This window comes from Lolium rigidum, chromosome 1, assembly GCF_022539505.1.
Source record: "Lolium rigidum isolate FL_2022 chromosome 1, APGP_CSIRO_Lrig_0.1, whole genome shotgun sequence".
Taxonomy (NCBI): domain Eukaryota; kingdom Viridiplantae; phylum Streptophyta; class Magnoliopsida; order Poales; family Poaceae; genus Lolium; species Lolium rigidum.
In genome coordinates, this window is record NC_061508.1 from 269,071,603 (window position 1) to 269,143,691 (window position 72,089).

At 42.7% G+C, this 72,089-nt stretch overlaps 3 protein-coding genes and 1 non-coding gene across 4 annotated transcripts; 3 read left to right on the forward strand and 1 right to left on the reverse strand.

The window, feature by feature from the left end:
* Positions 1 to 5,183: 5,183 nt before the first annotated feature.
* LOC124685602 lies at positions 5,184 to 5,380 on the forward strand. Its single transcript, XR_006997580.1, has one exon. It is a non-coding gene; the product is annotated as a U2 spliceosomal RNA (small nuclear RNA).
* A 277-nt stretch (positions 5,381 to 5,657) lies between these two features.
* Positions 5,658 to 8,102, forward strand: LOC124693985 (cysteine synthase-like). The gene is made up of 7 exons (XM_047227157.1): positions 5,658 to 5,816; positions 6,123 to 6,250; positions 6,459 to 6,661; positions 6,904 to 7,029; positions 7,169 to 7,327; positions 7,499 to 7,692; positions 7,767 to 8,102. Exons 1-7 carry the CDS (start codon positions 5,727 to 5,729, stop codon positions 7,890 to 7,892), a joined length of 1,026 nt encoding a protein of 341 aa, XP_047083113.1. The 5' UTR covers positions 5,658 to 5,726; the 3' UTR covers positions 7,893 to 8,102.
* Positions 8,103 to 12,359: 4,257 nt separating this feature from the next.
* On the forward strand, positions 12,360 to 12,713 carry LOC124693969. Its single transcript, XM_047227156.1, has one exon. It carries the CDS (start codon positions 12,360 to 12,362, stop codon positions 12,711 to 12,713), a length of 354 nt encoding a protein of 117 aa, XP_047083112.1.
* Positions 12,714 to 24,918: 12,205 nt separating this feature from the next.
* Positions 24,919 to 31,084, reverse strand: LOC124683685 (diacylglycerol O-acyltransferase 1-2-like). The gene is made up of 16 exons (XM_047218152.1): positions 30,842 to 31,084; positions 29,636 to 29,716; positions 29,415 to 29,488; positions 29,255 to 29,330; positions 28,980 to 29,047; positions 28,144 to 28,267; positions 27,665 to 27,763; positions 27,434 to 27,535; positions 27,215 to 27,351; positions 26,786 to 26,867; positions 26,651 to 26,671; positions 26,432 to 26,494; positions 26,189 to 26,236; positions 25,854 to 25,916; positions 25,696 to 25,749; positions 24,919 to 25,619 (listed from the first exon to the last, which is right to left on the reverse strand). The coding sequence occupies exons 1-16, from the start codon at positions 31,082 to 31,084 to the stop codon at positions 25,512 to 25,514; spliced, it is 1,443 nt and encodes a 480-aa protein (XP_047074108.1). The 3' UTR covers positions 24,919 to 25,511.
* Positions 31,085 to 72,089: the final 41,005 nt, after the last annotated feature.

Consider the following 72,089-nt stretch of genomic DNA (forward strand, 5'->3'; position numbering starts at 1 on the left):
TCCCACATATTCAACGATGACTTTAGTGATCGAATGAACCATTCACATACGATACCAATTCCCTTTGTCACGCGATATTTTACTTGTCCGAGGTTTGATCATCGGTATCACTCTATACCTTGTTCAACCTCGTCTAATGACAAGTACTCTTTACTCGTACCGTGGTATGTGGTCTCTTATGAACTTATTCATATGCTTGCAAGACATTAGACGACATTCCACCGAGAGGGCCCGGAGTATATCTATCCGTCATCGGGATGGACAAATCGCACTCGTTGATCCATATGCCTCAACTCATACTTTCCGGATACTTAATCCCACCTTTATAACCACCCATTTACGCAGGTGGCGTTTGATGTAATCAAAGTACCTTTCCGGTATAAGTGATTTACATGATCTCATGGTCATAAGGACTAGGTAACTATGTATCGAAAGCTTATAGCAAATAACTTAATGACGTGATCTTATGCTACACTTAATTGGGTGTGTCCATTACATCATTCATATAATGATATAACCTTGTTATTAATAACATCCAATGTTCATGATTATGAAACTAATCATCTATTAATCAACAAGCTAGTTAAGAGGCATACTAGGGACTCTTTGTTGTTTACATATCACACATGTATCAATGTTTCGGTTAATACAATTATAGCATGGTATATAAACATTTATCATAAACATAAAGATATATAATAACCACTTTTATTATTGCCTCTTGGGCATATCTCCAACAGGAGCACGAGGCCACCGTCCAGGCCGGTCGCCGCCGTTTAGGCGACCTCATCGGCCAGAAGAACGAGCTCCTCGCTCTGCAAGCAGCCCGCCACTTCCTCCAGCTGCCCTCGCCCGAGCGGCGCGCTCGGGAGGCTGCTGCGTCGGCGGAGCGCGGCCGCCAAGAGCGCATGCGTCGTCGGGAGGATCGGGAGGAGAACCACGAGGCCCAGACCGCCGACCGCGTCCGCCTGGAGGCACAGACCATTGTGGAAAGCGCCGCCACACAAGAGCTCGCGTTGTGCGGGAAGCGGATGGTGACACCGCAGGGACGGAGCGCGAGCGCGTCCAAGGTGCGAGGACGGAAAGGAGGAGGGCGGACGCGGAGGAACGCCGTAAGAGGGCTGCCGCGGAGCCACCCAGCTGGTAAGCTGGAGTGGAATCCTCACGCGTACAGGCCGCCCACATCGAGTGAAATCCACGGCCCCGGCGGCGAGTCGGCGGCGAGTCGTCGGCGAGGCCGCTAGCCCCGTACGTAGCTTGACTAGTAGTAGGTAGTATTAAGAAAAATGTAATATCTAATTTTAATGAAAAATGAAGCTATCTCCCTATGACACGCAGTCCAGGGGTGGACAAGGGGAGGACGCGAGCGGCGAGCGGCCAGCGATCGGCGTCCGTGGCCACGCAAACGCGATCCAGATTTGGGCCGGCTTTGGGTCGTTCCGGACACCGCGGCCATCCGTTTTTGGGATGTGTCCGCGCGCTGGGCTGGATTTTTGTCCGGTTCAACCCATCCGGACGCGCGGGCGCGGGATGGATCGTCGCGTTGGAGATGCCCTTAACTCACAACAAGATTGTTTATACACCCGAAAAAAAAACAAGATTGTCTATACAGATATACGTTATACCCTGGATGTACTCTGATCTGGCCCCCTTTCAGTTTAGATAATACTTCGTCGGAAACAAACTAAGCGAGCATAATATATAGATTGCTCATTTCCTTCAAAACCATATAGATTGCTCTTTCAGGCCAATTGTTCAGATCTGACCGTTGGTGAGCTATTTGGAGTTAAAAAAGTGTATTATCATTATTTTGTCGTGGTTTATTAATTATCTTAGTAAATATTTGAAATAAGTAATATCCATGTAATGACATTGCTTACATTTGGGATATGTTTTTTCGGGCTTGAAAAATTGATATGCTAGTATTTTTTTGCAATTAACATAGCTTCATCCCTCCTATGCTCAAATCATGTATCCGTCCCTGGTGCCTGTCGACCCACATGCGCATGACTCGTACTTGTTGTTAGTAGTGTCATGTGATACTCGTGGTTACTTCTAGCGAAATGGTACCATTGATTTTTCATGGAAAGACTTTATGCACACGTAGAATATGAAGATGTACACATAATTTTTTTATTTAGATTTTTCTAATATTTTAAAATGTATCAAAGATGTATTTTAAAATAAAGGGAGCACCCAACAGTCAAAACATCACTATCATAACATACCAAAATCGCATATGTGCAAAATTACTAGAATTGTAATCAAACTCGTAGCTTATTGATGTTCGTTGCTACATAAACAAGAAGTACAAAGCAAACAATTATTTTTTATGTGATTAGTGAACCCGCATGAACTTGTGACACACATTTCATTCTTGGAGAAAATGTGAGACATATTTACCAAAAAAAAAATGCTGGCAGCTTGATAATGACCTTTTCATAAAAACCTTGTATGCTTTAGAATTTTCTATTTGTTTTTACTACTGCAAACGAGTAAACCTTGTGATTCAAAAATTTATACCAGTATAAATAAGGATATATGCGGCTACACATACAACCATGTAGATGTCATGAATTCATCCACGGATGCATGCATTTTAATTTTAAATTCTTATTCTCATCACATGTAAGAATTTGTTTAAGGATCTTACTAGGCAATGGCTTGTCTATAAGCAAAAAGAACTAACATAACTTTTTTTTTTACAAAATACACTTTGAATCTACCACAATACAAGTGTATTTTTAGTGGCCCCCAACTAGACTATATAACAATATACGACAATAATATGTAGCAAGAGAAATATGTGTTACAGGTGCAAATTAAGTAATGGAATAATGTTTCAGATAATATTATGGTTTTAAAAAAACAAGTATAATTAAGTATAATTAAATCTAAACTACTAATTATGCGTTGATACACTTCAACTACTAAATCTAAACCATAACTAACTAAATCACTGACACTTTCGCTGAAGAATATCCTATCTTGAAATCTTAGTATGGATGCCGATACCTCACTTTCTATTATTTTCTTCTACTAGTTTATGCAAAATAGAAAGTTGAAACTTGTGTTTTGTTCTTCACGTTAGGTAGAAGTATGGGGTATCTCTTGTTAGTGCTTGTGATTAACAGTACGAGCCTTATACGAAGGCCGTTGTACACTAGTAGAGTTGAGACGTCGATTTTTTTGAATAGCTTTCTTTAGTGTGCAAATTGAATCTAACGCAGGACAACCATCGTAGTAAACCCCGAGAATCTCCAGCAATCGCACACACAAAGAGGAGTCATGGTCAGGTCTCTATACCTCTCCCCCAAAGCACTGTCGTTGGAATGCCACCCGAGTCTGGGTCGGCAACGATGCGGCTGGGCACGGGTGGCAAGAATATACGAATCTTGAGACAGAGCGAACACAAAGGTGGATGTTCTTTTGGAGGGCGATGGATAGGGGTGGCACGTTAGTGGCGAATAAGATACACCACCCTCCGAGCCTAGAGGGATGACTGAGACGGCGATAGTCCGACGATGCCGGCGAATTTGTATGGGCAGGGTTGAGAGATAGGTGCGCCACCGCCTATGACCGCGAGTGACATGTAGACGTTGATTATTTCTATTTCGATAACAAAAGTCATCCATCGGTGGAGTTATTGTCAGAAATGAAGGAGGGGGAGGAGGATGAGCGTGTTCAAGCATGTTTTTTTTTTGGGTCCTATCGGAATCGACCACGTGGAAGTTCGCACGCAGACGACCGCTCCATGTTATGTATATAAATAGCTATTACATTCACTGCTACTACATTCATGTAAAATACAAGCTAGAATTTGACAATATTTGGGCATATGAAAGCACAACCCCTCCTCGCTCCCTAAAGAATACACCATTGAGAGTCGCCCCCGCCCTGGTGGCTCCATATCCCCTCCTCCGGTGGCATCGCTAGTCGGAGCTACTAGGAGAGGGGAGGCCGAACCCCCAATGTATATACTAGTTGTGGTCTTAGGGTCGGGCCTTTTGCTAGTTTGGCGTCATGTCATCGAGGTCGTTGCGTTGATGCTCTTGAGCTCCTTCAAGCGTGCGGTGGAGGTGAGGTGGCGGCTTGCGGAGCTCCGATGGGCGGAGATGGCGAGATGCAACAACTCCTCTTCTACCTCAACAATAAATCTTTGGCGCCGTGCTATGATTCACTGGGATCTGAGGTCCTCTTTGTCCCTCTGTGTGGTCGTGGTGATAGACATGAGAGAGAGATTGGATCTAGAGTTCCCGCAGTTGGAGCACGACAAGATTGTCGAGTAGAACCAGCGTGCACTATGCAAGCTAGGAAGACTATCGAAGTTCATCAACACCGGCAGCTTGGCGCTGGAGTTACCATGGGAATGTATCCACTCTTGGCTGGGAACCTTTGATCTTCCTTGGTGTTTCTCCCTCCTCCGGAGGGTCTTCTTCAACCTCGGTGTGGGATCCACGACCGACCAGCGACTCCTAAAGTGGCATGTTCCCCGGCACGAGTACCCGGGCTTGGAGATTGCCCAATTGCGGTGGACAAGACGAGGGACCGGATCACCTTTTCTGCTTTTTCTTAGGGTATTTTCTGTAAAATTTGTAGCCTTATCCCCGGTTCCCTATTTTCTTAGGCGCCTTGGTGTAAATTTGTACCCACCGCTTGTTTAATGGAGCTTCCATGCCCGGTCAAACAAAAGAAATTGGGCATATGAATCTCTCATAGTACTAAGAAACCTGCAGCGCCTATCACGTGCATAAAGTTGATTGCACACTTACATTTCGTTCAGACAGGGCCTTTCACTCTGTTACTTATTTTTGCGGGATATGAGTCTGTTACTTTGCATTTTAGTATACTTCATTAGGATTTTTATAATCTCGTGTCTGAAGAAAAGGAATGCTCTCAAAGCTCAGACTCGGAGTACTCCAAAGCTCAAGAGAAAAATCTGAGAAAAGCAAAGGCACGACAGGGAAAAGGAAACTGGGTAACAAGGGAGAAGCCCATGCTGTAACTCGGCAAGGCCTGCTACGGGCTCTCAGATTCGGGCCCAACTTAGCAGGCGCGTGCGGGTGGCATCGCAGCAGGGGAGCGCAGAAGAGCCGAGCAGGTTTAGTCCCACCTCGCGGACGGAAGCAGCAGCGCAGGGCAACGGAGGCTATATAAGGAGACCCGGCTCCTCAATACAACTCATACCTTTCTCGGCCTTTTGGCTAAGATCAAGTGTAGTATCTGTTCTTATCAGTTTAATATCTGATATGTGGGCCATGTGCCCACAACGATATTAAATTTATTTTTTGTGGGGGAGGGCCCACCACAGTGGCTTGCCACTGGGGTCCTCAGGTGTTCCCCGGGCGTTGCACTACTGCCCGGGTGTGGCGCACCCCAACCAAATCTGAAAGCAAATTTTGGTTCAGCTTGGTGCTATTCGACTGATTAAACTGGTGAAGCTTGTGTCTGCTTTGAAGAGGGAACGCGCGCTGGTTTTTTTGCTGATATGCTAGTCGCAAAGGAACGGATATTTATAAGTAGATTTCTCTGTCTCGGACCGGCGTGACACGGACAGCATCCCACGCATCAGTGGTCTGCACAGCCTGCAGCACCACTATCATCCTGTATGCTGATGGGGAAAGCTTATTCAATTCGTTTTGGATAAATCCCACACACCCAGCGCCTTGGAAGAGCTGGAGCGGGAGGCATCAATAGTCAACAGGCAGAGAAAGGTGAGGGGAGGTATGGCAATGGCAGCGGAGGAAGAGGGGAGGAAAGGCATCCCGTCTCTCCTCTCCTCCCGGGAGGAGAACATCGCCTCCAACGTCACCGAGGTGCCGCAATCCTCTCCTCCTCTTCGCCCCAGACCTCTCCTCAGTCCTCTCTTTTAGGGAATGGTTAGGTGATGCTGATGTTTGTGGCTCCCCTTCTTGTTTTCAGTCAAGTTTTGCTTCCTTGTTCAGAATTTTTTTAGGTACTAATATGAACTATAGAATTATTGTTCTTGAATTAGTACTAGAAGAATATGAGTTCTTGATTGGGAAGAACTAGTTAACAAGATAATCTTTGATAGTGGATCAGTATGCATGTAATTTTATCATTTATTTCTTGATGCTTACTTATGTAGTACCTTTCTTCAGCTCATAGGTTGGACGCCACTTGTAGAAATGAAGAACATTGCTAAGAAAGACGGCATCAAAGCTAGGCTGGTTGGGAAGATGGAAGCATACCAACCCCTTTGCTCGGTTAAGGACAGGAGTGCTCTCCGGTGCGCGAACACAATCCATCATTGATTTATAATTCGCTCTTGTAGTTAGTTCACTTACTGAATTTATGTATCACTTCTTAAAAAAAAACTGCAATTGATGTCTTCAGTTACCTAAATGAACAATCTAACACCGTTCCGATTTCTGAATATAAAAGAAAAGAAATTGTAACCAACCGTAACTCTAGTACTGCGTGCAAAATCTATGCAGAATGATCGAAGATGCAGAGGAGAAGGGCTTGATCTCTCCTGGTGTTACGACACTGATCGAGCCAACGAGCGGCAATATGGGGATTGGATTGGTGTTCATCGCTGTTCAGAAAGGCTACAGGTTTATCGCTGTCATGCCCGCAAAATATTCACTTGACAAGCAGATGCTATTGAGATTTTTGGGTGCTGAACTGATATTAACAGGTGCGGACAAGGATTTTTCAGCACCTAGAAATGGTTTGAAACTCAGTTACTACTTAAATACTCCTCATTTGTAAAGTTCCTGACAAATATTTCTTCAGCTGAATTGCAGATTATTTTTGCTTCTATCTTGTATTTGTGCTAGCTGTTTATGTAGTTTTAGCATATTGACGGTTACTGATTCACTTGCAGAACATCTACACTCTGATAAGTGTTAAGTAATGTATGTCTCTCGTGTACGGCAGATCCTGCAACTGGGTTTAAGGGAATGATTGGCAAGGTGGAGGAGCTGATGAAGACTATACCAAATTCTCACTGTCTTAATCAAGTAACCAATCCAGCAAATCCAGATGCGCACTTCAAATGGACCGGTACTAATATCAGAAAAAAGGCATCTTTTCATGTTTTACACCTATTGTGATTCGTTTGTTTTGGCATGATACTCTTGGGAATGATCATTTTAAGGGAATGATCATTTTACTCCATTGCATTTTCTGAAACAAACTTCAGGACCTGAGATATGGAAGGACACAGCAGGCAAAGTGGATACGTTTGTCGCCGCTGTTGGTACAGGAGGCACATTGACAGGTGTAGGTAGGTACCTCAAGATGAAGAATCCATCCATAAAGATAGTGTGCGTGGAACCTTCAGAAAGCGCTGTAATTTCAGGTAAACCCGTGACAACATTATGTACTAGTACTTAGTCTAGAAAAAGTATGCATGTACCAGTTCCAAGTCAGGGACTGTTCCACACATAAAAAATCTGAGTTGTGAGTGATTTAGTGTAAAACCTTCAGAATGTACATAACATTAATCAGAAGCGTTTGCTGTTCCATTCAGGTGGTTCACCAGGGTCACACAAGATTCAGGGTACAGGGGCAGGTTTCATACCGGAGGTCCTGGACACATCGGTCATCGATGAGGTCGTGACGGTAAGCACTGAGGAAGCTATGGCAATGTCTAGGAGGCTGGCCAAGGAGGAGGGGCTGCTGGTTGGCATATCCTCCGGAGCAAACGTAGCTGCCTGTATGAAGGTAACTGACTGCTGATCTGAACTTACCAGGTTACATAGATTGTCATCTAAATGGCTGTGCCGTTCTGATTTCAGATTGCAGAGAGAGAAGGGAACGAGAGGAAGATGATTGTTACCATATTCCCCAGCGCCGGCGAGAGATACATGAACTCTGATCTCTTTGCACTTGTTAGGGAGGAATGTGACAACATGAGCTTTTGATGCATTGGGCAGCTCTCATTTGCATGTAACAGTTCCAGCAAATGTGCTATTTTTTTTTCCTTTGTAACAAGTGTCAGCCCAAGGTCTCTTCTTTCTCTTGGTGCTAAGCAGAGCTTGCCTTGTTGACCGAAAGAGATGGTATGCCAATAAAAGCTTGCTATCTTTTCCGTAGGATAATAATAATAATTTAATACAGGGTCCACTTTACTACTGGGATCGAGATTTGAAAATATTGTTACTGGTAAAGGAGGACACTTTATTGATTAATCCACATGTAGTTCATCACAAATACTACTAGCCTGGTTGATCTCCGGGACTACATCAAACCAGGCACCTTCAACAGCATCATCCGCGGAATGATCGAGAACATGAGCCGTTCTATATATTACAGACATGGTTGACAAAAACACATGAAACAAAAGCAAACTTAAGTCAACTACTACTCGTATAGTATACCGTCTTCTTTAGTTTCCAGTGTTACTTTTGCAATTTGGATTTGAATTTCTGTGATATCATTGATACATGTTTATCTGGATCGTCATTAGTTATGCAGAGGCCGGGTGTTTCGTAATAAAGCGCCCTTTATCGAAAAAAAAATCTGGATCGTCATTTTTTTCTCGAATCTTTCCGTGACTTTTAAGCGGGACATGCCAGGGAGTATATGATATTCAAAAAAAAATCAGCAATTGGAAACAATTTTGAATCTGATTCATTTGCTCAATGGCCTAGGTCAGAGGCATGCAGCTCGCACTGCTCAATGCCTCAGGCAAGGTGTCGAGGTGTCATGCCAACGTGTCACTTGCATCCGCTGACCAACTGACCAGAGAAGACTGTTTCCTTAAGTAGCAATGCCAAGATTGTTGACACGGAGGAGAAAGTCACGGTGTTTGTTACTAGTCCTAGCTACCCGGGGTTGTGGAAAGAGTGAAGATCGTTTTTAATTGGATGGACACAACTGATAAAGTTTGATTGGAAGGAAGTTATGATGTTAGATCAGAACCTCACTCTCACTTGAAAACAGTACCTATCATGTCCAAGTTGGATTGGGGGCATATAATGAGTTTTTTATGGAGAGCTCAACATTACAAAAAACACGTAAAATGCATTCATCAAAACAAGAATTTGATATAACGTAACCTCATGGTGCCCATTGCATAATGAGAGAACAATAGCCATGACCGGGGGAGTCGACAAAAGAACAGGGAAATTATGTTCCTCTTGAAGATTACCATGTGGAGATATCACTCTCCATGGTGTTCATATAGATGCAGACGTTGTAGTTTCAAAGAGTTTAATGCTGATTAATGACAACATTTTTTTTAAAATCATAATAAGATCAAATGTAGTAAATATTTTTTTATAACACTAAAACATATGTCAACCTCACGAATTTCGATATCATGGATAGCTATGATATCATAAAATATATAGAGTTGACATAAAAACGTCAACATTTAGTCATTTTGTAACATGGATAACTATGTCTGAATTCCATCCCAACCCTTGCCAGGTCGTCATCGACGATTATGGTCTTGTTGGCCTAGCCTACAATATTGGGTGTTGTTTCATTGGATCATAGAACGCCTTTGGCACCGGAAAATTGAATGTAGTTGTACTCCATGTGGTTCTCTCGTCGCTTATGGCATGAACACGTGGGATTATTAGTCGTATCGGTGTTTATCTAAACCGTTGGTCAACTGTAAACCCATGTAATCCCTCTGAAAGCTGCTACTTGTCATCCCATGCCATTTTAGTTCACCGACATATGCCGCGCTGGGCAGAATTGTCAACAAGATTGTACCTATAGTGCGGGAAAAAGCCCCCCCCCCCCCATCAGCCTCTGAAGATTGCCATATGGAGATATCATTTTCCATGGTATTTATATAGATGCAGATATTGTAATTTCAAAGCATTTAATGATGGTTAATGTCAGTACATTTTTTATTAAATGTTTTCATACTAAGATCAATTGTATTAATTTTTTTTGTAGTACTAACACATGTCAAGTTCACGGATATCAACTTGCAAGGTTACAGATAAATATATTGAATTGACATAAAAATGTGAGCATTTAATCATTTCATAACATGGACACTATGCTTGAATTCCAGACCAACCCTTGCCCCCACAATGGGGTGAATAGGAGCTACTCAAAGTTTTCATCTTTTCAATTTTTAGGCTTAAGCGACAAAGTAAATGTGATCAAGATAAAGTGAAAACCTATATGATGCAAAGAAAAAGAAACACATAGTAAACAACTTGTAACAAAGAAACAAGCGTAAACGAAAGAGGTAACCGCTGGGAGACACGAGACACGAGATTTGTTTCCCATAGTTTTTTCCAAATAGAAATACGTCTACTACGTAGGAGAGTGTGGTGCCACAAAGGCTCCACTTTGTTCTCCGATGAACCCACCACAAAGGTGAATCCACTTCAACCAGGTGGTGCCGGTCAAGATGGCTACCAAACCTTCACACAAGGTTGATGCATGACTCGACAACTCAACCGGAGGCTCCCAACGGCATCACGAGGTTCAAAAACACCAAGAAACTCTATTGTGTAATTTAAAATTATAAGACACATCAAGATTCAATTGGTCATAGTAGTTGAGAGACTAAAATTAACAGACATGGATGGGTGTGTATTTGACAAATTAAAGGTCGCTGAGGTTCAGAAATATATCTCATTGATGTTGCATGTAAGTTAGTTAAAGTCATAGATTAGATAAAATCAGCGGGCTGAAAAACTTACGATGTGGACAGTCTGCCTAAAGAGATGTCATGCATATCCACGTATAACTTTCTTTGGAAATGTCTTAGCGGGGTACGTATTCTCGAATAGCAGTTATCATAATTTTCAGCATTAAAAACAATTGGTGCAAAATTATTTTGGCTAGCTGAAACGATTGGGGACGAAATTAGTTTTGGTGCTTTTGTTGCACATGATTTAATTGTGTAATTACATAGCAGGTTGATGACTGACAATTAAAAATGACGACATTGAATTGGATAAGTAAAAAGATGGATGATGTGTCTAGCTTGCATATGGAGATAGTCTTTTATTTATTTATACATCCTATGAGTGAGGGGTGACATGGACAATTGGATAGTTGAAAAGAATTAATGGTGTGGATAGCTTTTGCATGTTGAAATAGACAATCATATATAAATGTTAATGAGTTTTACCTTATAAGATATATAGATAGGTATCGCTTGGCTTAAATCTTGGTCAACGAGTACTCCGGTGGTTGGAGACTTTGCTGCCTTGCGATTTTTGTTTTTGCGAAACATAGTATGTCTGATGTATTTGTAAGCTGTTTTTCTCCAGATTGTATTTGATTGGCTCTTTGGAACTGTTGTATTGTGATCCAAATTCATATACTAAAGGGAGGCTAACTTCTGACGAGCGGAGCGAGGCCTGTCGCCGGTAGGCTTGGGTCGAAGCGTAGCGGAGTCTGAAGTTAGCCCATACGTCGTGCCCTGCAGGGACGCCTGCGAAGGGGGGTGCGGGGGGCGGCAGACCACGACGGTACGGTATGGATCGTTGGCACCGCCTATATATATATCTTGTAAGCCGCCGGTTAGGGTTTATCAGATTATAAGATAACCCACGGTGTTTGTAAACACTTCCCGATATAGTGAAGTTTTGCTGGCTGACATCCGTCGTTTTTTTTTCCCTTCTGTGTTGGAAGGGGTTTTCCGCGTTAAATCTTATGTCTCCGTTGCGTTTACCTTTATCGTTCTTCGTTATTTGTTTGTCACTTTTATAACAGAAACATCATCATCAATTTAAAGCGGGTGCAGTAGCAATACCTTTCTCTTCTAAGAAAAATGAGATAATGAAAAAATCGCTGGTAATGCGGTCCACTATACGCCCTAATTTCACGGACGGAACGAAGAACTTCGTCAGCCATTAATGAATTCTGGTGTGACTCTGATCGGTGCCGACAGTCCTCGCAACAGACCCATAGTTTTGCGTCAGTGCCGTTACTGAAGCAAAAAAAGCCAAAATGCGAAGTTGCTTTCGTCCCAAAAAGCAGCATTTATGCAACGGAGAAAGTTGGAGTCCTGAATGAACAGATGCTTACGGATGCTTCCTTGAAAATGCAGCATCGATCTTGATCTCTTTCGGTGCTACTACCATAGTAGCGTTGCTGGCCAAGGCCAGGAAATGTGGAAGTGCTAGTACCACACTAGAACTCGGAAAGCTGGAACAGAACACGACTGTTCGGATCATATGTCAACAGCAGCCATGCTATCTGTAGTGTCCATAAAAGTAGTCAGTAATCCAAAGCCGTTGAACTCCCCACTCACAACTTTGGGGGGGTACAACGTACGATCAGATAAGGCGGGTACTCCTCCTATCCTCTTCCGCGCTCCTACAAATTTAAGAGCTAGCGAGGCCTGCATTCATCTACCATATAGTATACCACACCATTCCTGCCCTCTTGGTTCCTCCGACACACCAATGGAGAGGTCAAGGTCCTGCACAGAGAAGAGCGGCAGCAACAACACCCCAGCCAGCGCCGTCACCGAGCTGAGGTGCTACAGTTCTTCCTACGTCACGCCCAAGAAGGCAGCCGGCACCACATGGCCGTTTCCTGCACCTTCTTCCATTTCCTCGTCGGCTGCGGCGGCGACCGGTTCGAAGGTGAAGACGTGGAGCGGCGGATTCGTTAGTGCCCCGGCGGAGCTGCGGCGGAAGGGGAGGGTGGCGGGGTACAGGGTGTACGGCGCGGAGGGGAAGGTGAAGGTGTCGCTGAAGAACGGCGTGAGGTGGCTCAAGGGCAAGTGCACCCAGGTGGTGGACGGCTTGTGGTGAAGCCAAGGTGCAGATCGATTAGCTCCTTTTCTGCCCGGTAAATATTGATGTACGTACGTGGTATCACCTTCTCCACATGCCTAGAATCGCGGGGCTAATGCATCCAAGATCTTAAGATGATATTCTTAAGCTTTTTGTGTGTAAGTAGCTACTTAAATTACGAGAGAATGTAGTGCCTCGTTCGAAATGCTACCCCGTTCCAAAATTTAACCTTTTAGGAAGCTAAGTTTAGCTTTCTAAAATACTTATATTTCTGAACGGAGGTAATAAGACCATCTTCAGTTGCATTTCCAAACCATTCTCTAAAGAGATTTAAGGGCTCCGGAGTAAAAAAAAAAAGCGCCCACCTTCGCACCCAAAGTCTTTTCGGTCCGGCACGATCAGTAGCGCCTACCAATCAAACGGCGAACATATTTGAGTTCACTGCCATTGAATGCATTTTAAAATTATGCATATCGGTGTCGGGAAAGTTGGGAAATACTATTTTTAAAACTGTCAAATAAAACGGAGATTGCTAGGATCATGGAATAAAATACAGTGAGAGGATTTTTTTTGCGATGCTTGGAAGTATCGACTGTGGTCATGGAAGAACCGTCCATTTTCTTGGTAAAGTTTGTACAAAGGGCATCACAGCTGTGTGGTATTTTAAGCTGTGGCAGATCAAGACATGTGAATTTGGCATTCTTTCTTTGATATGGTGGGATCGTGATATCCACGTGCTACAATGTTCTCCGGTGTTTGCTAAACTAGTTGAAGGTCATGCTCTAGCATGCAATATGTGTGGTCATGAGACCATCTTCAGTCGCATTTCCAAACCATTCTCTAAAGAGATTTAAGGGCTCCGGAGTAAAAAAAAAAAGCGCCCACCTTCGCACCCAAAGTCTTTTCGGTCCGGCACGATCAGTAGCGCCTACCAATCAAACGGCGAACATATTTGAGTTCACTGCCATTGAATGCATTTTAAAATTATGCATATCGGTGTGGGATTCGTTGCATAGAAAACAAAAATTTCCTACCGCGAGAACGCAATCCAAGCCAAGATGCAATCTAGAAGACGGGAGCAACGAGGGGATGATCAAGACTCACCCTTGAAGATTTCCAAAGCCTATAAGAGTAGGCTCTTATTGCTGCGGTAGACGATCACTTGCCGCTTGCAAAAGCGCGTAGAAGATCTTGATCACGGTGCCACGATCGGGCAGCACCTCCGTACTCGGTCACACGTTCGGTGTTGATGACGACGTCCTTCTCCCCGTTCCAGCGGGCAGCGGAAGTAGTAGATCCTCCTCGGAATCCCGGCAGCACGACGGCGTGGTGGCGGTGGTGGTGGAGAACTCCGGCAGGGCTTCGCCTAAGCGTATGCGGGAGTTGTATGTGGAGGAGAGGTAGCTAGGGTTTGGGGAGAGGGGGCTTGGGCGCCGGCCACTTGGGGGCTGCAGCTAAGAGTGGCTTGGTGTGGCCGGCCCCTCCCCTATGCCCCTCATTATATAGGTGGAAATCCCCAAGAGTTGTAGTCCAAGTCTTCGAATAAGACCCCAACAACAAAACCTCCCATAGGTGGGAAACCTACTCAAGGGGGGAGTCCTACCCAAGGTGGGACTCCCACCTTTCCCTTAGGTGGGGTGGCCGGCCACCTATGGTGGAGTCCACCTGGGACTCCACCCTTTAGGGTTTGGCTGGCCATGCAAGGTGGAGTCCCTTCGGGACTCCACTTTCCATGGTGATTTCTTCCGGACTTTTCTAGAACCTTTTAGAACCTGCCATAAATGCACCGGATCATTTCCAAACTTGGAATATGACTTCCTATATATGAATCTTATTCTCCGGACCATTCCGGACCTCCTCGTGATGTCCCGGATCCCATCCGAGACTCCGAACAAAACTTCGAACTCCATTCCTTATTCCATATCTACTTAAACGACATCAAACCTTAAGTGTGTCACCCTACGGTTCGCGAACTATGTAGACATGGTCGAGATCTCTCTCCGACCAATAACCAATAGCGGGATCTGGAGATCCATAATGGCTCCCACATATTCAACGATGACTTAGTGATCGAATGAACCATACGATACCAATTCCCTTTGTCACGCGATATTTTACTTGTCCGAGGTTTGATCATCGGTATCGCTCTATACCTTGTTCAACCTCGTCTCCTGACAAGTACTCTTTACTCGTACCGTGGTATGTGGTCTCTTATGAACTTATTCATATGCTTGCAAGACATTAGACGACATTCCACCGAGAGGGCCCAGAGTATATCTATCCGTCATCGGGATGGACAAATCCCACTGTTGATCCATATGCCTCAACTCATACTTTCCGGATACTTAATCCCACCTTTATAACCACCCATTTTCGCAGTGGCGTTTGATGTAATCAAAGTACCTTTCCAGCATAAGTGATTTACATGATCTCATGGTCATAAGGACTAGGTAACTATGTATCGATAGCTTATAGCAAATAACTTAATGACGTGATCTTATGCTACGCTTAATTGGGTGTATCCATTACATCATTCACATAATGATATAACCTTGTTATTAATAACATCCAATGTTCATGATTATGAAACTAATCATCTATTAATCAACAAGCTAGTTAAGAGGCTTTACTAGGGACTCATTGTTGTTTACATAACACACATGTATCAATGTTTCAGTTAATACAATTATAGCATGGTATATAAACATTTATCATAAACATAAAGATATATAATAACCACTTTTATTATTGCCTCTTGGGCATATCTCCAACGAGTCTCCCACTTGCACTAGAGTCAATAATCTAGATTACATTGTAATGTACCTAACACCCATGGCATTCCGGTGTTGATCATACTTTGCCCTAGGGAGAGCTTTAGTCAACGGTTCTGACACACTCAGAAACGTATGTATTTTGCAATTCATTTGCGTCTTCACGCATCACTCATTTTCCAAATGAGTCGGCATTAAATATGTTTGGTCTTCTGGTGGAACCTTAATTCCGCGGTCTGAAATATGTCACTAATATTGTCATACACAATATAGCTTCAAAGTTCTGACACTATCGAAACTACACCAAGTTCTCAAAGAACCTCTTGACTTAACATCCTCAGTCATTGTCAAAACAATGACATATTCTGCCTTCGTTTGTAGAATTCGTCACAACATTTAGAACTCATCTAAAGCTAGCATAGACAAATTCTAGCTCATTGTGCTACCTTTTAAACAACACTTAGCCTAATTTGAGATTGAAATTTTATTTTTATATGTGACCAAACTAATATCGTTGCAACACCTTACAACGATTTGTCATTACTCATACAAAACTATATATCCTTGGTTCTTCTAAAGTACTCAGGGATATTCTTTACTGTTTATCTAATGATCATCACATGAATCATTCTGGTATATGCTCCTAACCATTTAGAGCATAGGACATCTGATATTGTACATATTATTCGTGATCTAAAATCACTCATGTGTTTTTACTCATTGAGTGTCAAATACACTCAAGTCTTGTAAAACCTTCACATGAAAAGAACACCTTCTTTATATTGAACTACTTCAATATTCATTCTATGTACTTTTTTAACTTAAACTTTTATGTGTTTCAATCCATCTTCATAGATCTTGACACTAAATATGTTTCAGTTCATATCCTTTCATTAAAGTTTAATTCTCAATGAAACCTTTTTAATCAATTATATAATTATATTATTTATAATCAACGATATGTCACCTACATAAAGTATTACAAATATGTCTCAGCGCTCCCACTTAATTTCTTGCAAATGCAAGCCTCTTCATCGTCTCTGATGAAATCATAACTCTTTGATCATTTCATCCGGTGAAGATTCCAACTCCGCAATACTCACTTCATCCAATTGAAGTTTGTATTCCTATCTAGTATTCTACGGACTAGCAAAACTCTTGGTTGTATCTTGTATACACCTTTAATACACACTTCGTTAAGTAATATATTTTGCCATCCTACTAACATATCTCATAAAAGAAATATGTAGTGATTACTAGAATAATCCACATAGACTATAAGCATTGCTACGGAAGATCTAATCTTATCGTAGTCAACTCTTTGAACTTTTGTCGTAAACAACTTTTCGACAAGTCGAGCTTATTCAAGGATATTCCATCCAAGTCCATCAATTTTATAGATCCATTTACTTTCAAAAAGTATTCATCTATCTTGGATTTCATGGCGTATAGCCATTTTAACGGAGTCAGGGCCCATCATAACTTCTTTGTTTGTAGTTGGTTTATCATTGTTCAAAAACAATCCTTTGTTCACAAATCATTTATTTGATCACAAAGTAAATCATACCTACAAGGTTCAATAAGTACTTCGATCTTCATGACTATAACATTTTGTAGACATGGGAGCCATGATCGTCGTGGCCGCTTCCGGAACCAATTCCGATGCTTTGCGCTACTCGATCATTATGCTCCAGGTTCATAAACCTTATCAAGTTTTATTGTCCTCCCACTCAAATAATTTGCTAAAAACAATTTCTTGGAAATAAGTAAGAAACATCGACAAACACTTTTGTCTTTGTCTCCATAGTGGAAAGAATTCCCAATCAATTCTGTGGGATAACCAACAAAGACATTCATCCGATTTTGGTTGTAAACTTATTTACTTTATGCTATGCATTCCAAAATTTAAGAAAGGACTATTAGGGTTCATACCCATGCCATAACTCGTATGGTGTCATTTCAACGGATCATGATGATGCTCTATTTAGTGTAAAAGCGGTAGTCACTAAAGCATAATCCACAAAAATATAATAGCATCAATATTTTATCTCATCATTGACCCAACAAGGTTTGGATACATCTCTCGGATACTCCATCATCACTATGATACTCCAAGAAACGTGAGTTGTAGAACAACTTCATAACTCTCTTAGATGTTCACTAAAACTCGTAATTCAAATATTTCCACTATGATCCAATCATAGATATTTGACTTTTTCTATTACGATGATTTCCACCTCATGCTGAAATTTATTTGAATCCATTCAAATGTTTCAAATTTCTTCCTTATCGAATATATACATATATACTCAATTCATTGTTGGAAGTTTTCATGAAGTAGAAGAATCTCCCGCACACAACTATGCCCAGTGAACCACATACATAATCATGTATTTTTCCACTAAGTTAGTTGCCCGTTCAACTCTTGGCCTATGAACGATATTTTAGTCATTCTCTTTAGAAAAGATTTGCAAGCGCCAAACGATTCAAAAATCAAATGACTCCAAAAATCCATTTGCATGGAGTTCCTTCATGCGTTCCTCTCTAACATGACCTAAATGGCGGTTTCCACAAATAAGTGGAATTCAAATCATTTGCCTTATGGCATTTTAGCGTCAGTGTTTATGTATGTTTGTTTTCATCATTAAGATTTATAATAACTTATCCATCGTACATGGAGTAATGTCATAATTTGAACAACTCATTGTTTTCATTTGACCAGAGCAAAATAACAATTATTAAGTTCTTTATTATAAATTCTAAGGGCTAGATAGAATGCCAACGACGAACATAATAACACTTTATTTTTGTTCTAGACATGCATTTCTATCATATTCCTTGTCAGTCACTTAGGCCATTGTATTCTTGTATTGCGTTGTTTTGTATGACACTTCATACCAACCAATATGGTACAAATACCCAATAATTTCATTGAGTGACCAAACTAGGAATACAACCATAACATGTATATCTTTTATATACACCTGAACTAGACTTTCTAGTCTTTTCTTTTCTTTCTGCCAAAATATCTTTTGTAGTTTCTCTTTTAGTTTTCCTCATTCTCCTTCAATAACTTCTAGGTTTGTTGGTCAAATACCAATAACCTTGAGGTTCTTACTTTGAAGTTGATCATCATATGACAAGTGTTTCAGATTTCACTATTAGTAACTTTGTAATATGATGAACAATTTCACTCATAATTTTTATCCATCATATCATGACGACTTTTCCGAGACCATGTCTGTACATGCTAGGCTCGTAAAGTTTAACCTCAGTATTCGCATGTGCAAATCTAGCTTGCACCCGTTGTATGCACACGTAGAATCTATAACACCCGATCATCACGTGATGCTTCGAAACGACGAGTCTTAGCAACAGTGCATACTAAGGACGATTACTTCATGGATATGCGAATATTGTTAGTGCTCCAATAGTTGGAGGATTGGGACGCCTTGCATCTTCAACCTTCGTACATTCCCATAAAACTTATGAGTTTAGGTAGTCTCACCAAATTATATTCTATCATCTTGCAATAAGGTCTTAGATATCACATATATCTCATACCTTGATTATTTCTGAAAACTAAATTTTCAGCTCCTTACTTTTCAAACAGATTAGAACTTCAAGTTTCATGCAGACAAGATAACTTTAGGTACTAATTGAAACCATAGCTCTTTGAATCAACAATGTGAGGTTTACTAAAAGTTTGCAATAGGACTTAATCATTTCTTGATTCTTTAACAATACGGTACCAGTCCGTAAAGTTTCTTGTCAGATTTTAACAGTATTTCTATCTCAATTATAAGACTAGCGCTTGGTAGAAAACGGATGCCAATACTATAAATTAATACAAAATACTACTCAGACTATGTTTATGATAATTAGTTCATGTTTTAATCTAATTACTAATGAACTCCCACTTAATACAACATCTCTCATAGTTGTTAAGTGGTACACGATCCACATCCACTACACCAAAACCGATCATCACGTGAGATGATGTAGCTTCAATGGTGAACATCAACATGTTGATCATATCATCCATATGACTCGTGTTCAATCTTTCGGTTTCCGTTGTCCCGAGGCCATGTCTGTACATGCTAGGCTCGTCAAGCAAACCCAAGTATTCCGCGTGTGCAACATGGCTTACACCCGTTGTATGTGAACGTTGAGTCTATCACATCCGATCATCACGAGATGCTTCGAAACGACGAACTGTGCAACGGTGCATACGAGGGAAGAACACTTTATTATCTTGATATTAATGTGAGGGATCATCTTATAATGCTACCGTCGCGATCTAAGCAAAATAAGATGCATAAAGGATTAACATCACATGCAATTCATATGTGATATGATATGGCCCTTCAGTCTTTGCGCCTTCGATCTTCATCTCCAAAGCACGGACATGATCTCCATCATCAACGGGCATGATCTCCATCATCGTCGGCGTAGCGTCAAGGTCCATGGCGCCGTCTTCATGATTGTTCACCTCATGTAGCAACTATTACAACTACTTTGAAATACTACTCAACATGAAATTTAAAGACAACCATAAGGCTCTTGCCGGTTGCCACAATACAATAATGATCATCTCATACATATTCATCATCACATCATGGCCATATCACATCACCAAACCCTGCAAAAACAAGTTAGACGTCTCTAATTTGGTTTGCATATTTTACGTGGTTTAGGGTTTTCGAGTGAGATCTAATCTACCTACGAACATGAACCACAACGGTGATACTAGTGTTGTCAATAGAAAGAGTAAATTGAATCTTCACTATGGTGGGAGAGACAGACACCCGCAAAGCCACTTATGCAATACAAGTTGCATGTCGAACGTGGAGCAAGTCTCATGAACGCGGTCATGTAAAGTTAGCCCGAGCCGCTTCATCCCACCATGCCACAAAGATGCAAAGTACTCGAACTAAAGACAACATAAGCATCAACGCCCACAAAACAATTGTGTTCTACTCGTGCAACCATCTATGCATAGACACGGCTCTGATACCACTGTAGGGATTCGTTGCATAGAAAACAAAAAATTTCCTACCGCGAGAACGCAATCCAAGCCAAGATGCAATCTAGAAGACGGGAGCAACGAGGGAATGATCAAGACTCACCCTTGAAGATTTCCAAAGCCTATAAGAGTAGGCTCTTATTACTGTGGTAGACGATCACTTGCCGCTTGCAAAAGCGCGTAGAAGATCTTGATCACAGTGCCACGATCGGGCAGCACCTCCGTACTCGGTCACACGTTCGGTGTTGATGACGACGTCCTTCTCCCCGTTCCAGCGGGCAGCGGAAGTAGTAGATCCTCCTCGGAATCCCGGCAGCACGACGGCGTGGTGGCGGTGGTGGTGGAGAACTCCGGCAGGGCTTCGCCTAAGCGTATGCGGGAGTTGTATGTGGAGGAGAGGTAGCTAGGGTTTGGGGAGAGGGGGCTTGGGCGCCGGCCACTTGGGGGCTGCAGCTAAGAGTGGCTTGGTGTGGCCGGCCCCTCCCCTATGCCCCTCATTATATAGGTGGAAATCCCCAAGAGTTGTAGTCCAAGTCTTCGAATAAGACCCCAACAACAAAACCTCCCATAGGTGGGAAACCTACTCAAGGGGGGAGTCCTACCCAAGGTGGGACTCCCACCTTTCCCTTAGGTGGGGTGGCCGGCCACCTATGGTGGAGTCCACCTGGGACTCCACCCTTTAGGGTTTGGCTGGCCATGCAAGGTGGAGTCCCTTCGGGACTCCACTTTCCATGGTGATTTCTTCCGGACTTTTCTAGAACCTTCTAGAACCTGCCATAAATGCACCGGATCATTTCCAAACTTGGAATATGACTTCCTATATATGAATCTTATTCTCCGGACCATTCCGGACCTCCTCGTGATGTCCTGGATCCCATCCGAGACTCCGAACAAAACTTCGAACTCCATTCCTTATTCCATATCTACTTAAACGACATCAAACCTTAAGTGTGTCACCCTACGGTTCGCGAACTATGTAGACATGGTCGAGATCTCTCTCCGACCAATAACCAATAGCGGGATCTGGAGATCCATAATGGCTCCCACATATTCAACGATGACTTAGTGATCGAATGAACCATACGATACCAATTCCCTTTGTCACGCGATATTTTACTTGTCCGAGGTTTGATCATCGGTATCACTCTATACCTTGTTCAACCTCGTCTCTTGACAAGTACTCTTTACTCGTACCGTGGTATGTGGTCTCTTATGAACTTATTCATATGCTTGTAAGACATTAGACGACATTCCACCGAGAGGGCCCAGAGTATATCTATCCGTCATCGGGATGGATAAATCCCATCGTTGATCCATATGCCTCAACTCATACTTTCCGGATACTTAATCCCACCTTTATAACCACCCATTTACGCAGTGGCGTTTGATGTAATCAAAGTACCTTTCCAAGCATAAGTGATTTACATGATCTCATGGTCATAAGGACTAGGTAACTATGTATCGATAGCTTATAGCAAATAACTTAATGACGTGATCTTATGCTACGCTTAATTGGGTGTATCCATTACATCATTCACATAATGATATAACCTTGTTATTAATAACATCCAATGTTCATGATTATGAAACTAATCATCTATTAATCAACAAGCTAGTTAAGAGGCTTTACTAGGGACTCATTGTTGTTTACATAACACACATGTATCAATGTTTCGGTTAATACAATTATAGCATGGTATATAAATATTTATCATAAACATAAAGATATATAATAACCACTTTTATTATTGTCTCTTGGGCATATCTCCAACAATCGGTGTCGGGAAAGTTTGGGAAATACTATTTTTGAGACTGTCAAATAAAACGGAGATTGCTAGGATCATGGAATAAAATACAGTGAGAGGATTTTTTTGCGATGCTTGGAAGTATCGACTGTGGTCATGGAAGAACCGTCCATTTTCTTGGTAAAGTTTGTACAAAGGGCATCACAGCTGTGTGGTATTTTAAGCTGTGGCAGATCAAGACATGTGAATTTGGCATTCTTTCTTTGATATGGTGGGATCGTGATATCCATGTGCTACAATGTTCTCCGGTGTTTGCTAAACTAGTTGAAGGTCATGCTCTAGCATGCAACTATGAGATCAATGACCACACATATACCAAAGACTACTATCTAGCCGATGAAATCTATCCAAGATGAGCAACATTTGTCAAAATAATCACAAAGCCTCAGAAGAAATCACACTTTGCTAAGCGTCCGGATAGTTGTAGAAAGAATATAGAGCGGGCATTTGGTGTGCTCTAATATCGATTTGCTATTGTTCGGTACCCTGCTCTTATCTAGTCTCAAGATCAAATGATAAATGTTTGTGATATCATGCACAACATTATCATCGGGAGTGACCGCAATACTCGAGATAATGACCATGTTGGTCCCTATGAGTGTGAGGGTTCTCTTTTGGATGTTGATCACCAAGTGACCGCAATACTCGAGATAATGACCATGGTGTTCCTTATACTTCGACCGATGGAGCCTATATAGGTATCACGATGGGTTATCGTAATTCCGTTTATCTAAAATGGTTTCCCCTATTTTATTGTTTGTTGGATACACTTTTAGGAAGCAAATTTGGTGCACATGAGCACCAGTGCTCTCAGTTTTTAAAATATTTAAAAACTGTATTTCTGCATTTCAAAAAATCATCACATTTATTCCATGAATACATACACATGTTCTGAATATTCATGCAAAGTTTCGGTAAAAATTACATTGTATTTTGAGCTACAGGAAAAAAAACAAATTTGTGGCTACGTATAGAGGTATATATTTGTCAGAAATTTGTCTTTTTGTATAGCTTAAAATATAATATATTTTTATCCAAATTTTTTACCGTACCTTCAGAATGTTTGTATGTATGTGGGTATTTAATTTCATATTTTTTGAAATCCAAAAAATATGATTTTTAGAAATCAGGAGCACTGGTGCTCATGTGCCAAATACACTTTTCGACACTTTTACTCCTATTATTGTTTGTTGGATACACTTTTACTTACTTTTATTGTTAACTTTTTATAATGCATTATAAAATATAAGAACATAATGTAGTTCAGTACGCAACCGCAAAATATGCCTCCATTTTCCAAGAGAAAATTGATGGAGGGATAATTTTAGGCATTTTCTTAGAGTACTTCTCCACGTGAATGTGGCATCGTTGGATTCGACAACATGTGTCATGTGTGTATTCTCCGGGTGAAAACCTATATTAATTTTCCAATTGAGATCATCTCCCAGCTAGATCAGGTAATTAATTGTTGAAGTATTTAATCCAAGCTCGCTTGGTGGATGATAATACCAGGTTTAACCTATCCGTGTGTAAGGACGACGACCCAACTGGAAGGAGTTGTCTTGGAATTCACGATTTTTTTTGGACCCATGTTGTTTCTAGCGGTGGAACTAATTCCTCGATATAGTGGTAGATGATCGAGAGTATGACCATCATGAGTCCAATATAAAGAATATAGCTTTGGGTTTTTCTTTCCCTTTCGTATATTAGTGATTTTCCATTAGTTTAATAGAATATGATTGTGTACATCTAGGGATGCAATATTTTAGGAATTTGACTTCATTATTTTTATTATAAATAACTTACTTCAGTACTTATGTCTTCATTGATTTGTGGAACTTACGGGTTAATTTCAACCAACTTGGGTTCTCACGCTCTGGCTGCAATAACATACTATTAATAAGAGGAAAATTCAACTAGAACATGTGTCTTACTTAGTCATACCGGTTTATCTTTTTTCATACACAAATGTATAAACTTAGGCATCACCGAGTTAATTGCTAAAGTCAAAATTTCAAAATGAGTTTTGTCACAAACCATAATTTCGTCCAGCGATCCGTCCTCACATTGAAGTTCGTCTTCGAGAGTTTCAAAACAAAATCTCATATTACATTTTGACAAAAAAAATTCCTCACCATAAGTTGCAAATATATTCCCGTACTTGCCATGTTAGCTCCACAATAACAATACATTGTTACGAGGTAACATTTTTTATATGTTTCCACATTGCAATATTAGGGAGGACTGAAGAGTAAGTATCCTAGAAATAGAATAACAAGTGAAAGATGATATCAACCCATATAACTGCCTAGCATTGCTGTCGTACAAATCTTACACTGATGAAGAGCCACACGCAGAAACCTAGTGACCAATATAATGTAATCAAGTAATCAACTGCTTTAAAAAATAAATAAAAATGATGTTATGGTTACGTGTGTTTTTTTCTGAAAAATATCAACATCTCACAACTTTGGAAGATCTTGAAGACAACAAGAGCGGAGACATAAAGAGTTTTTCTATTCATCAGATAAACGCCAAGCCGCTCCCTAGTTCTGTCCTTCTAGAAAAGCATGAAAAAGAATAGGACTGCAATTGGCAGCACTGGCCACGCCACCATAACATCATCCAAACACATAAATCTGACATTGCCATCCATGAAAAAAGTGGAGAGCAGAAAAACTGCAACGCTGTTGCTACATTATTCCTTGCAGCAAGGTCAATACACAATGACATGTCAGCACGTCACAAAGATAATCAGAACGAGCTAAAGGTCAGACTTGGCGGTCAGTTTATGTACTTATTCTCTCTCAAAGTGAGCCTTTTTGCTCACCCTGAACTCAAGGAGAATTGCATCACACAGCATATACATTTTACATCTACACAGGATCACGTACATAGCTCCACTGAGATTTAAAAAACATGTACATAGCTCTGCTGGCATGTGAACTGAACGTGTAGAGATGATCTTCAGTTGCGTCAGTAACACATCTTTTGTGTACACGCCTCAACCTGAAACCCCAGCATAGCATACATTTGGAGAGCAGCAAGTTGACTACAACAGGTTGGGCACATAACAATCTAATAGCATGGACTTGGAGCATCGCAAGCTATGATGGTCAACTGTAAAGCGGCAGCCGGCAGCTACTTCTTGATGCCGAGTCGATTTTCTTAGGATGATCTGTAATTCTGTATTATAGTACACCTTTAAACAGAGCTATGTATTTGATAGAGCTTGTCTGTTCATCACATCATGGTAGTATAAAAGGACACACATCGGTTGCCCAACTATGCTGAAGAAGAACCAAAATATCATGTTGCCAACCTGTTAAGTTAAATGGAGCTTAGTGTGTCAGGAGAAACAGTGGGTTTTTTTTTATTTTGAAGTGACCATGGCTTACCATCGTGTTCTTGAACTTATCTTGAAGATACTTTGTCAACAATAGCAGGGGAATCTGAGAAAGACAAGACATGAATATAATGATGGATCCCAGAAAAGGTAAAAACATGGAAAAGAAGTGTCCTTCAAAATTAGTTCACACAGGGGTTACATCTATACCTGAAACATGATTCCAGAAAATGCCCATAACTTGAAGATGTGACAAGGGACAGCAATACATAGCTGCAAGTTGACATTGACAAATATGATGAAACGACGGTTACACCGTACCAGTTCTTTCCTTTCAGTGCAAGTACAGATAGGTATGCAGAACAAGAAAATTTCAAGATTCAAATGACGGTTGTCATTGAATTTTCCCTAGTTTCTATTCAACCTAGATCAGTACGATAAGAACATGGAGCCAAGCCATTTTCCATTCTAGCTGGTGACTAGGGAAAATTAAAATTAAAATAGACAGAGGCAGGTAATGTAGAACTCTCGTGGAAGTGCAGTACCTCATGAAATACAGCTGAAACCAGAAATGAGATGAGAATTGCAAAACCCTGCAGTGTAGATTCAACATGAATTTCAGAAGCATGTATTTTTAAAAAGATAATAGCTCAGTTATCAACAGGAAGTACTAGCAGAGATCTGTGAAACTTATGCAACACAAGATCTAATCTCCATAGGAATGAAAAAATACAACACAAACAGAAGGAGGAAAATGCAAAGCCATTTTGATACATCGAATAAATTACCTTTGAGAAGCCATTCCTTATGCAAGGAAAATATATATGTCGAACAATCCACTTATGAACAGGCTGACAAGAAGTGGCAGATAGTCAGGGAAGGAGATCATATTAATGCCAATCAATCAGAAATCTATCTCGGTCTTTTTAAGATATGTCATCTATCAGCTAGGAGGAAATTGTCAGTTAATCCAGAACAACTATTCTTAAGGATGGGTGAGAAATTACCATATTCCACATTCTCCAATACTGAAGTAAGTCCCCCAAATACCACCACATTTCAGTGCATAGAAATTCAAACAATGTTAGCTCTATTCATACTAATCCAAAATAAAGAACATAGACTTTTAACATGCCCTTCACCTCTTCAAATGTTTTGGCATTCCACCAGTCCTTGTAGAATTCACGATCACCAAAACGCAGAAGTTCGGCAAGAATATTCAACCTGTATACATAAGAAAAATGAATCGAAACTTTGAAATACAAGAGTTTGAAGTTTGAACATCATTGAAAACTTAATTTCACTAGTACGATGATAGCATGTTCCTCAACATAGTCAACCATTTGGCCCTACTGAAATTATGTAATCAAAACTCATCTTTTTTATGCAAAAGCTATAGATATGTCATAATGCACGATGTGACCATTGCGACATCAATAAGTGGCTGGTTAGGTATTTGACAAAATCACAATATCCAACAAGTTCACTAGTTTCAGGTCTTCAGATGTATTCTATGGGACTGGAAGAAACAAATAAGAAAAATATAATAAACATGACAAGAATATACTTACCACAAATGGAAAAAGCAATAGAACATGCAAAGCCAAACGTACAACGTCGGCACTGAGAGTTTCAGAACTCTCTCAATAGCATCCAAGAAATTCCCTTTCAGCGGATGCTTGGAATTCTGGACAATTGGATTTATGTACTGCAACAAAAAAGGATTTCGTTAATTTCATTGAAGAAACATATATATAAAACTAACGCAAGGGATTACGTAACAGCCTCACTTGCTCAATTATGAAACCCATCAAGCCTGTAAATACTAGGCATTTTATAAGCTGCCGGGTCACCCAGCCTTTCCTAATAAATGCTGTCCGGGGATAACTTGTCTGGATAACAGACCAGAACAGCATGAGGAAATCCATAGTTAATACTGATGTAGATATTCTCAAATAATGTAATCAACTAATAACTTGGAATTAAAAGGAGAAATTGCAGGCCTAGTCCTGTAATAGTACCTGGTAACAAAGTGTTGGGGCCAGCATGAAATACACTATTCTGTTGATAGTTGGACCTTTAATGCTCTCGTCATCGATAGAACTGTCATGTGTAGCACCCTATTACATATTAAAGCGAATTTCTATTGTTAACAGTGACCAAAAAGGAAGTAACCATATTCATGCCAGAAATTTAATGATCTAGCCAGTCTCTGTAAAAGCACAACACAAGTAGCTACACATATCAAGGTAATTCTTCCCTGACGTATTAAACGAAACCACGTTGAAGAGACCAAAAAATAAAAAAAATTGAATAAGAAGATCATTATTAATTCTTGTCAAAAGATTCACATTTAGAGAGACACAAGAAAAAAGTTCGTAAAAAATGTGGCAGCGGTCAGCCTTTTGTTAATATGGTTTCAGATAATGCCTTTGTATTAGTCTTATATGTTTTCGAAACCACAATTGCAGTAAAATATAATCTCTTACTGCACTCATACCTTTTCAATACTTTTGGACAATGCCCTTATATCATAATTAGTATGAGCAAAAGAGACAAGCTTCAACCAAGTAATGCTTGCAATAAACATTAGTACAAATCCAGATAATACTGCTGATTCACACCTGAAAAAACAATGAAGGTAACTGAACTTAGAGCGGATATTTATGCAGTAAAATGCTTTTGAGGTAAATGTTATTTGTATAATTAGAACATTAACCAAATAATAGCAAGCATAAGGTAGGACTTCAATAAGTAACACATGGCCAATATCTTATGGAAAACATAGCATGAAACTGCCATTGACTTGTAATCTTAGCTCCTGACAGTTATCAAACACACAAAGCCTACTTCCACACATATATGACACATGTTAACGTGCGCAGGCATATGCCATGTAACAAACTTTAGAGAGCCCGGTACCCCCGCAGTAGAAATTATTGGGACCATGGGTCGTATTTTTAAATGATCTGAATAACTGTCATTCTTTTTCAATCGTGAACTACTAATGGAACAATTTTAAATTAGGCTCTCATTGAACCATAAACATGTATCTTTTTGCAGGAGGCTTATATAGTTGACGATATAATGAGATCACCACATAAAATCAGATCAAAGAGTTATGCTATTGTTTAGCATCCAACTCAAGGAAATAGTTATGTTTGAAACACATGAACCAAGTACATCTACACATTATTAGATACAAAATGTAAAATGAATGAGAAACGAACTGGTTGTGCTTCAAAGTCAAACCACCATACACAAGAGCTCAGCGAATTTCAAAACTAGATGCATCCAGAGAAACTGCAAAGCATAAGAAAGAATAAATATGCTTACTTAAGAATCACAACAACTGGATAGAATAGGACAGTGGTTGTAATAATGATATGGAGAAGAATGGCCACCTGCAAGAGGTGCAGCAAAGTCATGAGCAATTGACACTTACGACATACTGAACTTTAAATAGTTTGATTTAATGCTAGGTTTTGACCATATAACACTTATGCCCAGATAAGTTATGCATAAGGAACATAAGATTAAAAGAAATGAATATTGCATGCAAAGACTTCTCCATTCTTGGAAGACTAAAGGGTGTCGAGAAACAAACTTACATGTTCCCGAATGATGTTTCTTTGAGCCATCTTCTCGGTCATGAGTGCAGCAAGTGGGAAGATGGGTAAAGTGAGGCTGCAATTCACAGACTGATCAATTGTACAGAATCAAGCACTGTTTCGTGAAACCCAGACAAAAAATGGTGAGCATCATATCTACCAGCACATCAGAAGTGGCCAATCTCGCAGTGATCTTGCACTAAACCAAAATCCAGCTCTTATTAATAGGCCATACTGGAGCAATTCAGAACATGGTAGCATGTGAGCACGTAGAAACACCATCCAAGGGAGCACTAAACTAAGTGTTATTTTATGGAGGGGGTAGATTACAGTAGAAATAAATGAAAGTGTGAAGGGAATTCAAATAGGAAGCAACCGCACCTTCATTAAGTTCTCAATAATCAGCCCGCTGTTAACTGCAATCAGCACAACAATGCATAGGTTCAGAAGACCCGCATGACTCTGCAACCAGTTGAAGAAGTAGGTATTTCAGGAATTTTCTATCTACAACCGAGTAATATGGCGTGAAAATGAAGAGCTCACTTCCATTTAAAATAATAATGATAAGAAGAAGGTGATTGTATGGTGTACTTATAAGGTTATACCCCAAATGAAATGTTTTTATATGGATTCAATTCTATAATGCTGTTCATTGGTGTTATGCCCAGGAACATCTGCAGAACAGCGTGACGCGGAAACATATGCACTCGTCCTTGAAGTTGGTTTAATCCAACGATATTGTTCAGATTTTAACGAATAAATGTACTGAACTTTTTACCGGAACAGATTAAAGGCTACGATCATGCGTGCATTTGAGTGTGAGGGCTTGTTGCGGGCTCATACCCCCTTGAATAATGGCAACAGCCTAGAGTGGAGAACAATGCCAAAAAAAAAGAGTCCATCCATGTATGTACCTAACAAATTGGGATGCAGAACAAAATTAGCAGTCCCTAATATGACAACACACAGACTTCTATTTTCCTCATGAACACGAAAGGCGGGATCACAGATCTAATGAAACTGCATGCACCACACCGAATTAGGCAAACAGCGAGATTGCAAAGATCCTAGTTTAGGATGTCAGCCTGGCACGGCATACTGAGCATGCGGATGACGACAGTTCCCAGCAAGTTCCGCATCTGCACTTCCGAATAGAAAGTCAATCCCGAACAACTCTATTCGCTTTCAACACGCCAAACTCTGCAAACAGCGACAGTTATCCTCATGCTTTTCCTTTTCCACCGCCGAAAACTCTGCAGCATGCACCCCGCGCCGCGCCGGTCCATCCCCGACTGGTCCCATGATACCCAAAACGAGGCAACGGCCTCAATCCGTAGCAGCATGTGCCACCATAAAAATGAACTGCACTGTATCTGAACATGCCTAGAATCTAGCACGGCGAGCAGGCCAGCACGCGTGCCGCTGGCTGAGGGAAAGAATTGGGGGAGTTCACGAACTGGAAGCGCAGGAAAAATAAAATGCAACTCTCGGGGGATGGGATCCGATGCTGGACGGAGCAAAGCAAGCGTACGGGATGGTAACAACAATAAAAAAAAAATATCCCATGCGTTCGCGGCGACCGCTGACCTGTTGGAAGATGGCGTCGGAGCTGAGCGGACTCTCCTTGACCCGGCGGTGGGCGGGCGCCGACGCGCGGTAGCAGAACATCTCGTGCTGCTTCTGCTGCTGCGTTTGCGGCGGCGGGACGGCGTCCTCCCGCCGACCGCCGGCGTCCGCCTCGGGGGCAGGGGCGCGGCGGAGGCGGAGGGCAGGGTCGCCCGCGTCGCCTGCGCGATCGTGGGCCGCGGCCACGGACGGGGGCGGGGCCATGGATGGATGGAAGGAAGGTTCTTGGTGGGTTTTGGTATCGGGCGGGCGGGCGGGGAAGGAAGGAGAAAGATGGCGGCTTTTTGATCCCGGCGGTGCCGCTGACGCGCAAAAGCGCGGAGGCGGAGACAGGAGGCGCGACACGTGCGGGGCGGCGTCGCCACCTCTGCTTCTGCTTGGCGGCTAGCAGCTTCCGAGTTCCGATGAGCTCATGTCTGATGATGCCCCATGGATGGACGGACGGCACGAGCTGGCTCTGCCACCGTCGTCAAGAGAGGAACGGCTAGGAGCATTTGCCTCCTTCGTAAGGAAAAATGAAATTTGGTAAATCATTATGTGGCGATTTTTCATCAAGTTGGAATATGCTGATTCCCCCGCGGTACATTCTTGGGGCCAAAGCAACGGCCGCTGACTAACTAATGTCCTCAGACGAGTAGCCTCGGTGAAAATTCTCATAATTCGCTCCTTCGGCACATTTCACACGGTGTAAAATAGAAGGTGCTTCCTATATTTGATTAGTTTCCTTGTTGGCCATTAGACTAGAGTATTCCAGGGATGCGATCGGACCGGACCGGATTCTGCCGTTATCATATTCTACACAGTATTTTTTTTTCATGGATTTCCAGCGGATCGGATAATAGCCTATTGCGGATTCTGATACGGATATATGAGCCCGCGGATTCGAAACAAAAATGGAGCGGACTAGATGTGAAAAAAATATGAGCCTCCATGGCGAAAAAAAAAATGCTAACATTGAAAAACGGAAAATTCTCGCTCTCTCTCTCTGGCGACCTGGCGACTCCACGGCGACCGAGCCCATCCACCACCACCACCACCACCATCACCGCCGCCACCACCACCACCTCCGCCACCACCATCAACCCTGCCGCCTCCCCCATCTCTACCCTGTGCGCTCGCCGGTGCTGGTACTCTCCGGTACGCACGGCGAAGGAAGATGTCCAGCTCGAAGTGGACTGCGGGTTTCCCGTCGTTCGCCGAGGAGATGCGGTGGGGAGAGGAGAGAAGGCGGCGGGAGGAGGTAGCGAAGAAGGCGGAAGAGGAAGCGAAGAGGGTGGAGGGGCGAAGGATGGCGATTCTGGGGCGAAAGCTCTTAATCCTTCAGATCAGCCTCGGTTCGGAGTGGGCGGTGGAGCAGATGGAAAAAGGGTGGAGGCCGCAAATCTCTGGGCAGGGGCTCGAGGAGCAGGTGGCCGCGGCGCTGGCGATGGTCAAGTCGATGGATCCCGAAAACCCGCGGCGTCAATTGGCGGAGCAAGGGCTGGAGGAACTGGAAAATTGGAAGCCGTGAGGACCTCGTTCCAGATCTCGCCGGTGAGGTCGTCCCCGGTGCTGACGCAGGGTGGAGCTTCGAGGCCTGCTATCGCTGCGGGTCGTAGAGGCTCGGCTGATGACTGGCGGCGCAGGGAGAAGATCAGGAGCGGAAATCCTTCTCCGACGAGGTACTGTTCGCCGGAGAGGGTGGGGAAATTTGGATGGCTTGAACAGAGGCGGGCCCCGTTGCGCAGTGACTCGCTGGTGGCTGCAATTGGTGGCCGTCGTTTGGATCCTTCCAGGCGAAATCGGTCCGTCCATGTTTCCTCAGGGGTGGCATCTTTTGGGAGTACGTCTTCATCTAGTTATATATCTGTGGGTGCGCCGGCTGTGTCGGCCAACGATCTCCTGGTCGGATCTAGGTTTTCGCCTAGTGCCCCGACCTTGGTCTGGGTCAGGAGAGAACTAGTTCGGGATAGATCCTTCACACCTGCTGACTGCTATCCGGCTGGTCGTGGATTTCTACCTAGAGCAACAGTTATCAAGTTCTCTGATCTCTGGGGTGCTGCTGAGGGGAAGAGATCTTTCGTCGAGGTGGTCTCAATGGCTGGAGGTGGTCGCGGTGCGGGCAGATTCGGTGGTGGGACTGGTCGTGGGTCTGGTGGTGGGCGTGCACCCACAGCAGCGGCGGCGACATCATCGGCTGCTCCCTCTGCGGGTGCTGTCAAAGAACCTGTGGTGGTCAAGTCAGAATTTCCTCCACAGATGATGCAACAAATGGGGGCTGGGCAAGGTATGTTCCCGATGCTTCAGCCACACATGTGGAACATGCCGATGAATCAGTGGCCTCAGTTTTTCGGCAGCCAGCAAATTCCTCAACCTGGTTTCAATCCAATGTTGATGGTTCCGCAAGGGATTCCACAAAACCTCCCGCAATCAAACAGTCAGGGGAGTAGTGCCAGCATGGTTCCTTTGCAGCAATCACAAGGCTCTGGTGCTGGGAAGAACAAGAAGAAGATTCAGAAGAATGCTGTTTCTGATGGGTCAAGACAGAGTGGAGATAAAGGAGGTATTAACCTGCAGTTATCTGTGGTGGGTGGTCCTGGGCCTATTCTGGATCCAAAATTCAAGTCTGTAACTTGCTACAATTGTGGAGAGTTGGGACACTATGTGGGCCTGTGCACTAGGATCAAGAGGTGTTTCATCTGCAGCAAGACTGGACACCATATGGACAATTGCCTTATGTGGTACTCTCTTCTTCCAACAGCTCAATATTGGGGGAGTGCAAATCCAGGGCTGGGTTTCTTCCATGTGGAAGTGGAGGGTCCAGAAGCTGTGCAATGGCTGAATATGGACAATGTTGGTGTGGTGGTTGTCAAGGAAGGTGAAATATCAGCTGGTGACCTTGAGAAGTGTTTCATTGATATGTGGAAGGCAAATTGGTTTTGGCAGATCAGACAGATTGGCCCCAAGAAGTTCTTAGTGAGATTTCCCCCTAGCAAAAGGATAAAGGATTTGGTGGAATACCCCTCCATCAATCTAAAAAAAGATGGGGTGGTGATCTACTTTGAGAATTGGGAGGGGGAAGCTGAGCCTTTTGAGGAGTTTCAAGAAATTTGGATCAAGATATATGGTATACCTGCCAAATGGTTGACCTGGAAAACTATCTGCCAAGTCTCAACATCTCTGGGTGTGCTTGTTAATATTGACTGGCAAGGCATATTCAGAAGTTTCTATGAAGAGGTCAGGGTTAAGGTGGCTGTAAGAGACAAGACCAAGATCCCATCCAATAAGCTGTTTGAGATGGAGCAGTGTTTTTACCTGGTTAATTTTGTGGTAGAGAGTGAAGGAGAAGCTATTGATGTGGATGAAGATGATGATGAAGATCCTGGTCTGGGCAATAAAGGTGACACAGTGAATGATGATGATGAAATTGGAGATGACTTCAAGAGCTTGGACAAGGATAAACAAAGTGGAGCTAATAACAAGATGGAGACAGAGTCTTCCATGCCTCTTGGTGGGAGGAATGAATTACATTCTGCTGTTCATCAGAAGCTGGAAATGTCTGTGCAGGAAAAAGTCCTGGGGAAAGAACCAGTTGTGCAAGTCAGTAATGCTTTAGTCCTAAGGGAAGTTGAGGAAAATATTGGGAAGAATCTGCTCCAGCATTTTGATGATGAGAGTGATGAGGAAGCTGATGCTGAGATCCAGAAGGAAGATAGTTTGGTGCTCAACAATCCTGCTCCTGTGGTGCCTTCTATGGCTTGGAAAGAGAAGAAGACCTGGGGACCTGTTCAAGCTACAAGGATGAGCTCCAGGATTACAAGGGATGGTAAATCTGCCATAGAAAAAGCTCAAGATTTGAAGAAGGCTAAAAATTTAGAGATTCCTAAAGGTAATAGAATACATGGCTTCTCAAATTCTTTTGCTGCTCTTGACAATTCAACTTTATATGATACTGCAAAAACTGCTGGCATTAGCCTGGGTCACAAAAGTCTAGAGGTTGATTCTGTTATTAATGAAATTAAAAATGTTGAAACCAATAGGCTTATAAATTTCCATATTTCCAATCCTGAGAGTTTTCTCCCAAATGACATTAGTTTATCTGTGGAAGAACTGAGGGTTGGTTTTGATGATGAGAAGGAGTTTGTCTCTGATCAGGAGGATCACATTAGTGATGTACCTGATGAGGATGAACCTTGGACATTAGTCCACAGTAAGAAGAAGGGTAGAAGAAAATTGATTTTTAAGAATGGTAGTAGCTCTAATATGGAATACTAGAGGTCTAAATAGACCTGATAAGCTAACTAGAGTGCATGACCTCATTAGAGAGACATGTCCTGATATTATTTGTTTTTCTGAAACTAAGAAGGAGGACTTCTCTAGCATACAGCTTAGGCAGTTAGATCCAGGAGAGAAGTTTACCTGAAATTGGTTGCCTGCTGTGAAAACTGCTGGAGGGATCCTTGTTGGAATTAACATTGATTTGTTTGACGTTATTAAATGGGATATTCTTTCTTTTTGTGTATCTGTTCATATCAAAGCAAAAAATGACAATGTCATTTGGAGAGTGATTGCTGTGTATGGGTCTGCTTATGAGGAACACAAATTAGACTTTATCAATGAAATGCATAATATTATGGCTTGTTGGAATGGTCCTACCCTGGTTGGGGGTGATTTCAATCTCATTAGAGAAAAGTGTGATAAAAGCACTGGAAACATCAACCAACACTGGGCCAATCTCTTTAATGATTGGGTTAATAAATTTAATTTGATGGAAATTAAAAATCCTAGTAGGCAATTTTCTTGGGCTAATAACCAAGATAATCTGGTTATGGCTTTGCTTGATAGAGTGTTTGTGACTACTTGCTGGGATTCTCTCTTCCCTGCTAGTAGCTTAACCTCAAAAGCTAGAGTTGGGAGTGATCATACTCCTTTGGTTGTGGACACTGGGGCTTTGAAAGTTCCTGTTATTAAGCAATTTAGATTTGAGAAGTGGTGGCTTAACATTGAGGGGTTTGACCAGGTGGTTGCCAAATTTTGGCAAGCCCCTTGTCATCTCCATAAACCTATTGACAGATGGAATTTTAAAATTAGAAATACTAGGAAAGGTTTAAAAGGTTGGGCTGCTAATATTGAATCTGCTCAAAGGAAGAATAAACAAAAACTAGTTGCTGAATATGATCTGCTTGATATTATTGCTGAAACTCAGTGTCTTTCTCCTGTTTCTAAGAAAAGGATGAAAGATATTTCTATTGAGCTCACCAAAATTTGGAGTAATGAGGAAATTAAAGCTAGACAAAGATCCAGGGAAAGGTATATCTTGGAAGGAGATCGTAACACTTCATATTTTCATTCTGTAGCCAATCAGAGGAGAAGGAAGAAACAAATCTGTCAATTACAAGGCGATGAGGGTATGGTGGATGACAACAAAGGTATGCTGGATATTGCTGTTAAGTATTATAAGACTTTGTTTTGTAAAGATCCTTGTCTTGATGTTAATATAGTAGATGATTTCTGGGATCCAGACGATATGGTGTCACAGAATCATAATGATATGCTTGATGCCCCTTTTTCTGAGAAAGAGGTAAAGGATGCTAATTTTGGCTCTTATGCTGAAGGTGCTCCTGGCCCTGATGGTTTCTCTTTCTTATTTTATCAACATTTTTGGGAGCTCATTAGAGCTGATTTCATGGATATGGTTAAGGATTGGAATGAAGGAAAACTTGACCTTTTTAGGCTAAATTTCTCTCTGTTGACTTTGATTCCTAAGGAAACTGATGCTGTAACTATACAGAAATTTAGGCCTATTGCCTTGACTAACTGTAGTTTCAAAATTTTCTCTAAATGTGCTACTAATAGATTAGGTGTGGTGAGTGAGAAACTCATTTCTCCTAATCAGACTGCTTTTATTAAGGGGAGATTTATTCTTGAGAGTGTGGTTTCTGCCCATGAAGTAATTCATGATGCTGTTCATAGTGAAAATAGTGGTTTTATTTTTAAACTTGACTATGAAAAGGCTTATGATAGAGTTGATAGAGATTTTCTGCTAAGAGTTATGAGGTTGAGGGGTTTTAGCCCCAAGTGGATGAGGATCATTGAGGGTCTGCTACATAATGGTTCTGTTGGTGTTAGGATTAATGATTGCAATAGCAATTTCTTCCTTACTAGTAGGGGTGTAAGACAAGGTGATCCTATTTCACCTATTCTTTTCAACTTTATGGCTGATGTTTTTACTAAAATTCTGTATAAAGCTGCTTCTGGTGGAAGAATAGCTGGGCTTATGCAAGGCATGGGGAGGGGGGGTATCATCAGTATGCAATATGCTGATGATACTTTACTCTTCCTTGAAAAAAGTTTGTCTTCTGCCATCAATTTAAAGTGGATTTTAGCTTGTTTTGAGCATATGTCTGGGATGAGGATCAATTTTCATAAGTGTGATCTAGTTCCTATTAATGTGCTTGAAAGTGATGCACAACTTTTTGCTCAATCTTTGAGTTGCAAGTTGGGTGAGTTTCCCTTGCAGTATTTAGGGGTCCCTCTGCATTACTGTAAGCTTAAAAAAGAGGATATTCAACCTGTTGTTGATAAAATTATTAAAAAAGCTGCTGGCTGGAGAGGCAAACTTCTAAATCATGCTGCCAAACTAGAGCTGGTTAGAAGTGTTTTGGCCAGTATTCCAATTTATCTGCTTAGTGTGATTAAATTCCCCAAATGGGCTATTACTTTGATTAACTCTCAGATGGCTCACTGTCTGTGGGATAATTATGAGGGGCACCATAAGTACCATTTAGCTAATTGGGGTTTGGTCACTAGGAAAAAGGATTATGGAGGATTGGGCATCCCTGACTTATCAGAGATGAATATTTGCCTCCTAGCTTCCTGGATTAAAAGATACCACTTGGATGATAACAAAATTTGGAGACAGATAGTAGATAGCAAATATAATGTGAATAACCCTAATATTTTCTCTTGTTCTGATCATGGGGCCTCTCCTTTTTGGAAAGGGGTGCTATGGGCTGCCAAGGCTGCTAAGATGGGTTATATGTGGAAAGTTGGTAATGGTAGAACTATTAAGTTCTGGGAAGACCACTGGTTTGGATCTTGCTCTCTAGCTATTCAATTCTGGGAAGTGTATTTCCTGCTAAATGAGCAAAATAAAACTATTGCTGATCTTTGGGATGGTGTTTCTCTGAAAATGACTTTTAGAAGGTGTTTTGACCACAAACTTATGTTGCAATGGCTGGAGATTCAGCAAATTGCACAAACTCTCTGTTTAAATGATTCTAAGGATTGTTTGATTTGGAAGTGGGCAGCAAATGGGGTCTATAGTGTTAAGTCCTTATATGCTGTGGTTAACTTTGGAGGGATTCAAACTATTGATATACATTGTGTTTGGAAAATCAAAGTGCCCCCGAAAATCCATTTCTTTCTTTGGTTGCTTTCCCATAATAAGCATCTCACTAGAGATAACCTGGTCAAAAGACAAAATGTTGATGATCTGACTTGTGTGTTTTGCAATGAGCTAGAGTCATGTCAACATCTGTTTTTTGAGTGTGTTGTTGCTGCTAACATGTGGAGAGGGGTTTTGGATGCCCTGGGTTTAAATTTGAATATCTCAAATATACATGATGTTGCTGCTCTGTGGACTGATAGAAAGAAAAATAAGAAATGCAATTTGATTTTTGCTGCTGTTTTGAGAACTATCTGGATTACCAGAAATGACCATGTCTTCAATCGGGTGCAATGGTTTGGCATGCAGGCTTTGTGGAGACGCTTGCTAAACAATTGTGCTCAATGGAAAATTCTGCTGAAGGAAGAGGAAAAAGAAGGGCTGATATGTATGATGAACAGGTTGGAAGGAGTGGCCAGATTGCCACCAATGATATTGTGGCCGGATCCTGGGTGATTCCACAGAAGAAGGCAAGAACTACTCTGGAGGTTTGTGACAGGAACAACTCGAGAGGATTTGGCCCAATGCTAATGACTGCAGAAGATTTGGCAAGGACTCTCGAAGCAAATGATCTGGTCCTGGTGGGAGATGGGGCATGTTTTCAGGTCATGGGTCGTCAGTGACTTTGCCTGTTTTCTTCTGATGTTTAGTTGTAAGATGTTGGCTCTCTCGTGCGTTGTCTTGTGTTGTAATAAGTATGGTTCCTGCGAGGAGTTTGGTTTGCAAGGTTTAAACTTCTGAATGCTGTAAAACTGTTATATCTGGTTTCAATATATTGGAACCGGGGGCATGCCCCTTTTTCTCTAAAAAAAATGTGAAAAAAATAATAATTAGTATGCGCATACAAAATAATTGATGTAACGAGTTTAACGTAACACCCATAATAAAATAAATAATGCAAGATGACAGAATAAATGTATACATATATAACATAATATCATAAATAAAGTATATTCGTATGGATGCAGTAAGTCAAACGCGAGAACCAACCTGAGGTTGGGTGATTAGGTGGGTGGTTGTACCCCCAGCCCACCAGAGTTCAAACCCCAGGTGGTGGTGTGCGTGTGTGCGTTCATAGGGGTGAGTGTATGCGCATGTATATAAGCGCCTGCGTTTGTACTGTGTTTCTCAAAAAAAAAAGTAAGTCAAACGCATGTGCCACGATGAGATGGAAGCACATTTCAGTAGCCCAATATCCAAAAAAGAATTGGATTACACATTCGATAGACTGACAATGTGAGTGAGCTGCTGTTTAGCGAATAAACTCGACTACTCACTAGCTGCTAAACATGCCTTGTTAGCTTGATGTTTCGGATGAAAAATCAGATTATTTATATAAAAAATCATCACATAATTTAAAATATTTTTTTGGATACAAATATCGGGGTGCTGCCGGGTGTCAAGTTCGAATTAGATATTCTTATACGTCGATCACTTCAAACCAAATATAGATTTGGAAACGAATTCGGATGGAAATCATCCTATTTGTTACACTCGTTGAGTACCTCAATCATCACATCCCCTCTCTCCCACTTCACGCCTTGGAACGCGCTGTTTTTATAGAGAGAAAGGCGCTTTCCTATCTTCTTAACCCAAAAAGAAGGGGTACACCCGGGAAGAGATCCAGTGGAGACGTGTGGGCCTGTAGCTCAGAGGATTAGAGCATGTGCCTACGAACCACAGTGTCGGGGGTTCGAATGCCTCCTCGCCCACATTCTTCCAAAGGGGCGAGGGCCTTTACTTTCCCCTGAGGAAATCATGCTCGGGGTAGCAGGCGTAAAGCTATTGAATTTAGGTATGCTCTTTCCTTTTATCGAAGTGGAATCGTAGAGTACAATGTGATACGATGAGATAGAATGCAACAGAAATAGAAATAAGGATCCATCACACTTTTGCTTAACTTACAAAATTGTATCCTCTCTATCTAGTTTAACCAAAAAAAATCACGTTCAAGGCCGAAATAGAGTGCGGCTTTTTTTTTTTTACAATCAATACCACATATATTCATAGCAACAAATAGTACATGGTAGAGATACATGAGCTGACTCCAACGATTACAAAATAAAGTCTAAAAGATAGTAACAAATCTCTGAGGTCTTCAATTTCTTTCTTCTTCCAGAACACAATCTTGTACTCTTCTGAAGGCAACCAAAGATAGATAACGAACCATAAACCTGTAGATACTGACGAAAGTTCTCCCATAATTTTTTGAGCCGCAATGCCAAGGTTATGTGCACGCACGCAACCATTAAAGCAGTCATACAACGTCGGCAAGAGTACCAACACCAGTATATCAGGGAATAATAACCGACTAGCTTTGTCGTTGTCGATGGAGAGCAGAGAGTACGAATCACCATTGTCGAGGACGTAGCAGCCGGGACAAAAACTGCGAGGATAATCCTCCTCGCGGCAACAACGACAAAAGATCCAAAATCGATCTGGCGAAGCAAGATCCGAAGACCCATACCTAGAAAATTGTGATTGTTCAACACCACCATTGACGCCGGGAAGAAGATCTCGTCGCCGAACGAAAGGCCGAAGATCACTTATTGCAGACGATGACATCTCCATTGAGGAGAAACCAACAAGAAGACGGCTACCAAAATCCTAACATAATCTAATGAAAACAATACTTTTATTCGAAACTCCACGCATAGATCGGGCTCCCCACTCCTCCCAATGCCGACGAAGCCGACCGGAGGAGGGGGAACCAATCTATGGAGAAGGATGAACTGGAGGCGGTTAGGGTTGAGGCGGCGGCTGAGAGGAGATGGGAGGAAAAAGTCGTACTTAGAGTGCGGCTTTTCTTTTTCTCGTATGTGGTGACATGTCACATCTGATAGAGACGAAGCCATACTAGCTAGTACTATCTCCAGATTAAGACCAATTTAATTTAATGGGCCACCATTCTCTAAAGGACAAAAAAGACGAGCCACTTGCTCATTAACTGGTTATAACTAAAGTAATACTACTTATTTTGTTCTACAATAAATGACTCAATTTTATCAAAATAACAATGTGATTCTCTATATCTAAAGTTGAGTCACTTATTTATAAAGGAAGCTACATATATCTATTTTTAAATTAAAATTGAATAACTTATTTACAAATGGAGGGATTACTACTCAATTATACCTTAACCACAAGGATGACGTTGACAGGAAAACTTGGGCACTTGGAATCAAATTGCTTCACAGTAACCATCCTTTGGGTCAATGTCACATGATAGTACATTATTACAACTGGAGTACTACTTAATTCCCAAAGAGATATTCGCCACGGATTTGATACGAAGTGTTGTAATTTTGTGGTATCCGCCCATTGCACCAATATCAACCCTAAACCCCGAATTAAAAGTATGGATTATTTCACAGAAAAAAAATACACCACAATTATGTTGTTTCGGGAACACAAGATGAAACCAGATCATGTTAACAAAAGGGAGTAGGCCACGGAAGTATCGGTCGAGATGCTCGATGGTAAATATGCCAACACTCCAACACCATCGTGCTGTTTTGGAAAGAAAAATGGTGAATCTTATTCTTTATATCTCGAACTCTCCCGAACGGTCACGACTCCTAAAATTAATGTAGAGGCATGGCCTAGAAAGATTCTGTTATCTGGCGTCACTTGATTTAGCATCACGGGATAATGTATGTAAATCCCAGTTAGTGAGACTACAAAGTACAAAGTACAAATTACATCAAACACGAATCTTCAAGCAGAAACAAAGTTCAACGCTGGAGCACGTGACTGAGACATAAGTTACGTCTCAGCTAGCCAAAACTTAGCAATTACTATAAAAATTAAGGCGACACTTTCATTTTGTACTACACCATATCGTATATATGTCGATATTACATCTGTAATAAGGTACATTTTTTTTTATTATTTCTATTTTCTCACACGATAGGGGCTAATAATGTTAGAGTTTCGCCCAGGGCCTGGATCTTGCCGGCCCGGCCACCGGGCACGCAACGCCAAGCCATGCCATCGGAGGTAGTGATTTCAGTTTGAAGTGATCCAGGCCGGCGGGCAGTCTATCTCGTATGGGCAAGCCCTCCACCATACGCAGGCATTCCTCGCGCAGAACTCCGAGTTGCAGTGCATGATCTCGCCGAGTGCCTCGGCACGCTCGGTCTCGAGATCCAGCGCGAAGTTGCCCAGGGCGACCGTGTTGAACACCAGCACATTGCTCTTCTCGCAGTACCACAGCAGCTTCACGTCGCCAATGTCGCCCACGTCGTCATTCCCGCCGGCACCACCGCTGCAACCTGAGATCGCCCGGCGCAAATCGATATCGCCGCTGCGGTGCCAGGTGCGCCCCCCTGTGCGAATGGCGCCGTCGAGCCTTCTCTTCAGAGTGCTCCAGGTCTCGAGCACGAGGCCGTTTTCCGCCGAGAGGCCGAAGGTGCAGAGCACGGCGTCGCCGTCGACGTCGGTGCGGCTGCCGAGGACGAGCCCCATGTCCCAGTACGTGCCAGAGCAGCGGCTGACACCCGGGAGATCGAGCAGCTCGACGTCCTGCGCGCGCAGTTCCAGCACGAGCGCGACGCGGGTGCCGTCGTCGCAGGAGCACTGCCAGTGGATGACGCCGTTGTCGAGGACGGCCGGGGGGTTCTTCGGGTGCATCTCCAGATTATTCTCCCTGTCTCTGTAAAAAGGGGAGCCGTACTTCCCGTCGTCCGCGTTCACCATGGCGATGCGGCGGCACGGGATATCGATGCGGCACGTCGAGGTCGTCCAGGTCATCGTGCGGGAGGAGAAGCTGTCGACGTAGAGCTCCATCCATTCGGCGTGGATCCCTGCCACGACGAGCTTGAAGGACGATGGCGTCGATGCGTCCTCGTCGAAGCTGATAAAGTCTCTGTCCGTGAGCAGCGCGCAGCCGTACTCCCAGAACCCGATGCCTTCGTGGACGCGGAACAGCGGGAGGAAGCGGCGGAGGCCGGTGGAGGGGTTGCACACGCAGTACCTAATGGTGGTCGGCTCGTCCGCGTGGACTTCGGCGCGGCTGAGCACGAGGTAGCCGTTTCGGGACAGGACGGGATGCATCCCGTGCATGTCGCGGCAGCGAGGGTCACCGTCGTCTAACTCTAGCCGCGGGACGCACGGGCACCGCCAGCTGCCAGACGAGCCGCCGACGAAGCGCGGCGGGAGCGTCGACTGATCGTCGTCCTCTGCGTGGTCGAAAGCGAAGAATCCTAGAAGGAGCGCGCGGCGCGGGCGGGATGCACGGCGGACGAAGGAGCGACGGGAGACCATGCGGAACCACGGCCGGCAGGTGGCGGCGCAGCGCACGGCCGTGGACGGCGAGACGCGCGAGAGGATCTCGAGTACCAACTCGGTCGGAAGGGCAACACTGTCATCCTCGCGCCGGCGGCGGTGGCTGCGCCGGCGATGTGGTTTCATCCTGGAAAGTTTGGCGTGCGAGCAGTGAACGCGCGGTCCACTGTGTTCCGTACTACTCCTACATATATGACCGTCGCTCCGTATAAGAGTCGAGTTAATTGTGTACGTGTCCGATCCTGACATGGACCTGAACCAACCTCGTTTCGCCTACGGTGTTTTTTTTCTTGAGGACCAGCCGATTGGAAGATTACTGATTTCGTAAGAGCATGTCTAACAGGCCCCTTACTTTTCTGCCCCGTATAACGCTCGAATTTCGCCCCGTATAAAAAAAAGGTCGATCAGACACCGCTCCGTCTAGCAGAACCCGTATTTGACCCCGTATATTTGTAAATTTAAAACCCCGGGAAACTTTCATTCATAGTTCGTCGATCATACGTAGAAATCGACGTACCTACATACATACAAAATGCGCGATCGGATCGCGACTTCTAGTCGGAGAGGTAGACGATGGCCGCCGCCTGCGCCTGCGCCTCCCGCGCCTCCGCCTCCTGCACGGCGGCGATGGCCTCCGCCCTTTCTTCCTCCTCCGCCTTGTCCTTCTCGGCGGCGTCCTTGAGGGAGTCTTGAATCGCCTTCAAGAAGGCGGGGTCCTCGTCTTCCTCCTCCTCCTCCCCGGCGAGCGGGGCACCTCCGCCGCTGGTGCTCCCGATGGTCGCCCTCCACGCCTCGCTCACCCTGCGTTGGCGCTCCCACTCGGCGAGCCACGCCGAGAACTTCGGGCCGCTCATCGGCTTGAGCGGCGGGTCCTCGTGGTACCAGCAGCCGCCCCGCGCGAAGTCGATGAGCTTGTCCGGGACGTACGCGGCGCCGTCGTACTTGCAGGCCGCGCGACGGCTGCCGGCGACGGATCTTTTGCAAAAAAGCCGCCACGCTTCCTCCACGGTGTCCGGCGAGCGGGATCGCTTCGATCCGCTCGCCGGCGAGGCGCTACTGCGGCGGCGGGAGTCCATGCAGGATCCGGGGGGAATGCGGCGCGGGGAGCGACTAATTGCTCGCCGGAGCGAGGAGGAGGAGGCGGCGGCGCACGGCGGAGCTAGGGTTGCGAGTGAGGGGTTAACCCCTCACTCGCACCTGCGCCCACTATAAGTACGGGGCGACGGGGCCGATTTCCTGGGCCCCGTATTCCGCCGAAACGGGCCGGCCCGAATACGGGGCCTGCTAGACGCCCAAAATCGCGCCGGCCTCGTATCCCGCCGGAATTTTACGGGGTGGGCGGGTTATACGGAGCCTTTTAGACATGCTCTAAGTCTAATCATGTCTTTTTCTTTAACGTGGTGGGTCTATTTTTTCTACAACTTAAACCTCTTTATTCATTGCCAATAAAAATTACATAGCTTAACATAATACTCCCTCCGTATCGGTTTAACAGACACACATGTATTTTAAGACAAAGTTTAACCACTAATTTGGTTGACAAAATATAAATTATATGTCCAAAAAATCTATATCATTAGATACGCGTGGTTTTCAACTATATAATTTTTATGACATGTATTCTATATTTTAGTAATCAAAAATAATTATCAAAATAATTTTTTAAACTACGTGCACGTTTGTTACGTAAACCGATCCGATCCGGAGGGAGTAGGAGTAATCGATATAGATGGACCTGAATAAATGCCCAGTGAGGTGACCGCCTAGCTAGCCTTGCAAGTTTATGAGTTACCGTATATGCCTCTTTGAAAACATAGATGAACTAAATCTTTACAAACTTCCCTCGAGAGATGGTAACACCTATCGTAGATTGATGTAGCTACGTCATGCCTGACCTTGCCGTTTTTCATAGTTTCATCGATGGTTACACCCCAAAGATTGAGCCTGAACTAACCCTTGCTTTAAAGCAATAGCTTCAGTTGTTAATACATCATGAGCATGTTCGATCTTCATACTGGATGTAGCAATAAACTCTACCATGATAATTTCCCTAGGTCACCCTAGTAGTGGTCGTAGATGGCCTGGCGCGTCGCCCCCGTCGGCACGAGCAATCGCTGAAGACGAGCATCCTTTGACAGGCACGGAAGGTGAGGAAGACGACTCCGCCGACACTTACGAGTCGGGTCCACAGCTATGATGTGTTTCCCGTGCCTTCTTCCCGCTTCGTTCCCGCCAACGTGCGGCGCGCCGACGCCCCCACTAGCCTCCCTTTCTACTGGGTTCAGCCGAGGGGAGCCGGATGGACAGTTGGACCACGCCAGCTAAAAAACTAATTGTGGGCCGTGGATGGGCGCACATTTTGGCGCCGGCAATGCTCTAAAGGCAGCCCAAATTTTCCACCCCCTCGAGACATATCAATGACCCATCTCTAACCTAATACGTTACTGGTAATGAGCTAACATTAGCGCATATGCTGCCCATGCGACATTGCTAGGGTAGTGGCACATCACTAGCAATGTGCTTCAGTACTAGCTATATTGGAGCTAGCTGTTTTTTAGTAGTTGGTTCTCTCTTGAGGATGTCCGTTAACTCGATGGCTAAAACTGTTGTTTCAGATCTTTTTCGAGGATGATGTCCGTTAACTCAATGGCTAAAACTGTTTTTTTATCATCTTAAACAAAAAACTGTTGGTTCAGAAACAAAGGAAGGGCGCACGACCACGGACATGATGCTTTGACTCATAGGTCTAGATGCACCTATGAGTGCATCATCATGATACAGAAGCCGAGGTTTCACTCCCCATTTCGAAAAAGGTCTAGATGCACCTAATATGAAAAAAAAAATTATATTTATTTCAAATTATTTAAATTTTTTGAAATAAAATCCTGAGTGTGCATCCTCACATTTTATGTTAGCTCACAAAAGTTTGGCAAAAGAAAATTGTGTGTGCACTATGTAAAAAAGACAAAAAAAAATGGCGCGTTAAAAGCTATTTTGGAGCGCTGAAAATTGTTTTTTACACTGGTCACAAAAAAAATTTCCTGTGAAACTTCGTGTGCGAATATAGAATGTCTGGATATACACCCTGATATTTTTTCATAGATTTTAATAAGGAAAATGATTGTCCTCCCCCGGGGGATCGGGCGCGGCGCAACCTCCGGGTGCGGGGCCGTTAGATGAGACCGATCGCACGGACGTGAATTCCCAGCGACAGCTTCACGTGCGTGGACCCCACCCACGTTTTCAACGTCCCCAACCTTATCTCCTCCCCAAATCGCACTGCTACCGCCGTGGCGCCATCTCCGGCCGGCTCCGCCGTAGCTTGCGCGGCGCCGTCTCCGGCCGGCTCCGCCGCGGCTTGCGCGCCGCCGTCTCCCTCCACGTCGAGCTCCGCTTCTCGCGTCCGGCTGTCGCCTCCCTTGACCTCCACCTTCGCATTTGCGCCGTCGCGTCCTCGACGGCGCCCAAGCCGTGCTGGGCCTCCCCTGCAGCTTGTGCGTCTTCGTCGCCCCCACGCCGAGCTCCGCCCCATGCGCGGGTTCGCCGCCTCCCCTGACCTCCTCCTTCTACAGTCGCGCCGCCGCGTCCTCGTCGGCGCCCACGCGGAGAACGGCCTCGCCCACAGCTCGTGCGTCTTTGTCGCACACCACGCCGAGCTCCGCCTCCCTACGCGCGGCCGCCCACCTCCCCTGCATGTGGATGCCTCCTCCCTCAATCCCCTCCTCTTGCAGCCGCCCACACCGAGCTCCGCCTTCCCTGCGTGCGGCTAGGGACGTCAACAAACGCGTAGGAAGAGCACGGTGGCCATGGCTTTTCATTGATGACGACGTCCATCTCTTTTTTTTCTTTTTCATGTGATGCTACGTATGAAGACTCACGGTGCTACCCTAGGTCGACGATGGTGCTACTATAGGTTGGCGACGTTGCTACATTGGTCGATGGTGTGGGGTGCTGCAAACGACACATGGCGATGCTACCAACTGTGGTCGGGGTTGCTTCCAATGGTGTTATGTGTTGCTACGTGCGGGATTGTGTTTTTTGGGGATTTTGCGGCCATATGTTTCGTGGATTTGCAACATAGGAATTATTTTTTTGCTACCTTTTTTTTGCTATGTTGCTACAATTGCAAAATATTTTTGCTACGAGGTCTCCAGCGAGGTCTTCGGTGAGTCTCCGGCGAGGTCTCCGGTGAGTTCCCCGGCGAGTTCCCCATCGATGTAACCAACGATAATCATTTTTGCTACAATAGCACACTTATTTTTGCTACGAGGTCTCCGGCGAGGTCTCCGGCGAGTCTCCGGTGGTGTTCCGGCGAGCTCAACGTTTTCTTTTATTTCATAGGTGAACCGTTTTTTGCTACACTGAAGCAAAAGCGGGATTTTTTTTGCTACCCGGCAGCAAAAAGGACACGTGTCAGCATGGGGACCCGGGGGCTGGGAAATCAAATCCCCCGGGGGACGCCCAGTACTGTCCTTTTAATAAACATTCTAAAATATGATTTTAAATAGTGGGTTCATCTACACCAACAAGCCAAAGTGAATTTCCGGCACAGCCACCCCCTCTCAAGAATTCTCGTCTAACTAGATACACCTCTGCTACGGACTCGGCGCTGCCTTTCCCTCGTGGGCGGGCGTAGCGGCGGAGGCCGAGAGCAGCAGCCCGCCGGACGCGCGGCAGGTTATCTTCCAGCAGATCCTGGGTGCACAAGGACATGTCGTCACACTGCTTGTAGTAGCCATAGACCTCGGCTGCGCGCTGCCGCCTGTACTGGTAGTCGTCGGGGTGGTTCTGGCGCAGCGTCGCGAGGTCGGAGTGGGAGAGCGCCCTGACGCAGGCCGCCCGCGCGGTCACCCCGTCCGGGAGGTTTAGGTTGTCTATGAGGGGGCTGACCTTGCTGCCGTAGTACTGCCGCGCCCAAGCGTGCGATCCCAGTTTCAGGGCGCGCACCATGCGCTCGAACCGGATGACGAAGAGGGCGGCGGACGGCGCGTGCTCGCGCTTCTCCCCGAAGAACGACGACAGGTACTTGTCCGCCGTCCGCCAGCGGCCATTGGAGATCACCTTCACCACGTGGCACAGGTTCAGCCTCAGCCGCGCCTCGTGCTCCAGCGTGTACGCCGTCGCGTCCAGCTTCCGCGACTTGAGGAACGCGTAGGTGCGCCGGAGGAGGATCCGCTCAGACTGCCGATCGATCGCCATCTAGATCTAGGTCACCTCCTACGCCGAGTTTTTCTTGCGTGGCAAATCGTACGAGGACTGAAGCGCTTCCTTCTTCGGGCCGTGCTTTTATAACAACGATTCCGACTCCAACTCCCAACTAATTCAGACTCGCGAAATCAGGAATATTTCCAATCCGATGGCATGATAATCCAAACCGGAATCGGCTGGTCCTCAAGAAAAGGAAAAAAGTGTGAGAGAGCAGGTGCGCTCTGCGCACCCTCACACTTTTTCATTTTCTCTTTTTTATATCTCTCAAATTATGTAACTTTTGGATTTGATTTTTTTGCAATTCACTAAAAAATAACAAATGGAATGAGACAAAAATAGCTCGGAATTTTTTTGTGCAATTTCAAATTTCAAATTATTTAAAATTCAAAATAAATTCTTGAAATATATATTTACACAATGAAATAAAAAATCCAAAATATTTTTCCCATGTTCTAATTGTTATGTTTAAGTGATCTGCAAAAGTTTTTGTTCAAACAATGTGTGGTGCGAGAGATACAAAAATGAGAAATTATTTGCGAGGAGAACAAAAAGAATTTGCACGAATCTTGATGCAGTATACACGGTATGGATACGGGTGCTCACCAAGCACCTGCTCCAAAAGTTCACTACGTGACACAAGGTTTGGGTTCAAGCTCAGGAAGCAAATTTGGTGCACACGAGCACAGTGCTCTCAGTTTTAAAAATATTTAAAAACTGAATTTCTGTATTTGAAAAAATCATCACATTTATTCCATGAATACATACACATATTCTGAATATTCAGCTTTTGGGATGAGATCATCCATATTTTCTGGTCGAAAACCAAACGCATGTTTACCTCTTCAAGTTTGGTTTTTTTTTGCATGGTAATAGGATTCTCATTGATAAATAAAAGACGAGATACAAAGTACGTATACACCGATCTTACAAATCTGGAAAAATAGGATAAACCTATGTGACAAACCAATGCCTATCCATCTTCTTCGGCACCATCGTAGCAACCACCAAGAAAAAAATGGACAGATCACCTCTTCACCTGAGCTCGACGCGGCTCCATCGCTGATCATCAGCTTTTCGGACCTCCAATGTAGTTTGCCATAGGACAAACCATTGCTGTTGAAAGAAACAGACCAGGGCAGCATGTCCCTGGACACGCCATCGAACTTCAGCACTGGCACCCACGCACGACGATGTTGGAGTAGGGAACCAGAACCATCAGCCTTCAACCACGAAGCTACCACAAGGTGCACCATCTTCCAGTTGTCACCAGTGCAGACCACCATCTGCGCGTACTCCTGGACGAATCCTCTCTGCTCCACCTTGGCACCGGAGACAATGCCGCAGCAACAGGGACAGAGCCGGAGGAAAAAACCAACTGATGGAGTCGTCGCCGCCGCCTCACCGACACCATCCATGAACCCTAAAGCCACCGATCTGAAAGATCGGCAAGAACGCAGTGCCACCAACTCCGAGACGCCGCCATGAAGGACATCGCCGGTGTGGGAGAAGAGTTGAGGCAGATTTATTTGCCCGGGGGCCGCTCCCACCACCCCAACGGCGCGCCATGCCAGAGAACTCCTCGCCCTAAGTACCATGCAGAAAATGGGGTCCCCCTCCCTCCTACCGCCGGAGCGGCAAGCGGAAGGAGAGGGGCCCAGCACAAACGCCGAATATTGGAGAAGGAATTTCCGCCACCGCCGCCTGGGAGACGCGGAAGACCTAACGCTTCAGTCCAAGCCGAGACCGGCTTCCTTCAACAACGTGTTTGGCAACGTAAAGGATGGGGAATGGGAATTTTCGGTGGGAGTTGGCTGAGAGATTACATATAGGAAATAGACTTTAACTCCCATTCCCTTGTTTGGTCGGGGTGAGAATCATGGTGGGACTTTTGACTGCTCCATCTTTTCTGAGTCTTGTTGGTTACACATCTGTGGCTTTGGTGGGTCTTGCTCGTGATCTGTAGAGGAGAAAGAAAATGAGAGAACTATATATGATCTCTGAATATATGGAAGAGGGCAAAACGAAAATAAGAAAGGGGAATAGATCTGGACAGATTGGTGACGGAAACGGCTAGAAAAATGAGAATTTGTTGGCATCACCACATCAGGTGTAGCTAGATAGGTGCAAAAGAAACAAGAGTTCCTACTAGGTGGTAGTATCTGCATGGAATTTTCCAAAAAGAAAATGAGATTGCAAGAGAAAGAAGAAGCGCAACTGACTCTGTTCCTACCTGGCTTCGCCTCGTACAGATAGAGAGGCGGCTTGCCCTGGCGAATACACGGGAGAAGGAGAGATGCAGCTTTTAACGAGGATTTTTCCATAAACTAGGAAAGATTTTCATGTTTTGTTTTTCTGCCTTCGATCCCGCGACTCGTTTTGCAAACGTGAGAGCTTTTTCCTGTCAATTCCCTATCTCGATCGAACTACCAGGGTCCACAGGGAAGAGATACGAGGGAATTGGGCTCCCTAATTCCCCTTCCCCTTCCTGGCAGAATTCCCATTCCCTCCAACCATACGTGAGACTTTTGCTCCCCTACACTCTTAATTCCTATTCTCTTGTTCAAACACCCTCCAACCAAACACGCTGCAAGTTTAGTTGGGAGGGGGACTTGTAGCACACCTCTTTATTTAAAAAGTGACCGAGTTAGTCCTCGAGAGATCCTCTCGCGCGCCTCGCCGTCCACGGCCGTGCACTACGCCAACACCTGCCGGCCGTGATTCTGCATGGTCTCCCGATGCTCCTTCGTCCGCCGCGCCTCCCGCCCGCGCCGCACGCTCCTGCTAGGATTCTCCGCGTTCGACCGCCGCCTCCATCCTCGCTCTGAGCATATGCAATGCTTCGTAATTGGACACATACCTACGCCGGTGAACCATTGCCCCTCTATTTTTTTCAGCCATTTTTGCAGGTATATGCTACCGGCGGCCCTCGCTAAATTTATAGACGAGCAGGCGGTGGGAGGTAGGCAGCTAAATGGCAGGAAAGGCAAAGGAAGCGCGGAAAAATCACACACGGTTTGACTGAAAGAACGAGTCTGCAAAGGTAAATGGCACGCGATGACTCTCGCGTATATCGTCAATTCGTTGGGACTCCAAGCGCAGAGTGTTGTAGCAAGAGTAGCTTTTTCCACAAGGGTGACTCAAGGGTTTATATCGAACTCTCGGGGAATTGGCTCAAAGTTGTCTCCTCTTTCTCTTCTTCCAGCAATCCTGCAAAGCAAAGCTTTGCCTTGTGTCCCCAACTCCGCCGTGTGGTTGTCAGACACAAGGTTTCGAATTAGTGATTGTAGATAAAAGAGATATTGAAAGTAAACTAAGGTAAATAAACTAAGTAAACTAGATAAAAGCAGTAAAGAGATAGTTGTTTTGGGGTTGTGTGTGTGTTTTTAAGTAAAGAAAATATTTTTGTATTTTCAGATTAAAACATTGCTGCAAATATAAAGTATTATAGAGGTGTTGGAAATGTGTTTCTTATGATTAAAATTGGACCGAAGTTCATGGATTCACTTGTCTACTCTGTTTTTAAGTTGTAGTGCTCTCCCAAGCTCCACTCTTGTTGGGCATTAGTCCCCTTACTCCCCTGGCTTCCATACTCGCCAATGCATGATACGTCCAAAACGTATCTACTTTCCCAAACACTTTTGCTATTATTTTTCCTCTAATTTGTGTATTTTGGATACGACTAACACGGACTAACGCTGTTTTCAGCAGAATTGCCCTTGTGTCTCGTTTTTGTGCAGAAACTCAACTTTCAGGAAAATCCTCGGGATTAATGCCAATGGGCCTATTTTCACAGAAGATTAACGGAGCCAGAAGACCAGAAGGAGAGGGGCCACGAGACGCCCACCCCACAAGGCGGCGCGGTGGGCCCCTGGGCCGCGCTGCCCTATGGTGGCGACGCCTCGGGCAGCCCCAGGTGCTCCCCTATGGACTACTTAAGGGTTTCGACCTAAAAACGCACGGGAGTTAGACGAAATTGCCAGAAGACATCCAGAACTCCGCCGCCATCGCGAAACTCCGTCTCGGGACCAGAAACTCCGTTCTGGCACTCCGCCGGGACGGGGAATTGGAGGAGATCATCGCCATCATCACCACCGACGCCTCTCCATCGACCATCCATGTTTCCCCCATCCATGTGTGAGTAATTCCCCCGCTGTAGGTTGAAGGGGATGGTAGGGATTGGATGAGATTGGTCATGTAATAGCATAAGTTTGTTAGGGCATAGTGCCTAGTATCCGTAATTGGTACTTTTATGATATTGTTGCAACTTGTTATGCTTAATGCTTGTCACTAGGGCCCGAGTGCCATGATCTCAGATCTGAACATATTATCAATTCAAGATGATATTCATTGCTTTATGATCTTACCTACAAGTTGTATACACATATTGATGTCCGGAACCCGAGGCCCCAAAGTGACAGAAATTGGGACAACCGGAGGGGAAGACGGTGATATGAGGATCACATGTGTTCACGGAGTGTTAATGCTTTGCTCCGGTGCTCTATTAAAAGGAGTACCTTAATTTCCAGTAGATTCCCTAGAGGCCCGGCTGCCACCGGCTGGTAGGACAATAGATGTTGTGCAAGTTTCTCATTGCGAGCACGTACGACTATATATAGAACACATGCCTATGGTTGTTTAGTACTTGGATACTGTTTTATTACTATCTGCAAATGCCCTACCTTGATTGTTACATGAGTTCTCTCATCCATGCAGCGCCCGTTCATCCATCCCTGTGCCTACAGTATTTTAATCCCGCTGTTTACTATAATCACTACTGCTGTCTTTGTTACAGCTGCTGCTGATATTTCACTACTGCTACTGCTATAAAGCTGTTGCTACGATAAACTCTTGCGAGCAAGTACTGTTTCCGAGTGCAGCTGAATTGACAACTCCGTTGTTAAGGCTTACAAATATTCTTTGACACTCCTTGTGTCGAATCAATAAATTGGGTTTTACTTCCCTGGAAGACTCATTGCGATCCCCTATACTTGTGGGTCATCAAGACTATTTTACGGCGCCGTTGCCGGGAGCATAGCTTTATTTGCAAGTTCACTTGGATTGATATTGTTCGCTGCAAATTCTCCATCATGGGTAAACCTCGCGATACTAAAGTCGTCATATTACCATCCACTACAAGAAAAGGTACAACTGCGAGTACCTCTGCTGCTCTTGATTCACCATCTGTGATAAGTCAACTTGTTTCACCACCACAAGCTTCACATGCTGGTACTTCTGCTGAATCTGAAAATTCCTCTTATAATTTTAATGATGCTTCTGCTGTGCTTGATGATAGTGGTTCGTTAGGATCTTTTCTAGATGCTACAATTGCTAGTCTAGACAAATTGAAAATACTGAAATTCCTAATGAAAATACTGTTACACCTGTTAATTCACCTGAGTCTGAATACTCTAGTGATGATCTTGATGAAGATTATGTGGAACTTGATGATGATTTTATTGTTAAATGCAATGCTACTACTGATGCGAGAAATATTAAAAAGCTTCTTGCACAACATACTGTTAGATATAAGCTGTCTCCTAATCCTAAATTTGCCACATCTCCTATAAACATTAAGGATAAGGATTATGATTTTTCTCTTGATTTATCTCATATATCTATTGTTGAGAAAACACCTTTTTGTGGTACTGAAAAAGAAAGTATTGTAGAACACATGATCGAGCTGTCTACTCTGAGTAGCTTGTTTTTTGATGATATCAAAAAGCGTACTTATTTTGTTGCTAAAATTTTCCCTTTCTCATTAAAGGATGATGCTAAAACTTGGTATAATAGTTTGCCTCCTGATTCTATTGATAGTCCAAGTGGTTTGCTTGATGTTTTCTTTCGGAAATACTTTCCTGCTAGTGCTCAACATATTGCTTTGCAAAAAATTTATAGTTTTGACCAGGAAGATGGAGAGAAATTGCCTGAAGCTTGGGCAAGGTTCTATTCTCTTATCAGAGCTCGACTTGGACATGATTGGAAAAGCATGATTTACTTGATATATTTTATAGTGGACTAACCATTGAGTCTAGGGCATACCTGGATAGTTGTGCTGGTGTGTTTTCAGAAAAAGAACTCCGGACGAAGCTGAAGAATTATTGGCTAGAATAGGCCGAAATCATGATGACTGGACTACACCTGAACCAACCCCAACGCCAATATTGAAGAAGAGGGGTTTGATTAAATTAAATAATGAAGATATGAGGGAAGCCAAGAAATCTCTTAAGGAGAAAGGTATTAAATCTGAAGATGTGAAGAATTTACATCCTATAGAAGATTTATGTAAGATAACTCCCCCTGCATCCATGATTGAGGTACATTCTCTTCAACGCTTTAGTAGGGAAGATATTCCTTATGCAAAACCTCCTGATCAATGCTTAGATGAGTTTGATAATTATATTGTTAAGCAAGATAATTTTAATATGAGAGTAGATAATCATTTAATGGAAAATTCTCAAGCTATTAGTAAATTGCATGATATTGTGGAGAGAACCTCCAATGATGTTAAGATGCTTGTTAAACATTTTCATATGGTTTAAACTCAAATTGATGAACTCACTAAAGTGCAAAATGACTTGTTAAAAAATAGTTCTAAAGAAAAACATGCTTATGAAGTAACAACTAGAGGCGGTGTTTCTACTCAGGATCCTCTATATCCTGAGGGGCATCCCAAAAGAGTTGAACAAGATTCTCAACGAACTGAAACTATTGCTCCTTCTAAGAAAAAGAAGAAGAAACATAAAACTGTTGTAGAATCCTCTGAGCCTGTTAATGATCTTAATAGTATTTCTATTTTCTGATGCTGAAACTGAAAGTGGTAATGAACATGATAAAGATAATGATAAGAATGATGCTTCTGATAAAGAAGAGGTTGAAGATGAACCTGAAAAACATGCTAAAAATAAAAAGTATACTAAAGAAGATTTTATTGCTAAGAAACATGGTAATGAAAGAGAACCTTGGGTTCAAAAGCAAATGCCTTTTCCTGCTAAGAATCTAAAATCAAAGGAAGAAGAACACTATAATAAATTTTGTGGTTGGATGAAACCTTTGTTCTTGCAAATCCCTTTGACTGATGCAATTAAATTGCCTCCTTATTCAAAGTATATGAAAGATATTGTCTCTAAGAAAAGGAAAATTCCTAATGAGGAGATTTCCACTATGCTTGCTAGTTACTCTTTCAATGGCAAAGTTCCAAAGAAGCTGGACGACCCAGGTATACCGACTATTCCTTGTTCCATCAAGAATAATTATGTTAGAACTGCTCTATGTGATTTGGGAGCAGGAGTTAGTGTTATGCCTTTTTCTCTTTACAAGAGACTTTATTTAGATAAGTTGATACCAAGCTGATATATCTTTGCAAATGGTCGATAAATCTACTGCTATTCCTGTTGGTATATGTGAGAATGTTCTGTTCAAGTTACTAATAATTGCTTAATATTAACTGATTTTGTTGTGTTGGAAATGCCTGAAGATGATAATATGTCTATTATTCTTGGAAGACCTTTTCTTAACACTGCAGGGGCTGTTATTGATTGCAATAAAGGAAACGTTACTTTCAATGTTGATGACAAGGAGCATACTGTTTATTTTGCCAAGAGGATTGATAAAGTATGTGGAATTAACACAATTTCTAATGTGAGAACTATCAAAGTGGGAGTTATTGATTGTCCTATATATGAGCCTAAACAAGGATATCAAAATATTATGATTGGATCCATATCAATTCAATACAAGGTAACATGATTGATTTGAGGTTTATTTCTTCTTATGTCATGTAAAATTTATTTGGTGGCAAGACTTGATCAACCTTGTTAACAAGTACATTTTATATGCATAGAGGAGCTAAACAACATTTCTTTCTTCCTCCACTTGTTCTACTTGTTGTAGTACTACTTGTATTGCAAGGTTCCTTAATTGTTTAGAGGTTTGAAAATATTTTTCTACCATGTAATAATAATTTTAACACCCAGAAATGTGCATTTTTCAAAGTTTTCAAAAATTTACAAAAATTATACTATTGGTCTTATTTTTGAAGAGCTACCTGGGAGTGCCTGGGGCTGACCAGTGGGGCACCCCAGGGCTGCCCCCCCATGAGCCGGCGCGGCCAAGGAGGGGGCGCGCCACCCTGTGGTGTGGGCCCCTCCTTGCCCCACTAGGTCATCTCTTCCTCCCATTCTACTCTCTCTCCGGAAAAAACTCATACCAACTTTCTCTCACTCGCGTTTTTGCTCAAGAGCTCGGGATTATTCGATCTCTTTGCTCAGCCCTGATTTCTATCTGAAATTTGGCACATTTGCTCTCCGGTATGTGACTCCTCCGATTATCCAAATAGAATTTTGTTTGGTTGAGTATATCTTGAGTATTTTGCTGTTGTAGGTAACATGTTAAGTGAGCTTTCATGCTTGTTCTAAGTTGTAAAAATTAGTTTTGATGCATGTTTAGTACTCTACCAAGTTCCTATAGTAGTTTCCCTCATTTATATGTCTCCAAATCAACTTTTATAATGTTTGTTGAAAAATTTCAGAAAAAGAAGATGCATAACCATACCTTTGGAGAAGTGTTCGAAAGAGAGACGACAAGCACGGGGAGGCCCTCAAGGGCAGCCACTCGAATTAGACGATCCTATAATGAGGATGTCATCGCACCGAGCTTGGAAGTTGAGGAGGATAATGGAGTTCCTAATGCTTCATCCTTTCCATGTTATGACTTTTTGCATAATGCAGGGCTGCTTGATGACTTCTTGTTCCTCATCAATAATGTGGGCTTATCTACCTTTATGGAAGATGAGAGGAGTCAATACTACATGCTAACTAAAATCTTTGTTGAAAGCTTTAAGTTCAATAACACACACTTCCAACCATCTGTTACATTTAGGATTTATGATAGGCCTATTACTATGAAGTTGAAGAATTTTTGTGCTGCATTGGATATTGCTCCTGTAGGTACAGCAAAGAAGATCGAGAAAAGTCCCAAGACTTTGACGGAGCTCTATCGAGAAGTTACCAATGATGATAGCCGCACCATTCAGCGCAGCAAGATAAGAAACATTCAACTCCCTGCCATTAGATATTTCGCTTACTATCTTGCTACTAGCATTCTTGGTAGGGAGAACACTAGCAACATTTCTAGTTATCATCTTGCTTTTCTAGTTGCTGCACTTCATCGGAAAGACACCTTATCATCTTGGTGCTCTTGTTGCTCGTCGTTTATCCAATAAGGGGCCTATTGTTGGAGGAATTGTTGCCTCACGTATTATGGCATATCTAGATCTTCCTCTTGATCCTACTGATGAGAAATTAACTCTTATAAGGCTTGATATTGCTGCTATGAAGAGTCACCAATTTGTCACAACTGACTCTAGTTTAGAAAATATTGTCTATAAAATGTTGTTTATTGACGGGGATGAGAGGGAAATCCCTTTGCCGCAGGCCGATTTGTTCAGTGTTCACAGGAGACCGTGGTCGCGCTCTAAGGAGGAGGTGGATGAGCAGATGAGGATACATGGTTTCCACTAGCATCATGACTCCGAGGACGCCGAGCCCTCTTACGGGTACACCGTCACGTATCCTGGTGCGTCCTCCAGCACATACCCAGAACAGGATCCCTCTTCATCATACTACGGAGGTGCCACTTCGTGGGCACCGTGGGATTGATCTCCACTCAGGGCAAAAGCCTAAGCTTGGGGGGAGGTATGCCGGCATCACTCATTCATTGCATATTGCAATTGCCGGATACCTGTACATACTTGTTTAGCTTCTTAGGGTGGTTTCTAATAAGAGGGAGATGATATTTGGGGAAGTACTGTTTGAAAACAGATTCTGCACTGATACCAAAAAAATTCCCAAAACCAGCCGGACCATTATTTTGCGAAGCCAGTTTTTGTGCATGTTCCCCAGGTTATTATCTAACTTTCATTAGTTGAGCACTTTTCGAGTTGAGCAGCGGAAGATTTTCGTAAAAATCGATTACTGTACTGCTGTCAAGTTTGACGAATTTCTGCTACCTTGTATTTATGTGGCTCTTTTAGTTTTCATTCTTTTGTTTTTGTTTTGTTTCTTTCCTAAAACACAAAAAGACCAAAAATATTTCTGTTGTTTCTCTTTACCATTTGTTTATTTTGGTTTCTTGTTCCTATTTTGCTTTATTTGCTATCGTTGATTTGCTATAAGAAAATCCAAAAAAAAATTTGCTTTGTTTGCTTGTTTCCTTCTGTTCTTGTTTTCAATTCGAAAACACCAAAAATATTTGTTGTTCTTTTTTGGTTTTGTAAAGTTCATTATGGAGTTCAGCGGTCTCCGGTGGCTGGAGCTTGGTTTTCATTCCATATTATTCAAGCTACACAAGTGAAAGGCAATAATGACGATCTACGACAACTCGACTGTGGTGAGAGGCTGGTATGAACTCTATTTGTTTTCATTTTTGTACATATACTCATCCATGTGAGCATGCTTAGTTGGTTCATGTGAGTTATATGTCATTTAAGAAAGTTTAGTAGTTCATGATCTCTCATGTTTAGCTCCAGTTTATTAATATGAGTAGCATGTCATAAATATTTGCTTGCATTATTTTATTCATAAATAGGTATGACATTGTGGTATCCTCCTCTGAATAATTCACTTGAATCGACTTGGCACATGCTCACGCATGCATATGACTGAACAAAAGTCAATTAAGCCTCGATGATTTACTTTGCCTCAGAGTTCTTGTATCACTTTTATGCCTCCGTTAATTTATTTTGTCGCAAACATGATTATGACAGTTACTGCTCTCTTGATTGTCGCTTCCCAGTCTATTGCTAGCCTTCACTTGTACTGAGCGGGAACGCTGCTCGTGCTTCCAAACCCCTGAAAATCAAGTTATTCCAGAGTGCCCACCACAAATACCTATGCATGGCATTTCAAACCATTCCAAGTAAATTCTCATGTGCTACCTTTAAACCTTCAAAATACTTCTCAATTTGTGTCAATGTTTTATAGCTCATGAGGAAGTATGTGGTGTTTATCTTTCAACCTTGTCATTTACTCCTGACAGACTTTCATCAATGGACTAGTGGCACATCCGCTTATCCAATAATTTTGCAAAAAGAGCTAGCAACGGGGTTCCCAGCCCCAATTAATTAACTTTCATTAATAATTCTCTTCACATGTTTTGCCCTGATTTATCAGTAAGCAACTTAATTTGCAAATAGACACTCCTCCATGGTATGTGAATGTTGGAAGGCACCCGAGGATTCGGTTAGCCATGGCTTGTGTAAGCAAAGGTTGGGGGAGTGTCATCCATAATGAAACTAAAATACGCGTGTAAACAAAAGAGAAGAGGGATGATTTACCTTGCTGGTAGAGATAACGTCCTTCATGGGAGCCGCTCTTGAAAGTCTGGTTGACGAGGTAGTTGGAGTGCCCACTACCATTCGTTGATAACAACAAACACCTCTCAAATAATTTTACTCCTATTTTAAAAATGAAAAGCTCTAGCGCATGTTAATCCCTGCTTCCCTCTGCGAAGGGTCAATCTTTTACTTTTACATTGAGTCACCATCCTTTCTTTGAGCACCTTCTTGAGAGCACTAGCTTGTCATTCTTAGTATAATATGCTTGTTCCAAAATGTGATTAACTCGTGGTATAACTTTGATGCCTTTATCTTTGATAATCTCTACTTCCGATCTTTCCATGAACTTCAAAGGCGCTCAGAGCATTTATGTTTCTGTTGTACAAATACGAGCAAGCGAGATACCACTTTATCATATCCTTTTATGAACATTGCAATCTTGCTGATAGACATGATTCATGATGCTTATTATTAATTTGTTGGTACCTTTTCCATGATTGACATAGCTATTAGATGACTTTATTTGCATGTATCTTATTATGAATTGTCTAAGTACTTGTCCATATCATGAGAATATTTACATCATATGAACAAATGTGTTCGTGAAAGTTCTTTTATCGCACTCAATTGTTAACTGAATTACTTGAGGACAAGCAATAGCTAAGCTTGGGGGAGTTGATACGTCCAAAACGTATCTACTTTCCCGAACACTTTTGCTATTGTTTTGCCTCTAATTTGTGTATTTTGGATACGTAATGTCTACTCACACTTCTTATCCTGTAGACAGTGTTGGGCCTCCAAGAGCAGAGGTTTGTAGAACAGCAGCAAGTTTCTCTTAAGTGAATCACCCAAGGTTTATCGAACTCAGGGAGGAAGAGGTCAAAGATATCCCTCTCAAGCAACCCTGCAATCACGATACAAGAAGTCTCTTGTGTCCCCAACACACCTAATACACTTGTCAGATGTATAGGTGCACTAGTTCGGCGAAGAGATAGTGAAATACAAGTAATATGGATGTATATGAGTGGTAATAGCAATCTGAATAAAATATGGCAGCGAGTAAACATGCAACGAACGAGTAAATAAACGGAGATTCGATGCTTAGAAACAAGGCCTAGGGATCATACTTTCACTAGTGGACACTCTCAACATTGATCACATAATAAAACCACTCTACACTCTCTTGTTGGATGACAAACACCATTAATTGTGTAGGGCTACAAGAGCACCTCAATGCCGGAGTTAACAAGCTCCATAACCTTCGATGTTCATATTTAAGTAACCTTAGAGTGCATGATAGACCAACACAATTATACCGAGTACTAACATAGCATGCACACCATCACCGACAGACTATGAAAGGAGGAATAGATCACATCAATACTATCATAGTAATAGTTAACTTCATAATTTACAAGATATCACAATCATAGCTTATGCCAAGTACTACATGATGCACACACTGTCAACATTACATCATGGAGGAGGAATAGACTACTTTAATAACATCACTAGAGTAGCACATAGATTAATAGTGATACAAAGCTCATCATATGAATCTCAATCATGTAAAGCATCTCATGAGATCATTGTATTGAAGTACATGGGAGAGAGATGAACCACATAGCTACCGGTAGAGCCCTCAGCCTCGGGGGAAAACTACTCCCTCCTCATCATGGGAGACAGCGATGGCGATGAAGATGGCGGTGATGTCAATGGAGATGACTCCGGGGGCAATTCCCCGTCCCGGCAAGGTGCCGGAACAGAGACTTCTGTCCCCCGAATTGGAGTTTCGCGATGGCGGCGGCTCTGGAAGGTTTTCTGGAGTTTCGTCAATCCGTGTCGAAGTTTTAGGTCACGAGGGGTTAAATAGGCGAAGAGGCGGAGTCGGAAGGGCGCCAGGGCTCCCTCCCCATAGGCCGGCGCGGCCAGGGTGGAGCCCGCGCGGCCCTGTGGTGTGGGGCCCCCCTGGCCCATCTTCGTCCCCCCTTCGGACTTCTGGAACCTTCCCGGAAAAATAAGATATTTGGTCTTTGTTTCGTCGAATTCCGAGAATATTTCCCGAACAGCCTTTCTGGAACCAAAAACGGCAGAAAACAGGAACTGGCACTGTGGCATCTTGTTAATAGGTTAGTTCCGGAAAATGCATAATAATGACATATGTATAAAACATGTGAGTATCATCATAAAAGTAGCATGGAACATAAGAAATTATAGATACGTTTGAGACGTATCAAACATCCCCAAGCTTAGTTCCTACTCGTCCTCGAGTAGGTAAACGATAACAAAGATAATTTCTTAAGTGACATGCTATCATAATCTTGATCATACTATTGTAAAGCATATGAGATAAATGAAGTGATTCAAAGCAATGATAAAGACAATGACTAAACAACTGAATCATATAGCAAAGACTTTTCATGAATAGTACTTTCAAGACAAGCATCAATAAGACTTGCATAAGAGTTAACTCATAAAACAATAGATTCAAAGTAAAGGCATTGAAACAACACAAAGGAAGATTTAAGTTTCAGCAGTTGCTTTCAACTTTCAACATACATATCTCATGGATAATTGTCAACATAAAGTAATATGATGAATGCAAATAAGCAAGTATGTAAGAATCAATGCACGGTTGACACAAGTGTTTGCTTCTAAGATAGAAAGAAGTAGGTAAACTGACTCAACATAAAGTAAAAGAATGTCCCTTCGCAGAGGGAAGCATGGATTACTATTTTTGAGCTAGAGCTTTTATTTTGAAAACATAGAAACAATTTTGTCAACGGTAGTAATAAAGCATATGCGTTATGTATAAGATATCCTTTAAGTTGCAAGCCTCATGCATAGATTACCAATAGTGCTCGCACCTTGTCCGAATTAGCTTGGATTTACATGGATTATCATTGCATAGCATATGTTTCAACCAAGTTTCACAAAGGGGTACCTCTATGCCGCATGTACAAAGGTCTAAGGAGAAAGCTCGCATTGGAGTTCTCGCTTTTGATTATTCTCAACTTAGACATCCATACCGGGACAACATAGACAACAGATAACGGACTCCTCTTTAATGCATAAGCATTCAACAATAGATAATATTCTCATAAGAGATTGAGGATTAGTGTCCAAACTGAAACTTCCACCATGGTTCATGGCTTTAGTTAGCGACCCAATGTTCTTCTCTAACAATATGCATACTCAAACCATTTGATCATGATAAATCACCCTTACTTCAGACAAGACGAACATGCATAGCAACTCACATGATATTCAACAAAGGTAATAGTTGATGGCGTCCCCAGAAACATGGTTACCGCTCAACAAGCAACTTATAAGAAATAAGATACATAAGTACATATTCAATACCACAATAGTTTTTAAGCTATTTTCCCATGAGCTATATATTGCAAAGGCAAAGAATAGAATTTTAAAGGTAGCACTCAAGTAATTTACTTTGGAATGGCGGAGAAATACCATGTAGTAGGTAGGTATGGTGGACACAAATGGCATAGTTTTTGGCTCAAGGATTTTGGATGCACGAGAAGTATTCCCTCTCAATACAAGGCTTAGGCTAGCAAGGTTGTTTGAAGCAAACACAAGTATGAACCGGTACAGCAAAACTTACATAAAAACATATTGCAAGCATTATAAGACTCTACATTGTCTTCCTTGTTGTTCAAACACCTTACCAGAAAATATCTAGACTCTAGAGAGACCAATCATGCAAACCATATTTTAACAAGCTCTATGTAGTTCTTCGTTAATGGGTGCAAAGTATATGATGCAAGAGCTTAAACATGAGCACAAAAATTGCCAAGTATCAAATTATTCAAAACATGATACCATTTACCACATGAAGCATTTTCCGTTTCCAACCATATAACAATTAACGAAGCAGTTTCAACCTTCGCCATGAACATTAAGAATAAAGCTAAGAACATATGTGTTCATATGCAACAGCGGAGCGTGTCTCTCTCCCACACAAGCATGAATTTGTTCAGAGAATGAAAATAACAAAACTAAAATAAAACACACAGACGCTCCAAGTAAATCACATAAGATGTGACGGAATAAAAATATAGTTTCACTAGAGGTGACCTGATAAGTTGTCGATGAAGAAGGGGATGCCTTGGGTATCCCCAAGCTTAGACGCTTGAGTCTTCTTGAAATATGCAGGGATGAACCACGGGGGCATCCCCAAGCTTTGACTTTTCATTCTTCTTGATCATATATCATCCTCCTCTCTTGACCCTTGAAAACTTCCTCCACACCAAACTCAAAACAAACTCATTAGAGGGTTAGTGCATAATCAAAAATTCACATGTTCAGAGGTTACATAATCATTCTTAACACTTCTGGACATTGCACAAAGCTACTGAAAGTTAATGGAATAAATAAATCCATCAAACATAGCAAAACAGGCAATGCGAAATAAAAGGCAGAATCTGTCAAAACAGAATAGTCCGTAAAGACGAATTTTTTAGAGGCACTTAACTTGCTCAGATGAAAATTCTCAAATTGAATGAAAGTTGCGTACATATCTGAGGATCACTCATGTAAATTGGCAGATTTTTCTGAGTTACCCATAGACAATACTACTCAAATTCGTGACAGCAAGAAATCTGTTTCTGCGCAGTAATCCAAATCTAGTATCAACCTTACTATCAAAGACTTTACTTGGCACAACAATGCAATAAAATAAAGATAAGGAGAGGTTGCTACAGTAGTAACAACTTCCAAGACTCAAATATAAAACAAAAGTACTGTAGTAAAATAAAAACATGGGTTATCTCCCAAGAAGTTCTTTCTTTATAGCCATTAAGATGGGCTCAGCAATTTTAATGATGCACTCGCAAGAAATAAGAGTTGAAGCAAAAGAGAGCATCAAAAAGCAAATTCAAAACAAATTTAAGCCTAACCCACTTCCTATGAAAAGGAATCTTGTACACAAATGGATTCATGAAGAACAAAGTGACAAGCATAGGAAGATAAAACATGAGTAACTTCAAGATTCTCAACATAAAGAGGGGAAGCTTAATATTATTAAGATGCATATAACCATGTTTCCCTCTCTCATAAAAACTTTCAGTAGCATCATTGATGAGATCCACAATATACCCATCACTAAAAACATTCTTATCATGGTTCATATGCATAAAAGTATCATTAATTTTGGCATAAGAAGAGTTCTTCTCATTAATAGTAATTGGAGCAAGATTATTATCAAGAATTTGAACATGGTAAACAAGTTGCATACTAAGAGAATTATTTTTGGCAATCCAATCATAACTATGACAAGTTTCATAAGGATAGTTATAACCTACATCATAGCATTCTTTATAATAATCATCAAAGATCGGAGGCATAGTGTCATCATAAGAAATAGAATAGTTATCTTTCACAGTATGTTCATCTGTGACCATACCATCATTGTTACTAGAAGGAGATGTATCAAACATATAATAATCAGTAGCAAAAGGATTTTCAAACACCTCATCCCCAAGCTTAGAGCTTTCTATATCATTATGGGAGGAAGCATGGGTAGTACTGATACTATGGCAATTATTAACATCATCATTTTCAGAATTAGTTTCCCAGAGATTTTCAATATCAAAAGTAGTGTGCTCTTTCAAATCATGATCACTAATGTAGGTAAAGAGCATAGGAACATCATTGTACTCAGATTCATTATCATAATAATCATTAGGGGCAACATACTTACGGTTACCTATCGTTATCTCATACACGCGGGGGTATGCCGTTACCTCTTTCTCTTTATTCCCCTTCTTCTTCTTCTTCTTCTTCTTCTTCGTTTCCTTCTTCTTCTTCTTCTCTTCCTTCTCCTCGTTCCCTTCTTTAGGATGAAGAGGCTTGAAGGGAGGCTCCTCCACATAACCTGATTTATTTCCAGAAACAATAGAAGAAACTTGGGAGGATTCCTCCTTTTCATTAATAAGTTCAAAACACATAGCGGTCCTATCATATTTTGGCAAAGTGTCATCTTCTAAAATATTTTGTATGTAAGTATTTATATGGCAATTATCAATGCAATAAGAAAAACACCCACGCAGGACATCATCAATATCAAGAAAACTCATATGTAACAAAGAGATTTTTCTTGATAACTCTTCACACCACAAAAATAAAGTAAGTTCATTATGCTGATTAGGAGTAATTTCATCATCACACTACAAATTTGCAGCACTCATGGGGTTCGAATTATCATTGGAGGAGCATTGAAAATTAAAATGACCCACTCCATGGCAAAGTTCACAAATAAAAGGATAGATGGCACAAACTTTTTTACCAAGATCATCTAGAGCCCTAGACCACTTTCTAGTTTTTTCATTCATATGATGGATACAATATTCATCTTCGATTTGATTAATTCAACAGGGTCTATGCATTCCACAAAAATTAACATGCTTATAGGAAATAGCATTCTTAGGAGTTTGAGCATGTTTATTGCAATCATTAACAACAATTTCATCCTTCATGCAAGCATCTTTAAAAGGTTCATGATACTTATCAAAATTCTTCTTAGGCAATTCAAAATGAGAGGCAAAAGCTTTATAAAGATTTGCAACAACTTGAGAGTCAAGACCATAAGTAGCACTCATATTTCGAATTTTATCGGTATCCACAAAAGTTTCAATGCATTCATAATCATAATTTATACTGACTCTTTACCTTTGTCGTTCTCCCAATCTTCAGCGTTCTCTTCAATCCGATCAAGAAGATCCCACCTAGCTTCAACCTCCTTGCTTGTGAAAGATCCCTCCAAACAGGCATCTAGATAGTCCTTGTGGTGTCCTGAAAGCGTTGCATAAAAATTATTAATAATAACATTACGGGGGAGCTCATGAATGGGACATTTGAGCATTAGTGACTTCAATCTCCCCCATGCTTGGGAAATACTCTCTCCATCACAAGAATAAAAGTTATAAATGTAATTTCTATCAGTATGCACTTCATGAGGAGGATAAAATTTAGAATAAAAGAGAGGTACAATTTCCTCCCAACCAAGAGAATGACTATTCTTTAGCAATTTATACCAATGAGCCGCTTTCCCAGACATCGAAATAGAGAATAGTTTCTTCCTCACTTCATCCATAGAGATACCTGCACACTTGAATAACCCGCATAATTCATGCAAAAACAGTAAATGATCTCCAGGATGGACAGTTCCATCCCCTTCATAACGGTTATCCATAACACGTTCAATAATTTTCATGGGTATCTTGAAAGAAGTACTTTCAGTAGGTGGATTAAAATATCACAAGCATCATTCAAGTTATCGCATATGGGAGATAAAGAATTATTAGAGCAAATTTTCTCCCCTAAAGATGAGAAGCTAAAAAGATCATAAAAACTAGCTTCCCCAAGATTAGACTTCTCCATAGCATTAGCAGTAATTGCGTTCATACTAATAACATTGCTACTAGCATGCAAATAAGGTTCCATAGGTTTTTTAATTTTCGCATCACACAATTCATGTCTTAACTTAGGAAATAAATTAAAAAGCTCACGGTTGTTTTCCATTATGCCTTACTAGTGTAAAACAAGAAACAAAAAGATGCAATTGCGGGATCTAAAGGAAATAGCTTCGAGCACTCACACACGAGCAACGAGTGCTAGGAAATAGCTTAGTAGTCGGAGGATGTGAATACCTTTTACCTTACCTCCCCGACAACGGCGCCGGAAAATAGCCTGATGTCTACTCACACTTCTTTTCACCGTAAACGGTGTTGGGCCTCCAAGAGCGAGAGGTTTGTAGAACGAGCAACAAGTTTCCCTTAAGTGAATCACCCAAGGTTTATCGAACTCGGGGAGGAAGAGGTCAAAGATATCCCTCTCAAGCAACCACTGCAATCACGATACAAGAAGTCTCTTGTGTCCCCAACACACCTAATACACTTGTCGGATGTATAGGTGCACTAGTTCGACGAAGAGATAGTGAAATACAAGTAATATGGATGTATATGAGTGGTAATAGCAATCTGAATAAAATATGGCAGCGAGTAAACATGCAACGAACGATAAATAAATGGAGATTCGATGCTTAGAAACAAGGCCTAGGGATCATACTTTCACTAGTGGACACTCTCAACATTGATCACATAATAAAACCACTCTACACTCTCTTGTTGGATGACAAACACCATTAATTGTGTAGGGCTACAAGAGCACCTCAATGCCGGAGTTAACAAGCTCCACAACCTTCGATGTTCATATTTAAGTAACCTTAGAGTGCATGATAGACCAACGCAATTATACCGAGTACTAACATAGCATGCACACCGTCACCAGACGAGACTATGAAAGGAGGAATAGATCACATCAATACTATCATAGTAATAGTTAACTTCATAATCTACAAGAGATCACAATCATAGCTTATGCCAAGTACTACATGATGCACACACTGTCAACATTACATCATGGAGGAGGAATAGACTACTTTAATAACATCACTAGAGTAGCACATAGATTAATAGTGATACAAAGCTCATCATATGAATCTCAATCATGTAAAGCAGCTCATGAGATCATTGTATTGAAGTACATGGGAGAGAGATGAACCACATAGCTACCGGTAGAGCCCTCAGCCTCGGGGGAAAACTACTCCCTCCTCATCATGGGAGACAACGATGGCGATGAAGATGGCGGTGATGTTGATGGAGATGACTCCGGGGGCAATTCCCCGTCCCGGCAGGGTGCCGGAACAGAGACTTCTGTCCCCCGAATTGGAGTTTCGCGATGGCGGCGGCTCTGGAAGGTTTTCTGGAGTTTCGTCAATCCGTGTCGAAGTTTTAGGTCACGAGGGGTTAAATAGGCGAAGAGGCGGAGTCGGAAGGGCGCCAGGGCTCCCTCCCCATAGGCCGGCGCGGCCAGGGTGGAGCCCGCGCGGCTCTGTGGTGTGGGGCCCCCTGGCCCATCTTCGTCCCCCCTTCGGACTGCTGGAACCTTCCCGGAAAAATAAGATATTTGGTCTTTGTTTCGTCGAATTCCGAGAATATTGCCCGAACTTCCTTTTACGGAATCAAAAAACAGCAGAAAACAGGAACTAGCACTGTGGCATCTTGTTAATAGGTTAGTTCCGGAAAATGCATAATAATGACATAAAGTGTGTATAAAATATGTGAGTATCATCATAAAAGTAGCATGGAACATAAGAAATTATAGATACGTTTGAGACGTATCAATACGACTAACATGGACTAACGCTGTTTTCAGCAGAATTGCCCTTGTGTCTCGTTTTTGTGCAGAAACTCAACTTTCAAGAAAATCCTCGGGATTAATGCCAATGGGCCTATTTTCACGAAAGATTAACGGAGCCAGAAGACCAGAAGGAGGGGGGCCACGAGGCGCCCACCCCACAAGGCGGCGCGATGGGCCCCTGGGCCGCGCCTCCCTATGGTGGCCCCAGGTGCTCCCCTCTGGACTACTTAAGGTTTTCGACCTAAAACGCACGGGGGTTAGACGAAATTGCCAGAAGACATCCAGCACTCCGCCGCCATCGCGAATCTCCGTCTCGGGACCAGAAACTCCGTTCTGGCACTCCGCCGGGACGGGGAATTGGAGGAGATCATCGCCATCATCACCACCGACGCCTCTCCATCGACCATCCATGTTTCCCCCGTCCATGTGTGAGTAATTCCCCCGATGTAGGCTGAAGGGGATGGTAGGGATTGGATGAGATTGGTCATGTAATAGCATAAGATAGTTAGGGCATAGTGCCTAGTATCCGTAATTGGTACTTTTATGATATTGTTGCAACTTGTTATGCTTAATGCTTGTCACTAGGGCCCGAGTGCCATGATCTCAGATCTGAACATGTTATCAATTCAAGATGATATTCATTGCTTTATGATCTTACCTGCAAGTTGTATACACATATTGTTGTCCGGAACCCGAGGCCCCAAAGTGACGAAATTGGGACAACCGGAGGAAGGCGGTGATATGAGGATCACATGTGTTCACGGAGTGTTAATGCTTTGCTCCGATGCTCTATTAAAAGGAGTATCTCAATTTCCAGTAGATTCCCTAGAGGCCCGGCTGCCACCGGCTGGTAGGACAATAGATGTTGTGCAAGTTTCTCATTGCGAGCACGTATGACTATATATGGAACACATGCCTATGGTTGTTTAGTACTTGGATACTATTTTATTACTATCTGCAAATGCCCTACCTTGATTGTTACATGAGTTCTCTCATCCATGCAGCGCCCGTTCATCCATCCATGTGCCTACAGTATTTTAATCCTGCTATTTACTATAATCACTACTGCTGCCTTTGTTACACTGCTGCTGATATTTCACTACTGCTACTGCTATAAAACTGTTGCTACTGATAAACTCTTGCGAGCAAGTCTGTTTCAAGGTGCAGCTGAATTGACAACTCCGCTGTTAAGTCTTACAAATATTCTTTGGCTCCCCTTGTGTCGAATCAATAAATTGGGTTTTACTTCCCTCGAAGACTGTTGCGATCCCCTATACTTGTGGGTCATCAATGCACACTTAGCATTGTCATAAGACAGAGTATGAAGTATTATACCATTCACAAGGGTAGGAAGTGCAATCGCAAAGAGGATATGATTCACCTTGGTGGTTAGCATAGTGATTGATACGTCTCAAACGTATCTATAATTTCTTATGTTCCATGCTACTTTATTGATGATACTCACATGTTTTATACACACTTTATGTCATATTTATGCATTTTCTGGCACTAACATATTGACAAGATGCCGAAGAGCCAGTTGTTGTTTTCTGCTGTTTTTGGTTTCAGAAATCCTACAAAGGAAATATTCTCGGAATTGGACAAAATCAACGCACAGGGTCTTATTTTTCCAACAAGCTTCCAGAAGACCGAGGGGGATACGAAGTTGGGCGACGAGGCATCGCCACACTAGGGCCGCACAGCCTAGGGGGGGTCGCGCCGCCCTAGCGTGTGGGCCCCTCGTGTCGCCCCCAAACCTGCCCTTCCGCCTACTTAAAGCCTTCGTCGAGGAAACCCCTGTACCAATAAGACACGATACGAGAAAAGTTCCAGAGCCTCCGCCATCGCGAAGCCAAGATTCGGGGGACAGAAGTCTCTATTCCGGCACGCCGCCGGGACGGGGAATTGCCCCCGGAAGGCATCTCCATCGACACCACCGCCATCTTCATCGCCGCTGTTGTCTCCTATGATGAGGAGGGAGTAGTTCTCCCCCCGAGGCTAAGGGTTGTACCGGTAGTTATGTGGTTCATCTCTCTCTCCCATGTACTTCAATACAATGATCTCATGAGCTGCTTTACATGATTGAGATCCATATGATGAGCTTTGTAATCTAGATGTCATTATGCTATTCAAGTGGATTTTACTTATGTGATCTCTGGAGACTCCTTGTCCCACGTGTGTAAATGTGACAGTGTGTGCACCGTGTGGGTCTCTTAGGCTATATTTCACAGAATACTTGTTCACTGGGTTATGATTTGAGTTAGATGTCTCTATGAAATTGTGGTGTGTTAGTACCTCCTATGAATGCTCACAGTGACAGCGTGGGGTGTTTATTAGTACTTGGGAATACATCTTTAAGGTTTGCCTACATGATGGATTAGTGTTCGTTATCTTGCCAGAGAGTAATTCAGAATAGCATAGTGAAGTGCTTATATTTATATTCAATTATGATTGCATTGTTGAGAGTGTCCACTAGTGAAAGTATGATCCCTAGGCCTTGTTTCCAAATATCGAATCACCGTTTATTTACTGTTCTACTGCATGTTTACTTGCTGCAATATTTATTTAAGATTGTTATTACCACTCATATTCATCCATATCACTTGCATCTCACTATCTCTTCGCCGAACTAGTGCACCTATACATCTGACAAGTGTATTAGGTGTGTTGGGGACACAAGAGACTTCTTGTATCGTAATTGCGGGGTTGCTTGAGAGGGATATCTTTGACCTCTACCT

Coding starts and splice junctions, on each gene's coding strand:
- LOC124693985 (XM_047227157.1), top strand. CDS start 5,727: ATGGCAATGGCAGCGGAGGAAGAGGGGAGGAAAGGCATCCCGTCTCTC. Junction 6,251..6,458: donor AAGGACAGGAGTGCTCTCCG/GTGCGCGAACAC, acceptor AAATCTATGCAG/AATGATCGAAGATGCAGAGG. Junction 7,030..7,168: donor TGCGCACTTCAAATGGACCG/GTACTAATATCA, acceptor AACAAACTTCAG/GACCTGAGATATGGAAGGAC.
- LOC124693969 (XM_047227156.1), top strand. CDS start 12,360: ATGGAGAGGTCAAGGTCCTGCACAGAGAAGAGCGGCAGCAACAACACC.
- LOC124683685 (XM_047218152.1), bottom strand. CDS start 31,084: ATGGCCCCGCCCCCGTCCGTGGCCGCGGCCCACGATCGCGCAGGCGAC. Junction 25,750..25,853: donor TTTCTGGAATCATGTTTCAG/GTATAGATGTAA, acceptor TGTCTTTCTCAG/ATTCCCCTGCTATTGTTGAC. Junction 25,620..25,695: donor ATAAGTTCAAGAACACGATG/GTAAGCCATGGT, acceptor TTAACTTAACAG/GTTGGCAACATGATATTTTG.